The following is a 72,089-nucleotide window of genomic DNA, read 5'->3' as shown; positions in this document are numbered from 1 at the left end:
AACATAAGAAGGAAGGGAGGCAGGTTTGAGCACTTACTTGGTGACAGATCATAACAGCTCAATGAGGGAAGTAATTTTGACTTTCTTCCAAAGGTGATGGGGCTCTCCACTCACCAAATGTTCCCTTCCCATGATGCCAGCATTGGGCTTGAGTTGTTTTTTCTGTACGTTCTTTTTTTTTTTTTTAACCTAAAAAATCACAAGTGACCTCTTTTTTTCTTTCAAGATCATGCACAGAAGAGTTGTACTACACCCTAGGGGACAGGATGGTGTGTTGTTAGTGGAAGTAAAAGGATCTTCTGTGTTCGTGGGATTTTAAATGATACCGTGGTCCCTCTAGAACCATATTCATGTTATCAGACTCACCGGTAAAAATCTTCTGAGCTCAGGGATTGATTAAACAATTATTACAGAACAGTGCAGTATGGGAGATAATCCTAAGGTAATTGACAGAGTGAGTGAATCCCTCCTGACTACCCCACTTTCTCTTGTGTGTAAATGTCTCATTAGACCCTGGGAACCTCTGCAAGTTCTGTGCCAAATCTATTTGTTTTTCAAATTTACATCATTCCTTTATCTCTTGTGGCCTCTCACTTCCTGTTGATTTTAACTTCTTATCAAATGTTAAAATGGACAGCTGTAGACTTGCCTCCATTTGAGTTTCCTTTCAGTATAATGCTCAGCCCTGAAAGCATATATCCAAGTGGCTTTATACAGATTAAGTGGGTTGTATTTATGTATTTAGGGATATATATGAATATACATACACATATGTGCATGTAATAACAATGAGAAAGAGGCCATGAATTTGAAAGAGAACAAAGAGAGGTATATGGGAGAATTTGGGAAAGGGAAAATGATAAAATTATAGTCTCAAAAAAAAAAAGAAGGTTAAAAAGCAGGTGAACATCAATATTAGAGGATACTTAAACATACTAACTCACAATGAGGAACATTTATATGGAAATAATTAATCTGAAATAACTTCCACTTGTCATGCATCATTCTACATAAGTCATGCACCATACAGATGGTTCAATCAAAGAGCACCAAGTGCAACATGTCTACAATGTATTGACAGAGGACCACCATGAAATAAATTACAAGTATTTTCTATTGCCTAGTGATGCCCTAGCTTGCAGTAATATTGATGTAAATAAGCCCACTGTACCACTTGTCCTGTATCAGTATATCAATAATGCTGTTGGCTTATAGATTTACCATACTATACTCTCTGCCAGTGTTTTAGGATATCATCTTTTTATCTTTTTTAAAAAGAAACTCACTATAAAACCATATTCCAGCCGGGCGGTGGTGGCGCACGCCTTTAATCCCAGCACTCGGGAGGCAGAGCCAGGCGGATCTCTGTGAGTTCGAGGCCAGCCTGGACTACCAAGTGAGTTCCAGAAAAAGGCGCAAAGCTGCACAGAGAAACCCTGTCTCGAAAAACCAAAAAAAAAAAAAAAAAAAAAAAAACCCATATCCCACGTTATGCCAGGAGTAGCTTCATTCATCCTGTGTTATGAATCTCCCGAGATTACATCCATGTGCAAAGGACTTTACTAAGCTGTAACATAAAATAAAATTTACAGAAAAAATATGTATATTTAAAATATTATATTGAGACAACGTTTACCCAGACAAATATTGTGTGTTGTATCTAATATGCAGAACACAGCTTCTAAATGTTAAATGCATGTATTTTGGAGAAAGAAAGTGTGGAAGGATCCCATACGATAGGAAAGAAAATGCTTAAAAGAAAAGGGTCAGGAGTGCAACAAACACATGACATATGAGAGAAGAAGAGGGAATTACTCATGAGTCAAAGGGCTCAACTTGGAAAGTTGGAGCAGAGAGACAGGCGAAGGAACTGGAGTTGAGTGAGTTCTGCATCTAAAATGAACATATACAGAAGTTGTTCTTGCTGTTATTTCTTCAATACTGTACTTCCACACAAATTGCATTGTATTACATATAAATAATAATAATAATAAAGACTTAGTTGGATAAAAATTCTTGTAGTGCAACTCAGATGAATGAGATTGTCTAGTATGTGTCAAGAGTTTCAGAAGAAACAATAGGAAGTAGAAAGAGAACTCAAAGGGCAGCTCACAGTATAGTGGTGACTAAACATGGATATGTGAGCATTGGTGTCTCAATACTTTCTGCTGTTTTATCTTTTCCTGATTCACAGAGAAGGGGTGCCTTAGTCCAAACATATGCATTTGCTTTTCTCATATCATTGTAGATCCTCATAGTTCATGTTTCCTTGCTATCTACATGAATACCATGTTTAATTGGACTAAGATAAGAACATAACAAATTAAAAGAATTATTAGGATTCCCATGGGCTTAAGGGTAATAATGATTTTACACTCTTAATGAACTACTTCCCAGGAACATTTCCTCAGTTATAACTGTCACAGATACTGAACTAGAGGCACTTGAAGCAGACTCTTCAAAGCTCAGCGGTTTTGTAGTTTTCTCTTCCTAGGAGGTAATATATTTTGGGGAGTAGGCAGCAGATGAGAATTGTTCAAACCCTCTATTTTCAGGTAGCAACCTAGATTCATTATTTACAACATAAGACTTGCAACCTGAAACAGGGTGGCTTCTAGTCAAGCAAAGCTGCCTTGGCCATCTTAGCATACACCAGCTGTCTTCAGGCAATGCCCGGACCCTGCAGACCTGCCTGCCATTCTCACTGGAGCCTGCTGCACTGGCCCTTGTCTTAGTCATTATTCTATTGCTGTGAAAAAACACCATGGCAACAGCAACTCTTATAAAGGAAAGCATTTAACTGGGGCTTGCTTACCGTTTCAGAGGTTTAGTCCATTGTCATCATGACTGGAATCCTGGCAGCATGCAGCCAGACATGATGCTAGAGAGGAGTTGTGAGTTCTACATCAGAATTTCACGGGCATTAGGAAGAGAGAGATGCTGAGCCTAGCTTGAACATTTGAAATGCCAAAGCCCACCCTTAGTGACACACTTGCTTCAATAAGGCCACATCTACTCCAACAAAGTCACACACACCTCCTAATCCTTGTCAAGTAGTGCTCTCCCTAATGACAAAGCACTCAAGTATATGAGCCTATGGGGCCTATTACTATTCAAACTATCACAGCCCTGTTTTCACATATTGGGTGCAGTCTGGGAATATTTTCTGTTTAGAACTCTGGCTACAGCCTGTCTCTGGTATCAGGATCCTCCCTCAAGGAGTCTAAGGAATCTAAGCTCCATAATTTCCTATCATTTCTCTCTTTTTTGATTCTACTCGAGATTTTGGAGAGAACAGTGCTCTGCAGCTGATTTCCCTCCAAATGACAAATGGCTCCTGGTGTCTGGATAAAGATGTAGTCAAGTCCTTGGCTATTTAGATTTGGAAGACATACAGCCTGCAAATCCTGCCAAGATGAGATGCAAAATTAATTAATTAAATAAATAAATAAATAAATAAATAAATAAATAAATAAATGTGGTTTTCATATAGATTTTCATAGTGAAAATCAGGGTCCAGCTGAGAAAGAATAATATTGATGATGCATAGATGAAATTAACTTGTAATAAACAGAAAATGAGATCATCTCTGCTTAAGCTAAACAGCAAAGAACACTGAATTGATGGGCTAGCTACTGGGAGATGTGGTAAGGCCAATATCCATCAGTGGGAAAACTGAAATCTTCTTCCACTTTTATCTTCTTAACTGACAGGCTTAGTCATAAAATTAGAGTTACTGAGCTTAACTTTTCCAGATGCTGTGCTAAGCACTTAATATTAGGCTTTAATTTATTTGTTCCAAACTTCAATTATTTAAGGTAGGTCCTACCCATGTTACTATCTGTATTAGTAACTTTTCTACTGCTGTGATAAAGCACCACAACTAAGGCAATTTATAGAAGAGCTTATTTAGGGTACATGGTTTCAAAAGTTGAGAGTACAGAGGTAGCAAGCAGCAGGTGGCTGGAGAAGTAACTGAGGACTCACATCTCAAACAGGATGCAGAAAAAACAGATTCAAAGTTGTATCAGTCCTTTGAAACCTCAAATCCCAGCCCCAGTGACATGTTTCCTTCAGCAACACCACATCTCCCAATTATCCCCAAATAGTCACCAACTGGGGACCAAGTATTCAAATGCCCAAGACTTATCGTGGATCACATACTTCCAACATACAATGGTACAGAATATGCGTTACTATCCAAAAGAGAGGAATGAGGATATAGTGAGGAATACTGGACCAAAGCAAAACTGAAACCAGAAGGGCAAATTCCATTTCTAGTAAATGGAATCACAAGCAGTCTCTTAGGAGGGCAGAAATCAGCCACAATCTTTGACAAAATATCATAGGAATGGTCTCCATACCAATTGTTAATATTGTTCACATCTGATACCTCTTGATCTGGGGCTCCATATTCCACACAGCTCTCAGCACTACTGTCTTCCATGACCCTAGTAGATGGTTGCTTAAGCACTTACAGCTTAATACTTATAGCATTTAACCATTTTTTCCTTCTGTTTTTTTTAATATTTTACAACACCATTCAGTTCAACATAATAGCCACAGATTCCCCTATTCTCCCCCTCTCGCCCCCCCCTCCCCCCAGCCACCCCCCATTCCCACCTCCTCCAGATCAAGGTCTCCCCCGAGGACCAGGGTCGACCTGGTAGACTCAGTCCAGGCAGGTCCATTCCCCCCCTCCCAGACCGAGCCAAGTGTCCCTGCATAAGTCCTAGGATTCAAACAGCCAACTCATGCAACGAGCCCAGGACCCGGCACCAATGCACAGCTGCCTCCCAAACAGATCAAGCCAAATGACTGTCTCACCCATTCAGGGGGCCTGATCCAGTTGGGGGCCCCTCAGCCTTTGGTTCATAGATCCTGTGCTTCCATTCATTTGGTTATTTGTCCCTGTGCTTTATCCAACCTTGGCTTCAACAATTCTCGCTCATATAAACCCTCTTCTTTCTCACTAATTAGACTCCCAGTGCTCCACCAGGGGCCCAGCCGTGGATGTCTGCATTCAGATTCCTCAGTCCTTGGATGGAGTTTATGGCACAACTATCAGGGTGTCTGGCCATCCCATCACCAGAGTAGGTCAGTTCCTGCCGTCTCGCGACCATTGTCAGCAGTCTTTTGCGGGGGTATGTTTGTGGATCTCCGTGGGCCTCCCTAGCTCTCTGCTTCCTCCCCTTCTCACCTTCTCATGTGGTCTTCATTTACCATGGTTTCCTATTCCTTGTTCTCCCTCTCTTTTCTTGATCCAGCTAGGATCTCCCACTCTCTTTCCCTCGACCGTCGCCCTTCATTGTTCCCACTCATGCCAAGATCCAGCTATACCACTCCTGGGCATATACCCAAGAAATGCTCAATCATACCACAAGAGCACTTGCTCAGCTATGTTCATATCAGCATTGTTTGTAATAGCCAAAACCTGGAAACAACCTAGATGCCCTTCAACTGAAGAATGGATAAATAAATTGTGGCACATATACACAATGGAATGCTACTCAGCAGAGAAAAACAATGACATCATACGGTTTGCAGGCAAATGGATGGATCTAGAAAAAATCATCCTGAGTGAGGTAACCCAGACTCAGAAAGACAAATATGGTATGTACTCACTCATAGGAAGATGCTAGATATGGAACAAGGATGACTGGACTGCTACTCACATCACCAGTGAGGCTACCTGGAAAACGGGACCCCAAAAAAAAGACACGGAGAAATGGACGAGATCTGCATTTAACCATTTTTTAAACCCAAAGTCACAAAGTCTTCCACATTTCTTTTTTTAAAAAAAAGTCAGATCTGTCACAGAAGTCACCCACTTTCTAGTACCAAATTCTGTATTAGCTATGTTTCTATTGCTACAATAAAACACCACATCCAAGGCAATGTACAGAAGAAAGAGTTGGTTTGGAGCTTACAGTTCCAGAGAGTGAAAGTCCAAGATGGCTGAGCAGAGGTAGCACCTAGCTGGAGCAGCATCTAAGAGCTCAAATCTCAAACCACAAACAAGAAGCAGAGTGTGCTCAAAATAATGCTAGTCTTTTGAAATTTCAAAGTCTGTTGTTAATGATTCACTTCCTCCATCAAGATTATTTCTTCTAATCCTCCCAAACAGTCACCAAATAGGAAACAAGTAATCAAATTACTGGGGCTTGTGGGTGATATATTAAAACTACCATGGCCGTCTATATATGGAGACTCTGAAGATTTCAGATGATTGACACTGACTTGGCCAGTGTATAATGCTAGTATAACCTGCCTTCAGAGCCTCCAAAAATAACTCCATTATTCTTTCTCTTCATAGTAAAAGATACAGACTTCAGGGAATGTTATTTGAAGTGAGGATTGGAAAACAGCAATGAAAGTCATGTATTTACTTCAAATACCTTCAAACCAAATTCCAAATACTAAGGCAGTTCATTGAACCTTTTAATATTCTTGGGAAAAATGGTTCAATACAGGACAAATGCCAAATCATGAAGAATAATTGCTGAATTATCCAAGTGTGAAAAGTGATGAATTGAACTTAAGATTTTTTTATTGAAAATAATTCTCTTCCTCCGATCCCCAAACAATCCAACTCCACATTTTCTTTGTAGCTCTTTATGAAGAAAAAAGGCAAAAATATAAACCAGAATAAAAGAAAACAAATAGAAGAAAAAGAAGCATAAAATATAAGAAACATGTACACATGCAGAGACACACACATTCACAAAAAAAAAAACATTAAAAACACAAAATCAGAAAACATATGTGCAAAAGACCACTAAAATGAAAATTATCCAATCAAAGCATTATGAGACAAAAATAAAGTCTCCAAAATACCATTGTGTTCATTTTGTATTGACCATCTACTGCTGGGTATGGGGCTTACCCTTAAATGTGATTTGCATACTCAGTGAGACTCCATTGGAGAAAACTAATTTGTCTTTTGTGAGTCGTAGGCAAGTGGAGAAAGTTTCTGGGTCAGAGATGGAGACTCATTCATGTCCACTTCTCCCCTCAGTACCAGGAATCCATCTGGCTTAGATCTGTGAAAGCCCTGTGAATTCTTCCATGGCTTCAGTAAGTTCATACGTCCATCAGTCCTATTGAATCTGAAGGCACCGTTTCCTTGATATCATCTATCCCCACTAGCTCTTACAATCTTTTCATCCCCTCTTCCACATAACTCCCTGAACCACCAGGGAAGAGTCTGATGGAGACATATCATTTAGGATTGAATGTTCTATGGTTTCTCACTTTCTGCACAGGGTACAATTGTGGGTCCCTGTATTAATTCCCATCCCAGGTGAAACCCAGGTGAAAGTTTCTCTGATGATGGCTCAATAAGACACTTATCTATATAAAAGAATGTTGATAGTCATTTTATTGCTACATTTCTCTAACAATTTGATTTTTGCCCAGATCCATGTCCCATCTAGTCTCAGATATTTGGCCACCAGAGCAGTGTCAGGAGTGGGTTTTCTCTCATTTGAGTGGACCTTAAATCTGATCAGATAGTAGTTGGTTACTCCCATGTAACGTGAATCTTAAAAGGTCTTATTAATAAAAACAAACCTGGGGGACAGGTATTGGGGTGAATGCTGGAAGATCAGAGAAGCAGAACAAGTCACAGTTTCCTCACCTCGTCAATTTCTCAGCTGATCCTGTTTCCTCAGACTGGAAGCCTCTGAGTTCTCATCCGAATGGATCTCAGCTGAACTGCTACTAAAAGACTAAAGGCTTAATCAGGCTCTAATTCCTGGTTTTTATGCCTTATATACCTTTCTGATTCCTGCCATCATTTCCTGGGATTAAAGGCACGTGTCACCATGCCTGGCTGTTTCCAGTGTGGCTTTGAACTCACAGATATCTGGATGAATCTCTGCCTCCAGAATGCTAGGATTAAAGGCATGTGTGCTACCATTTTCTGGCCTCTATATCTAGTGGCTGTTCTGTTGTTCTATGACCCCAGATAAGTTTATTAGGGTGCACAATATTTTGGGGAACACAATATTACCACACTCCTACAACTTTTGTGCCACTATTACAGGAACATATCATGCAGACACATCGCCACTGAATATCAAAAGGTTTGTAGTTAGGTTGGTATTTACCTTTCTCCTCTGAGAACAGTTCCTTCCAGTGCCATGAACACTAGTCAGTAGGTGTGAAATTAAGCACCAGCAGGACTTCTCCATGCTGATATGAGATATTTAGGTGTTGTCTTTAACAATAGGGACTTACTATCAATTTGTAGAGATTAAATTAACATTGGCAATAACCTGAGTTGTTTGGGGGTTTCTGTGTGGCCTCTTTGGTCAGCAACTAAATTAGATATAACCCATTTCTGGCACTGGAAGTTTTACTTGGTTGTGATAGATGTATTGTTGGAGCTTTGTCTACCCCATTATTTGACGATTCCATGTAGCTTTATTTCATAGATGTACATATTTTAAGAAGCTTTTATTATAGCAGGTTTCCATATGACCTCTCAGGTGGTACTTAGATTTAGTTCTTCCTCCCTGTATTCCCATCTTTAATATCTTTATCTTATTTCCATCTTTCTCTGTTTAATCTTTCCATTTCTGTGCCCTCCCTGTCTCTCCATAACTATATATCTTATTTTCCCTTCCTCGAGAGATACTTCCCTCCTGCCTAGTCCTGTAGCTGAAGTTTTCTCTGGTACTGCCTAGCCCCACAGACCCTGCAGCCACTTATAAAATAATCACTCAGAAGCTTATATTAATTAAAATTGCTCAGCCATTAGCTCAGGCTTATTATTGACTAGCTCTTGCATTTAAATTAAGCCATAATTCTTATTTATATTTAGCCACGTGGCTTGGTACCTTTTCTCAGTTCTGCCTTCACATCTTGCTTCCTCTGTGTCTGGCTGGCGACTCCCGACTCTTCCCAGAATTCTCTTCTCTGCTTGTCCCTCCTACCAGCCAATCAGTATTTTATTTATTAACCAATCAGACCAACACATTCACAGCACACAGAGTGATATCCACAGCATAGTCCCTTACTTTATATCTCATCTCTATGGGTATGTGGATTGTAGCATGCCCATCAAAGGCTTAAAAGCTATTATTCACGTATAAGATACTCCATATTGTATTTGCCTTTTTGGGTCTGGATTACCTCATTTGAGATGATTTTTTGCAAGTACCATCCATTTACCTGGGAATTTCATGATTTCAGTTTGTTTTTTTAAACAGCTGAATAATATTCCATTGTGTACATGCAGCATAGTTTCATTAATCATTCATCTGGTGATGCACATCTATGTTTCTTCAGTTTCTAGCTGTTTTTGTTTGTTTATTTGTTTGTTTTGTGGTTTTGTTTTTTACTATGTTGATCCCATCAGTCCATGAGCACAGGTTCTTTCCATCTTCTGATATCGTCTTCAATTTCTGTGTTCAAAGTATTGAAGCTTTATCATACAAGTCTTTTACTTGCTTAGTTAGAGTTACCCTCAAGATATTTTATATTATTTGAGGCAATTGTGAAGGGTTTTGTTTCCCTGATTTCTTTCTCAGTCCATTTGTCACTTGAATATGGGAGGGCTACTGATTTTTTTGTTAATCTTCTATCAGGCCACTTTTATGAAAGTGTTTATCAGCTATATGAGTGCCCTACTGGAATTTTTAGGGTCATGTATGTGTTCTAAAGCAATCTTCAGATACAATGAAATCCTTATCAAAATTCCAACACAATTCTTTACAGACCTTGAGAGGACAATTCTCAACTTCATATGGAAAACCAAAAAACCCAGGATAGCTGAAACAATCTTGAACAATAAAAGAAGTGGTAAAAGTTGCCCCACCTGCAGGGCTTCAACGGGTTCTCGACCACCCTAAGGAGGGAATGTAGGGACAGGAGATAAAAAGGAAAGACACCAAGTCTAGATTCTGATCAAGGTGCCACTTTATTTCTCTTCCACAAAGGTTTATATAGTTCCACAGGGTGGGGGGAGCAAGAAGCTGTCATCTGCATAAGGTGGGGCAAGCTAACAGGATGTTTGTATAGGATGTTTACAGGGTGAGAGGGTCAAGGGCTCTAACTCAATGTCTTGTTGCTAGGCAACCTGACTGTAAGATGATCTAGTTCCCAGTCTTATCGGGGGGTCTGTATTTTTCCACTAACTAGAGATTCTGTCCTTGTCCCTGACAAAAAATATTACTATCTCTGATTTGAAGTTGTAATACAGAGCTAGAGAAATAAATAACCACAGGCTATTGGCATTAAAGAAGGACATGTTGATCAATGAAATCTATTGAAGACCCAGACATAAATCCACACATCTATAAACATCTGATTTTTTATAAAGAATCCAGAAACACACACTGGAAAAAAGAAAGCAGAAGAACAGTTGTACAGACACTAAGATCAATAATTAATAAATGAGACTCATGAAATAATTAATAAATGGGACCTCATAAAACTGAAAAGTATCTATAAGGAAAAGGACAGTATCAATTGAAAAAAAGGCTGCCTATGGAATGGAAAAAGATTTTTACCAACTCCACATATGATGGAGGTCTATTATCCAAAATATATAAATAACTCAGGAAACTAGATATTAAAAAACTAAACAATCCAATTAAAAATGGGGTACATATCTAAACAGGGAATGAGAGGAGTAATTAAATAGAGGAATCTCAAGTGACTGAGAAACACTTAAAAAATGTTTAACATCCTTAGCTATCAGGAAACGAAAATCAAAACTACCTTTAAGATTCTACCTTACCCCTGTCAGAATGGTTAAGATCAATAATACAAGTGACAGCTCCTGGTGGAGAACATGTAGAGCAAGAGGAACATTTGCTGAAGGGAGTACAAACTTGTACAGCCACTGTGCAAATCAATATGGTGATTTCTCAGAAAAATGATATTAATCTACCTCAAGAACCAGCTATACCCAATAGACACTTCATCCTACCACAAGGACGCTTGCCCAGCGATATTCTGTGTGGCTTTATTCTTAATATCCAGAAACTGGAAGCAACCTAAATGTCTCAACTGAAGAATGGATGAAGAAAATGTGGTACATTTACACAATGGAGTATGATTTAGCAGTTTGAAAAAATGACATCAAGAAATTTGTAGGCAAATGGATAGAACTAGAAAAAGAAATCTTGAGTGAGGTGGCCCATTCACAGGAAGACGAATATGGTATGTTTTTGCTTATATGTGGATATTAGCTGTTAAGTAAGTGATAACCAAGCTATAATCCACAGACTCAGGTTAGGTAAAGAGGAAGGGTATAGGGGAGAAGCATGACTTTCCATGGGAAGAGGAAATAGAATAGGTTCTGCAGATGGACTTGTGGCTGGAGGGGACAGAAGGGGAAGAAAATCAGGTTGGTGGGGAGTGTAGGGAGAGATAGCTGGAAGTGGAGAGTATTTGGAAGAAGGTGTGGAAACCTAATACTGTGAAAACTTCCTGGAATCTACAAGGATGACCTCAGTGAGACTCCTAGCAAAGGAGGACATGGAGTCTGAATTGGCCATTTTCTGATGGAGACCTAATATCCAAAATATATATAACTCAGGACTAGATATTTTAAAAGTTATACAAGTCTTTTACTTGCTTAGTTAGAGTTACCCGAAGGTATTTTATATTATTTGAGGCTATAGTGAAGGGTTTCATTTCCCTGATTTCTTTCTCAGTCCATTTGTCACTTGAATGTAGGAGGGATACTGATTTTTTTGTTGCTGTTGTTAATCTTGTATCTGGCCACTTTGATGAAAGTGTTTATCAGTAGTTGATGAAAGGCTTTCAATGGTGGGACTGGGTTAAAGTCTGTTGAGTTGTTGGCTGAGGTGTCCTTGCAGAGACTCCTAAACAACCCAGGCTGATGCTAGGACAGAAGGTCACTTTCAAAACTGGCAGTAGGGCCCCAATGCTGAGGACAGCTTCCACACAGCTCTTTGAAAGTAGAGAAGTAGAGCTGGTGTAAGCTTAGAGCCTTCACCCATATGGTACAATCTCTTTGGGGAGAGAAGGTAGTCTGGAGGTTATGGAAAGAGAAACCTGGACAGATATCAACCCAGCCACAAAAAACTTCCACCTACAAATCTGTCCTGCCTGCAAGATGTACTGGGGCAACGGTGGTGTGCAAGTTGTAGGAGTGACCAACCAATGTTTGGTTTAACTTGGGGCCCATGCCCTATACTGCCTGAATGGCCAGGAACCAGAGAGTGGCTAGCCCAGAGACTTAGGGTGGAATCAAACATGACTGGTCAAAAAAGAAAGAAAGACAGAAAGGAAGGAAGAGAAGGAGGGAGGGAGGGAGGAGAGATGGAGGGAGGGAGGGAGGGAGGGAGGGAGGGAGGGAGGGAGGGAGGGAGGGAAGAAATAAGGGAGAAGAGAGGGAGGGAGGGAGGAAAGAAAAGAAATCAATTAAATGATTCCTAATGAGTTTCTGCTCTACTCATAGATTGGTGCCTTGTCCAATCGCCATTGGACAGGCTGCCTCCAACAGCAGACGGGAGCTAGTGCACAGACCCACAGCCAGACATTATACAGAAGGGCTAAATTTCAAGTGTCTATCCAGTTCCTCTCAGAGATCAGGGAACCCCACCGAAGAGGGGGAGAAAAGAAAAGTAGGATTCAAAGGGGATGGAGGACAACAAGAGAACATGGTCCACTGAATCAACTAAGCAGGGCTCACATAGACTCACAGAGGCTGAAGGCCTGCAGGGGTCTGCACCAGGTCCTATGGGTATATGCTGTGGCTGATAGCTTTTTCTATGTGTGTGTGTGGGGGGGCGCCTGTCATTGGGAGAACGTGTGTCTCTGATTCTTTTGCCTACTCTCCGGACTCTTTCCCTCCTATTGTACTGACTTGTCCAGCCTTGATAGGACAGCTTTGGGTTTGTCTTTTTTATCTTGATTTGTTCTATTGGACTTCTGTCTCTTGGAGGCCTGCTCTTTTCTGAAGAGGAAATAGAAGGGGAGTCAATCTGGGGGAGAGGGGAGATGGATGGCTGGTAGAAGAAGTGGAGGGAGGGAAAACTGTGATTGGCATATATTGTAAGAGAGAAAAACCTATTTTCAACAAAAAAAAAAGGAAATTTTTTACATGTTTATTTTATTTTTTTTTCTCTAGCCACAACCAGGAAAGGAGCCTCTGAAGTGTAGTGAATGAGAATGATTAGAAACTAGGCCTTGGAAACACATATTAATACAAATACTTCATAATGACTGTGTTAAAAAGGAAATTCCTTCATAGTAAGATATTCCCTTTTTTAGTAAGACTTCTTAATATCTAGGGCTGTGGCTCAGAAGGAGAATTCATCTCTCATGTCCAAGAAGGGATCTTGGATTTGGACTTCAGCAAGAAAATATGGTGGAGAAATGTTGCTGTTTTGCTTTTACTTTTTAAAAATATGGTAACTAGGACATTTGAAATCATATAATTATGTCATTGTTTTAAGTTAGAAGTGATTTTTTTGTTTTTTGTTTTATTTTATTTTATTTTACAACACAATTCAGTTCTACATATCAGCCACGGATTCTCTTGTTCTTCCCCCTCCCACTTCTCTCCCTTTCCCCCCAGCGCACCCCCCATTCCCACCTCCTCCAGAGCTAAGCAGTGGAATTGAGAATAACAGGCACTCACCTGTGTGTTAGTACCTCTTATAACAAGTGAGCTTAGGTCTAATGCACAAACAACCATATAATAACCACCTGATTTGAACAGCTCACATTGTCCCTTCAAAGTTATTGCCCAGAATCATTTCCCTTACAACTTTCTGGTTCTGGTCAATAGGACCTCTCTTGGCTCCACACTGAGACATGAATTTTATTCTCTTGAAAAGATACCCTTTATTTTTATTTTAATTATTTTTCAAAATAATCATGCATACTAATGGCTTATATGGTTAGTGGATAGTAACTTTTTTAACTTAAATATAACTATGATCAAATTCTGGAAGGTACACTAGAACAATGACATTTGGGAATGTATGGGATTTCACTGTCCACCAACTTCAACAGAGGGCTTCCTTTCATCCTTGGCCACAGCATCAATGCAGGCCTACTCTAATGATTTCCTTAGCTGATTTTTTTTTTCAATAGTTATCAGACACTAGGACTTCTTTTCATTCTCTAGTCAAGCACGAAGTTACTCATCAAATGTCATCTGCCTGAATTTGTTTTTTAAAAAAATGAGCAGGACCCCATCTTTATTCTTAAAGAATGTTGTGATTGTCTGAGCAGCTACAGGCTAGACGATAGAAGTATGGAAGAGCAGATTCTCCATACACTGGAGAAACAGAAGCACAGATCTTGAGAGCATTGAGGATGGCTTGACATGGACTAAACAGATAAGACTAGATTTCTAGAAACCACTTTAGGCTCTTATGTATTTGAAAGCAGCATTAAGAGAGAGTGTTAAGGAGCTTAAGATTAGTGACCAGGCAAAAGCTGGTCTGCCTTCCAGGAACTCTTGACAAAGTAGCTTCGGTGTCTCCAAGTAGAGATAGGGTTTCTAGATTAGTCTGGTGGGTTCTGTGACTATCCTCTGGTTCTGACAGGAGCATGCAGAAGAGAACTGTCCCCTGTGCTCCTTTGTCTTCTGTTACCTCTTCCAAATGTTGTTCTCTCTTCTTTGCCATTGTTAGAATGAGCAACACATGTGCTTTAGTCCTACTGCATGTAATCAAGTTGCTAACAATTTCAGTCATGAAAATAGTAGCTTGTTAAATAGAATAGCAGATTTCTCATTTGTAATTCATTTTAGCTGGAAACAAAATAAAAAAAATTGCTGAAAGGTAAACCAAAGTCAATCCCCATGTCCAAGTATAAGCTGAAAAGGGAGAAAATGTAAGTGATATTGTGCAGTGGTGCCTTGAATTCAACCATAAGGCCTGCTGAATTATTCTCTCAAGCCCCATTCTTTATTTGATATCATTTTGGTTCAATCTAACTAAATCATTGAAAAATAAAGACCACTTCTCTCAAACTTCAGTAGCCCTTAAGTGAATAAATTGATTAAATAGTTAATGCAGATATTTTATGGGAATATCATTCCATCAAATATGAAAAAGCACTAGGGAGAAGAAAAGAAGGGGAAGAGGCATGAGATAGGACAATAAAAATAGGGAATTAGAAGCACTGAGTCTGACCACAGTGCAAAAAAAAGATGTAAAGAAAGCAGGATGAAAAGAATGGTGTGCAATCAGCAGGCTCACATTGTTCTGCCTATGGGAGGACTGCTCCACCACTCTCACCTGCCTTCGCTGTTCACTTAAGGATACAGGTGGGTGTGAGTCAGACAACTGGCCCTGGAGGTTCCATTCACCACTTTGCTGTGGATATCGTGCTGTATAAATAAACACTGATTGGCCAATAGCCAGACAGGAAGTATAGGTGGGACTAACAGAGAGGAGAATTGAGGAAACAGGAAGGGAAGGGAGAGACTGCCTGGAGCCACCGCCAGGACAAGGAAGATGTAAGGTACCAATAAGCCACGAGCCATGTGGCAAAGTATAGATTAATAGAAATGGGCTAAACATAAGAGTAAGAGCTAGACAATGATAGGTCTGAGGTAATGGCCAAGCCATTTAAATAATGTAAGAGTCTGTGTGTTAATTTTATAAGTGGTCTCCGGGACTGGCGAGACTTGGCGGGGACTGGGGAGAAATTCCCCAGCTACAAATGGTGCCCAATGGCTCGAGTTTCCATTTTAAACCTGAGAATATTTAATAAGCAATTCTAAACAGAGCCAAAACCAGATTCCTGCTCCATGTCTCATATGGGCAGCTAGATGCCACAAAACACGGTTTTGAGCTACTGGCAGGTTCCTGGCATGCATGCTCGACCTACAGTATAGTGGGAATGAGGCCTCTGTAAGTGGCACATTAAGCTGCATGGTGGATTTAGCCTTTGCTAGTACAAAATAAAAAGAGGTTTCTGGGCTACACGCTGGTATGGGACAGAGTAAAACCAATATTTTTATTTAAAACAGGTTGATTATAAATGCAATCTCTTTCTAAAGAAGAAAAGGGAATATAGATATAGAATATGATATAGATATATAGGATATAGATATGATAGGATAAAAGGGTAGATTAATGAACCTACTATTAAAGAACAACAACTTGTTTAAAGTGTTTTACATTTGGAAATATTTTAGTTTATGTTTAAAATGTTTTACGTTGGTATAGATTTTAGTTTATTGATACAAGTTTAAACTTAATTTTGTTATACTATATATATATTTCTATTCTCATTTGAGGTGTTATGTTTATGTAACTCATTTAGATTGTAGTGATAATTAAAAATACAGATTAATAATTAGTCTTTTATGATAATCAAACTTGTACCATGTTAGTTAAGTTTTCTAGGTATACATAGATATATTTCAGATGGACAGGTAATCTTCAAACACTTCAAAGACCTGCAGAATATGGCATTTAAAATATTTTTAAAAATTTAGACTTTCTGGACAGTAAGACATGTCTGCTCCTGGCAGCACCAATTTACTTCAGAGAGAAGGATGGGCATTGAAGACACTCCATATGGAGTTTATCTTCGCTTTGGCAAAAATAGCCATTTGGACAAGAAACTGTTCTTGCCTGGACTGCTTGATCGATTGGACATGCAGGACCCATGGAAAGGTGACCACTAAACTTTGCTTGACAAAATGGTCCTTTAGGTTCCTGCTTCACAGAAAAAAACTGCCAGACATTCTACAGAATACAGAGAAAAATGACTAAAAAACTCTAGCCCTGTGGGGTTAGACAGATGCCCCAACTTTACAAGAAAACTTTGGATGACTGTCCAGGCTGTCAGCTGTCTCTGTCTACCCTACAAGACTCCCGAAATTTGCTTGCATCCTCCCGTTTCTCAGGTAATATTATATCCTTCTGAGGTCTTTGATGTGGTTGAAGCTAGATAGTCACAATTTTCTTTAGTTATGATAACAGATAAGTTATATATAAAACCTTAAACTCACAAATATAAGATAGATAAGATATCTTCTTTAACATTGTAACTGTAATTCTTGCTCGATAATTGTTTTGTTATATGTAATTTTACTATGTTAAAGCTAAAACCTTCCTTTTTGAAAAAGAAGAAAAGGGGAAGTGCTGTTGATATCGCTCTGTATAAATGAACACTGATTGGCAATAGCCAGACAGGAAGTACAGGTGGGACTAACAAGAGAGGAGAATTGAGGAAACAGGAAGGGAAGGGAGGGATTGCCTGGAGCCACTGCCAGGACAAGCAAGATGTAAGGTACCGATAAGCCACGAACCATGTGGCAAAGTATAGATTAATAGAAATAAGCTGAATATAATAAGAGCTAGACAATGATAGGCCTGGGCTAATGGCCAAGCAGTTTAAATAATGTAAGAGTCTGCGCGTTTATTTTATAAGTGGGCTCTGGGACTGGTGGGACTTGGCAGGAGCTGGAGAGAAATTCTCCAGCTACATCACTTCCTCTCTAGATGCTGAATCTTTGTGTCTTAGTCAGTAACAGTGTAAATTTAAGATAGTAATAACAATGTTCTCAAATACAAAGTAGTTTTGAGTATTCACTAAATCTATTCCATTAAGCTGAAGGGTACCTAAGTATTCACTACTGATCTCTCTTTACAACTGTCCAGGTAGGAAGCACAGTGGACGTAGGACAGTCCACAGTGATGATTTTACCTCCTTATTCCTGAGGCTATAGATTAATGGGTTTAGCATAGGGGTGACCAGGTTGTTCAGGACCTGAACAGTTGCATCCAGCCAAGGGCTTGGTGTTGGCCTCAGATAGATGAAAATCACTGGCATGTAAAAGAGCAAGATGGCAGTTAGGTGGGCGCTGCAGGTGGAGAAGGCTCTGTGTCGGCCCTCAGTGGAATGGATCTGGAGGATGGAGCGAACTATACAGCTGTAGGAGGTGAGAATGAAGAAGAAGCAACTGAGGGGCATGAGGCCCACACTGATGAATCCCACCATCTCCAGGGTTGATGTGTCTGCACAAGCCAATTTCATCACCACAGGGATATCACAGAAATAATAGTTCACCTCTTTGGGACCACAATAGGGCAACTGAAAGGTAAGAGAAGTTAGAAATGTTGAATGAATGCAGCCAAAAACTGATGTCCCCATAGCCAGAGAGGCACATACTCTATGGCTCATGATGATTGAGTAGCGTAGAGGGTAGCATATGGCAACAAAGCGGTCATAGGCCATCACTGTGTATAGGAAACATTCTGTACCACCCAGGAAATGGTAGAAGAAGAGCTGGGACACACAGCCTGCATAGGAGATGTCTCTGCTGTTTCCTGAGAGATAGAACAGCATCTTGGGAGAACTCACGGAAGGGAAAAATATGTCACAAACAGACAGCTGGCACAGGAAGAAGTACATGGGGGTGTGAAGCCGAGTGGAGGAAATAATTGCGAGGAGTATGAGCAGGTTCCCCACTAAAGTGAAGATGTAGAAAGACAAAAACAGGACAAAGAGCGTGGTCTCCAGACCCTCTGTGTGCGGGATGCCAAGCAGGATAAACTGAGTCACTACTGAAAGGTTCTTCATAGCTTTGAGAATGTTTGACCTTGCAAAGATTAAAAGTCAACAATCTGGTCATCGATATCTATTAAGAAGCTGGTTCTCATGAGTACTTTGAGTATGATTTGAGAAGCAGCAAATGGCTTTCTACAGATGTGCAAAAACAAGATCTCAGTAAAAGTACCAGTTACTATAAATTCATATTTGAGTTTGTCTACCCAGGTTTTAGAAAAGATGCTTCATGAATATAAATGGTTGTCTTCTGTTCCAAGGGCAGAAGTTAAAAGACCCAGTCAAATATTCTCATTAGACACTGCTGTACACGAGTTTATATACTGAGATCATGTTTGTTGAATCTTGATAATATATTTAAATGACCGGCTGTCACTCTTCATTATACTCTGCAAAGCAGTAAGAAAATATTGTATGAGAAATCATGACATTTCATAGGAATCCTGATCTTGATTCTTCTTAGCTACACTAATTGAGATCATTTACACAATGTGTTTCATAGTCATCTACAAAGTGTAAGACATACTTACTAAATGTGTTCTTATATAACAGTAAAGTTTATAAACTGTCTGAAAGTTCCCAGCAAAACTATTACCAAACTCTAAGGTAAGGTCTTCCTTAACTTTACGCAGCTACAACTTCTAGAAACACCAGGGAAGACAAAAGGGAATGAAAGGAGCCTCCTTGGTGATGCTTTCCAAGCATCTTTTGAGGTATATTATCATCAATACATCAACTGTCTCTAAGACAATTGGCATGATCAGTGGTCAGTAACACTATGGTACTGAGTTTGTAGTCAGCCTTGACCTATTTTGTGTGGCCCAGAGCTAAAAAAGTATATATGATAGGAAGGAATAGCTATATTTATTGCTGTCAGTTTATTCTTTATCTCAGTTATTTTTGTATTAGGGTATAATACCCTTCACAAGTGGAATGCTTGATGGTCAGAAACTTTCTTTACAAATGTTGAGTGGCTACCTCTCACATAAGTCCAGGCAAGAGGGACCTACTCTGAGGTATGATCTCTCTTGTATTAAAGAAGGTATTCATTGTTGATCTCCTTTAAAGATATTAGAATTACAAAATTCAAAAGGAAAGGGATTTCTAACACAACACCTAAAAATCCCCAAGCTGCTTGTAACTCATTTTCATGCATTAGCCTTTAAATAAGAATTAAATATCCATATGTGGCTAATAATTTACTGCAAAGTTAAAAGATGAGCCTATGGCAGGTACTGTACAGTGGCCACAAATCTAAAGTATAAACTGATAACAGAAAATATAATTAGCTATTCCTTCCTGACCCAAAGATAGCAGAGATAAAAGAAAAACTGACAGCAATAAATATAGTTATTCCTTACTATTGTATGCACTTCCTGAGTTCTGGGCCACACAAAATAGCTCAAGGCTAGCTACAAACTCAAACCTTGAGAATATTAATGTTAAATATTTCTCTCAGGTAACCCAGAAGGATGAGTACTGCTTCCCTAACCAAGGCCCATGCCAACCTGGGAAGAAGGCAATTTTGTAATAATAATGTAATAAAAATCATAAAGAAAAAAGGTCTTGAGCACCCAGTTCTTACCCTCCTGATCTGTTCACCTTGCCTTTTTATTGGGTTTCTTTTTCCTTTAATTCTTCTTTAATGAAAAGTGGGACTTTTTATTAACCCTTCTTTGATTCCCTTGCCCCAAATAGGTCTCTTAGGTCTCTCTCTCTCTCTCTTTCTCTCTCTCCAATAAATGGCCTAAAAGTTCTCCTCAATTTCCATTCCTATTTCCTTTTGTCAATGACAGCAAGAACTTATGAAAGAGACTCTATGCCCTGGAAGGGGACTCTATGCCCTGGATGGAGCATAATTTAGCTCTTAAGTTTAACCATTAACACTGGCTTTCTACACTTATATACAAATATTTTTTTTTGCTAACTTGGGTCTTTGACATTTCAAGAAAAATAAAATAATGCTAAACAAGAGCCCAGCTAAGTAACAATTAAATGGTATTGACAAATTCACATATAAAAACTCAGTAGATCTATTTAATATGCATAAACTATAAATAGAAATAGAATCCCAAGACACCTATGTTTCTAATTTATTAAACCAATTGTTTTGTATAACTATTATATCTCAGACACAATCTCTATCAACTCACTGGCAATTCTTATGGTCTCCGGGCTCAGTTCATCTTGTAAAATAATCTTTTAAAATTCTATTATTGGATTGTAATGTGCTGGATCTTTGCCACAGTTGTCCACACAATGTTATTTACTACCTTTAGAGAAAGATAGTAGAAATATAGGACAGAATATTCACTGGCTTTTCTAATGGTTTCATGTTAGATATGTAAAACAATTTTGTTATTATCCATATTCTTGAGGCAGGATCTCACTGGGTGACCCTGGCTGGCCTGACTCTTATGTAGATAAGTTTAGTCCCAGGCTCACAGAGATTTTTCTGCTCTTGTTTCTTGAGTGCTGAGATTAAAGGGAAACATCACCATGTCCAAACCCTTATGAATTTTTAAACAGAAATTATTGTGCTATCCAAGACAAGATAATTAAATAGAGTGCATGGGATATTTTTCTGTCTTACTCTAAATTCATCCTATCCAAAGGTCAAACTTGGTAGCCAGTGTCCTCACTGTTAGCAACTGTTTTTTTAATTACTTTATTTTTTTAGATTATATATAATTACATCATTTCCCCTTTCCCCTTTTCCCCTCAAAAAACCCTCCCTTAAACTGATTCCTCTAATTCAAATTCTAGCATCTTTTTTCATTGTTACATGCATGTACATATATACATATATATTCCCTAAATACAACCTGCTCAGTCTTTATAATGTTACTTGTATGTGTTTTCAGAGCTAACCGTTTGGTATTAGATAACCTATGTCTGTGTTCTTCCCTGGAGAAGGCTATTTATGCCGCTCTAATAATTTCTTATTATTATATAAAATGATTAAGTGGGTTTACATCACATCCACCTTAGATTATGTCACTGCAGACTTGAGAGCTGGTGTGCTGAAAGAGGCCCCCAGCTCTGACAGAAGCTGCTGTGCCAGTTCTCGTCGGCCTTTATCTGTTCTAAGTGGAATTAAGGCCACTCAAGCTTTAACCGGAAAAAAAAAAAAAGGGTAAAAGCAAGCTATATATAAAAGGTAAGCTATTGTGTTGAAATGGAAAATACAGTAGCCTGTGTTAAATAAAGTCAAGGAACAGAACCAAAGGAGTGGGTTATGTAAGTAAAAAGCAGAATGGGCACCTTAGGAGACTAAGAGCCTTTCCACTAGAAATGACAGTAACAATGGCATTGCACACACAGGCACACACCATCTAGAGGATACTCACTGTGTTCCAAGGACTGCTGAGTCATCCATAAAACTTGATTCTTTTTGAAAATATTTATTTGTAAGTTGTTATTTCTATCATAAATCACATCTGAAGATAGAAAGTTGACATTCAAATATATCAAGAAAAACCCTTTTCTGGTTTTATTCCATGTCTGTGCTTGTAATCTTTAGCAGAATCTTTTCTCTCTCTGCCTCTGCTTCCTGAGAAAGCTTCTTCTATTAGGGGAGGTGAAACCCTTCCTGGAGGACTCTTTATGGTTACTTTATACAAAAGTGGGAGACTTCATGTCTCATTCTTCTCCAGTCATTTCAGCCAGGTTGTTTTTAAATTTTGTGTGTGTGTGTGTGTGTGTGTGTGTGTGTGTGTGTGTGTGTGTGTGTGTGTGTGTGTTTGCATGTACCTGCATATGCCATGGTACCTGTGTGGTGGTCAAAGGACAATTTACGGCAGTCACCTCTCTCTCTATTGTGTCCAGGGATTGAATTGAGGTGATCAGGAAGGTGCCTTTCCTGGCTGAGCCATCTCCCCAGTCCTCATTTTCAATTTTAATTTTAGATTTTAACTGAAATTTTATTTCATTTTAGAAATCACACAACATATATTTTCTTCCTCTCACACATTCTATATTGATATCAGCTCCAACACAGGAGCTTTTGATCTATACAGATATTCCTCATAAAGATTCCAGACAGGCTGAGACCAGAGCTGCTAAAAAGAACATCTCTAAAGATAGGGGGCAGTTTAACATGGGTTAAACACATTCCACTGAGGAAAATTTAAAAAGTAAGGAGAGACACAGTAACGTTCTGAGGAGAGGGCAGAGGGCACTTACTTTTATAAGTGGTCTCAACAGCTCCAATTCCAGTGAGCCCTCCACATCCTCCCACAGCTAAGCAAAGACCTTCAAAGGTTCTGGTCTTTGTTTATGCTCAGATACCATGATGTTCTGTGATTCCATAGGCTCACTGGATTTTCCTTCTGATTTCAGGAAAATGCATTCCCGAAGGATCAGGAGGTCCTGTTTATTGTCTGTCAGTACGGGAGGAGCAACGGCTGATAATGAGACCCTGATGAAAATTCAAATAGTTCTGGAGACCTGGAAACATGACCCCAGCTTTCCAAAGTGCAATAACTAGAACTTGCATTTCCTTTTATGACCAGAACAGTGTGCTCCAGCCAAGGAGCTTCTGTGCCCACTTATGGGATCATGTCTCGTGAGGCTTGTGCAATCAAGACTAGAACACTCTCTTCCTGGATTGCTAGCTCAAAGTGTTTTGAAGAACCTCTTGGGCCCAGTTTGGAGTTCATGGACAGCTCTGAGGGAGCAATTAGTTTGTCGACCCTATTTGTCATCTAAACATGAGATTATGATGATGATTTCATTGTAAATAGATGTTCCAAAATGGGAAACATGGTCTTCCAATATTATTTGTACAGTAGAAAGTACTTCAATTCTTTTTTTCAGTTTTTAAGTTTTATTTATTTATTTTTTTTAATTTTATAATTTGATTTAATTTTACATATCAGCCACAGATTCCCCTGTCCTCCCTCCTCCTGCCCCCCCTCTCCCCCCAGTCTACCCTCCATTCCCATCTCCTCCAGGGCAAGGACTCCCCTGGGGATTCAGTTCAACCTGGTAGATTCAGTTCAGGCAGGTCCAGTTCTTATATTATCAGTTCATCTGCAATGCTGTCCCTCCATTTGACTGCCTCTTGTATTGTTAAAACTCAGCTACATAATTTATCTCATCATTTTAAAAATCATCTATACACATCAAAAGTTAAAGAGTAAAGGAAATAATTTTAGATTTTAGAAAGGATTTTACATTGAGATTTTCTTCTATGGCAAAAGTTTGTTCCAAAATGGAAATGGAGATTAGGACACAACCAAAAAGTTAAGGTATGTCACAAAAAATGTTTGTGGATGTTAATACTTTAAAATAGTATGTTTATAAAAATCTGCTTAAAGAACAACGATTTGTCTGTTTTTTCAAAATAATTGGTTATAGTCTCCACTGAGTTTCTAGTTAGGAAACTTAGTCTTGACAGAGTCAAGGATCATCTAACAATTTGTCCTTGCTGAGTTTCAGCTAAGTATTACATAACAGCTATTATTTTTAAGACTTATTTATTTATGTATACAGTGTTCTGTCTGCATGTATGCCAACTCACCAGAACAGAGCATCAGATCTCATTATAGATAGATGGGACTCTCAACTTGGATTGCTGGGAATTGAACTCAGAACCTCTGGAAGAGCAGCCAGTGCTCTTAACCTCTGAGTCATCTTTCCAGTCCCACAACAGGTAAATTTTAAACCACACTTTATTATTCAATTCTGGGGTATCTGACTTTCTGGGTATTCAGCAATCACATATGATAGCAAAAATGACTGGACTCAGTGAGAGTCCAATGTCACAGCCAATGTTTTGGAAGTTGTTCCTGCAACAACTAGATTCCAGGGAAAGATGCAACATCTGCAAAAGTAGTCTTAAACTTTGAGAAGTCACCAGTCCTCTTGATTAGAGAGGCCATATTGACCCCAGAAATTGGACTTTACTCAGGGTAAATTCCTAAGAGTGGTAGCGGATGAATATAGAGGGAAATATCTTCAGTGCTTTCAAGGGAAGCAACATTTCTCACTAGACACTGACCCACCCCAGCTGATGGCCTAGCTTGTAGAAGCAGAGTGAGTAATACTAGGCAGCCATAATTGACCTTAAGAGTAGAGCGGATGTAGTTCAGTTATGGGCATCAGCCTGGCCTTAAGCACAAGCAGGAGAGCAGAGCAAAACACCACAATGACCTGCAGTAATACTGATCAATAACAACCTCAACAGTCAAAAACTAGGCTAGAGAAAGGGAAGAAAAATGAAACCATGACTCAGAGCTTACAGACCATCCTACAAAACTCTTAGTATAGGCTACTAACAAGCACACAAGACAATCACAGACAAGCCAACTGTAACACAAAGACAAATTCCATTATTTAAGATGTTAGAGGTTATAAACTTAGTTTATATTTTGTGCTCTTTGTTTCTTTTGGGGGCACACTCTTGCTACTTAATGCTCACAACCTCATATTATCTCCCTTTTAATCTATTCCACCATGGAATTTTACATCAGAATCATTCACTTGAATATTACTAGAGTTTGTTATTCAATAACAATTTAATACAGCACATAATGGATTTGCTCATTCTCACTTCCTCCCTTGCTTACTCCTTTCTCTCTTGCTGAAACTCTTCTTCCCAGCAGTCCCCTTCTTCCTACTTTTATGCCCCTTTTTTTATGTAATCCACTGAGTTTAATTAGGGCTGTTTCCATCAACATACGTGGAGGGTTATGTTTTGCACTCAAGGTACATAATATGTGATCTTCTGGGACAAACATGACATTAATTTACTGGTTCTCACCATCTTGTCAGGAAGTCATTAATTGGTGTAACCATGTTTCTTTGGTTTAGAGTTCATACCTTTAATCTGTTAAACTTTATCTTTTTTTTTTTTTTTGGTTTTTTGAGACAGGGTTTCTCTGTGTAGCTTTGTGCCTTTCCTGGAGCTCACTTTGTAGCCCAGGCTGGCCTCGAACTCACAGAGATCCACCTGGCTTTGCCTCCCGAGTGCTGGGATTAAAGGCGTGCGCCACCACCGCCTGGCTCTTTATCTTTTTTTATAGTTTCTTTTTTTTAAGATTTATTTATTTATTATGTATATAGTGTTCTGCCTACATGAATGCTTACAGGCCAGAAGAGGGCACCAGATCTCATTACGGATGGTTGTGAGCCACCATGTGGCTGCTAGGAATTGAACTCAGGACCTCTGGAAGAACAGCCAGTGCTCTTAACTGCTGAGCCATCTCTCCAGCCCCTGTTAATTTTTATCTTATAGGTCACCTGGCAGTTTCAAATTAAGCTCTTTGTGATACAAAGATCTTAGGCAAGTCCCTATACAGAAAATCCAAATCCTCTTCTCTCTACAATAGATGAACGAGAGAGAGAGAGAGTTTTGTGGCAAGGGAAGCACCCTGCATCAATACATAAGTAACAGGAGACTGATCATCAATCTTAAACTCTCCAAAGATTTCTTGGACCACAGCTCTCAGTGGAAAGTTGAGGCAGGAGAGTGGAGTTGGGAAAAGTGACAGAAATATCACCTATTAAAGACACCACTTAGCAGAAAGAATGGAAATCATTTCTTACCACGGCGATATACAAGAGATACAACATGCATCAGAGATTGCTGGTGCTATGTAAACATTTTATACAGATTTGGAACTAACCTGTGTCTTACAGCTACTGAGCAGCTGACTTTATTTTTTCAGCTAACTGGCCTACTTCTACCCCTAGAGTACCTCTTGTATTTATTTTTAATTAATTAATTTATTTATTTATTCAAACAAACTGCTTTTATTTCTATCACAATTCATCTATCCCTAATACAATTTATTCTCTAGCTGAAGAACCTAGAAATCCCAGCTGGCACCCCAATATTCTGATTTATGCCTCTAGCAGCCTGAAACCTATCAATCAACTCACCCAAATCAGTCTTTCCTTTTTCTTTGTGTATGTGGGGCAGGTGGTGGTGGTGGTGGTGGTGGTGCATGTTTACAAGTCAAGAGTGGACATTGGATATCACAGTATAAATTATATTGGTAAATTGTCATGTGCTGTTTGTGCTTGCTGAGAGCAGACTCTAAGAACAAGATGGATTGCCTTTGTCTCAGAGTTGACACTATTTGTCTCCAGTCCTCCAAGACTTCTTGTCCAAGAGCAGGCTAGTTCCCTGGGGATGAGACAAAGAAAGAGAAAGAACTTCAAACAGCTAAGGGTACTAAAAACAATGGACATCTGAGAACAGCTACAAAAAGACAAGCAAACAAACAAACAAACAAAAAACCCACTACTGTCTACCAGGGTTACCATTCCTTATTCCATGACATAAAAAAGCCAGCAGTGGAGACACTGGAAGCTCTTTCACGTAGATTGTCTCCAGGGCACATCTGGATCAGGAACTCCAGCATGACTTTCAGCAAGGCTTCTCCAGTCATTTCTTCTTCAGTCAGATGTTGTAGAAACCCAAGTTGATATTCTTTTTCTGTCTATCAGATACTTTGAATTTGGTCTTTTACTTAGCAGCTTCACCCAAGGAGAGGCTGTGTTCTACCAAGGACTCTACTGTCTCAACTAGGCTTGCCTAGTCATTTCTGAAGGATGTTATAAGTTCCAGACTTGATGACACTTTGCTGCCAACCTGCTGTCTGCTAATTGTTCCTTTATTTTCACCTCTTGCAGACTTGCTAAACTCTCTCATTTAGAATCTACAGTACAAATATCATAGATAACTGCTCAGAAAAGAATGGGGATCTCCATCTATTACTGTCCACTTACTTGGGAGACAGTTTCTCACTGAGCTTGGAGATCACCCATTGCCCAGATGGGCTGGCCAGTGAGATCCTTGGATCTTCTCTCAGTGTCTGCAAATACTGGGATTAGAGGCAGGTCTACCACATCCATCTTATCATACAGACTCTGAGGATCCGAACTGGGGTCCTCAGGCTTGTACAGATGTAGTTTACCCACTGGGTCATCCCCATCCAAACTCTTTTTTGCCCCTTGAGTTAATTTTCTCAAGTATTTTTCCATAGTGACAGAAAAGAAAAAAGAAAGAACACTGATTGACATGATCAGTTTAAATCCTAACTGATCTTCATTTTTAATTCTAGCTGTTCCTTAACACTTGTGTTGAGCCTGACTAGGAACCTTATAGCACAGGCTAGGTCCAAGGACTTGCAACCATCTCCCAAGGTGTTTAGAGATGAAGCAGAAACACCAATCTCCTAGTATTAGTTAAACCAAGGTACTTAGGAAAAGGAAATAAAGACATACCATAGAGTTAAATATATAAACAGAATCAATTCAAGATCTCCATTGCAGTTCTGAAATGGGCAATGTATGGCTTTTTGTCTCTCTCTCTCTTTGTTATATTGATGTTGATTTTCAAATTTCATCCAATTCCTGCTCTTATGAACATAAATGTCACTACTGTGACCGTGAAAATCATGTAAGAACAGAACTGAGCAGATAACGATAATGCAGATTATTAATTCAGGCCCAGGAGCAATGCTACAGTGCTGACTCGAGATTCCATGTCACTCTCTTTATTGTAATTTCTCTGGTAAACTTCAAGTGTCATTCTGCATATGGATAAAATAAAAGTCGCAATGCAGAAACCATGTTAGGGGACCATGACAACTTCTCACAGAGGAAATGATAGGGACAGAAGATTGGATCCAAAGGGACCTAGACAAGATCAGCAAGGTTGTGGAGATGTCCTTTATTGTTGTGAAAAGAAAGAAAAGGGTAAAGAGGGAACCCAAAAGCTATCTCAGCCAAGGAGAAAGTCAGGGACTCTGTGGTAGCCAGGAAGCATTCTTGCTTCGTGAGTAGCATCCTCAGAGGCTAAGCACAGCAGGAGTCACAGGTAATTTCAGGAGACGATTGGCAGCTTGCACAAGCATAGGGATGGAGGAGCCTGGGAAGAGGAGACACAAGAGTCAGACTGTAGGATTGGGAGGAGAGGGAGGCTTTTCCCTGAGCCTTCTTCAATTGTTCCTATCATCCCCGTCAGCCCTGATTTAGCTGCCTGCAGTACCCAGGCTCTTCCTCCTTCCTTGTTCTGATTTTCCTTTAGTCTTTGCTGTCCACAGGAACATGGCAGCAAGGACACAATAACCCTGCAGGAGTACTGGCTACATGTTTCGGGCTAGTCTTACTCAGCTAAGTATCCACATCTATGTTCTTTCCCCCTGCTTAGCTTGTCCCAACCACCAAGTACATAGTTCATCCTAGTCCTGAAAAGGAAGGATTCGCTAAGGGAACAGATATCATGGCAGGGGCAGCTATGGCGACTCTCTAGTACTCACCTTCTGCTACACATACAGGATTAGCTCTTGAGACACATCTGGGAAAGAGGGAAAGGGATAGGTGGGGCTGTGCTCCTACCTGCATGGTCATGAAGCCAGGTCACCGCCTTCCTTTCCAGAAGCTCCCACTCATATTTCGTGTCCTTGCCATTGGCATGTAGCCAGAGTACAGCCAATACTGTGGCCCAGGCAGAAGGGTCCCCATCCTGCAAAATAGACAGAAACTTCCATGGTGCTCCATGCAGGGCAGGATGCCACTCAAGAGGAAGTAGAGAGATTCACTATCTCCTTCCTCATCGTTCCCTAATCTGATGCTACATGGAATTCCCTGGCCCATTCTTACCATACAGACTGACTGAGGCTCAAGAAAACATTCTAGTACCACTTAGAAATGGACTTAAGGTGTAAGTCCAGTGTAGCCATCATCATATTCCACAAAACAACCCATATACACAGTACATGGATAATTAGACTGTACGAAGAGAAGAAATTATATATTTGATTTTTTTAAAGTATTGTGTTCATGAATTTTGTCTTTGTATCCTCAATTGCCTATAAAAATATATAAGGAAAAATCAATATCACATTTTCAAACATAAACACAAGTAATACAAAAGTGAGAAGATTTTTCCAAAGTTAGTACTCTAGAAATGATGGATGTTGGAATTAGTACACCTAATGGACACAAAAGGAGCTCTCTTGCCCTTTACAGTCAGCTGGAGCATGGATTTCCACATGTTTTTTGTGACAGCACAGACCACCAACTTCCACATGGCCTCAGACTTTAGCAGGTGCCATAGACTTCAGCATAGCCTGTACTGAAGACTTCAGTACAGAACATGGCCTTGGGGCAAGATGGACCACAGTTCCCAATATGGTCCCTGAGGCAATCCTGCCAATGGATATCAACATGGCATCAGGTGGCAGCACAGACCATGTATATCCATGTGGCCTTTAGTAGTAACACAGGCCACAGGTTTCAACAGGGTCCCATGCAGCAGGACCATGGGCCCCAACATGGTCTTAATCACACTGGCAAAGGAGACAACTTCCTGAACAGAACATCAGTCACTCAATCACTAAGACTGACAATTAATAAATGGGACATTATGAACCTAAAAAACTTCTGTAAGGCAAAGGACACTGTCAATAGCACAAAATGGCAGTCTACAGAATGGGAAAAGATCTTCATCAACCCCACATCAGACACAGGGCTGATCTCCAAAATATGTAAAGAACTCAAGAAACTAGACTCCAACAAACCAAATAATCCATTTAAAAATGGGTACAGTTCTAAACAGAGAATTCCAAGTAGAGGAATCTCAAAAGACTAAGAAACACTTAAAGAAATGTTCAACATCCTCAGTCGTCAGGGAAAAACAAATCAAAACAACTCTGAGATTCCATATTACTCCTGTCAGAATGGCTAAGATAAAAAACACAACTGTCAGCTCATGCTGGAGAGGATGTGGAGCAAGGGGAACACTCCTCCATTGCTGGTGGGAGTCCAAACTTGTACATCCACTGTAGAAGTAAACATGACGATTTCTCAGAAAATTGGGAATTGATCTACCTGAAGACCTAGCTATATCAGTTTTGGGTATATATCCAGAGGATGCTCAATCATACCACAAGGACACTTGCTCAACTATATTCACAGCAGTTTTATTCATAATGGCCAGAAACTAGAAATAACCTAGAAGTCCCTCAACCAAGGAATGAATAAAGAAAATGTGGTACACTTACACAATGGAGTATTACTTAGCTGTTAAAAACAATGACATCAAGAAATTTGCCGGCAAAAGGATAGAATTTGAAATATATATATATATTTATAATTCTTAGTGATGTAACCCAGACCAAAAAGAAAAACATGGTATGTATTCACTCAAAAGTGGATATTAGCTGCAAAGTATAAATATGCTCTAATCCACATACCCAGAGAAGCTAAGTAACAAGGAAGACTTAAGGACGGTAGGTGCACTTGAATCACCCTGAGAAGAGGAAATAGAATAGATTATTTAATGGGTGGAATAGAGGTAGGTGAGAATGAGAAGAAGAGAGAACAGGAGGGGTCAGGACAAAATCTGGTATAAGGGAAACTCCCAGGAATCTACAAGGATGACCCAAGTAAGATTCCTAGTAATAGTGGATATATAGCCTGAACTGGCCATCTCCTGTAACCAGATAAGACTTCCAGTGGAGGGATTGTGACACTAACCCAGCCACATAACCTTCAGCCTACAATTTGTCCTGCCTGTAAGATATGCTGGGGTCAAGGTGGCACAGAAATTGTGGAAGTGGCCAACTAATGACTGGTCCAGCCTGAGACCCATGCCATGAGAGTGATCCCACACTGACATGGCCTGGAATGCCATGACACAGAGTCAGGATAGCCCAGAGACCTAGAATAGAACCAAACAGGACTAGAAAAATAAAGTCAATGTAATGATGCCTAATGGCCTAAGGATATTCTGCTATGCTCATAGATTGGTACCTAGCCCAATTGTCATCAGAGAGGTTTTATCCAGCAACTGATGGAAATAGGTACAGAGACACACAGGCAAGCATTAGGCAGAGCTTGAGGAATCCTGCTGAAGAGAGGGAGAAAGGATTTCAGGAGCCAGAGGGGTCAAATCCACAGATTCAACTAACCTGGAATCCTCGGAGCTCACAGAGACTCAACCAACATCCAGGGAGCCTGCATGAGACTGACCTAGGCCTACACTCTACATATATATGACAGTTGTGTGGCTTGGTCTTCTTGTGAGACTACTAACAGTGGGAGCAGAGGCTGTCTCTGACTCTTTTAGGACCCCATTTCTCATACTGAGTTGCCTTGCCCAGACTTAATATGAGGGAGGTGCCTAAGTCTTATCGCAATCTGATATGCCATGTTTGGTTGATATCCATGGGAGATCTGCCCTTCTCTGAGTAGAAACTGAGGAGGAGCAGACAGGGGAGAAGGGGCCCAAGGGGAGGAAGGGGAAGAACTGGGATCAGAGGGGAGGGGAAACTGTGGTCAGCATGTAAAATAGTAGTAATAATAAAATAAAAACCATTTAAAATTTTTCAAATTTTCAATTGAACTTCAGATGTGATATTTATTCTATTTTACTATATGTTTTTACTGAATTGAGTTTGTGAATTCCTATATGTTAGAGCTGAGTTCTCTTGGTAATTTCCCACTCTAACTAGTAGCAGATTTTTTTTTAATGTCGAAACAGACTTTAACAAGGAGCCAGTATGAAATAATTTTGAAGAAATATTCCCATTAATTGTGTCTCACACTTTATTTTTTTTCTTCTTGATGAGAGATTTATTTGGCCCAAGTCAACAAAACAGGATGTAGATATCAAAACTGGAGCAAATAGAAAGCATACATCAATTTAAAGGACTTAAACAGATATAGATTAGAATACAAATAATGTGCGCACACACTCATAAACAAGGGGAGGACACAGGAAAACTGCAGAGATGCCTCAGTTGTTAAGGATTCTTTCTGCCCCTGCAGAGGGATCGGATTGAATTCCCAGAACCCATGTCTGCTGGCTCACAAACACCTGTAACTCTGCCTGCAGGAGGATGAATGGCCTCTTGTCTTATGTGGCACCTGCACTGCTATGCACATACCCTCAACTGTGTCTCACACTTTAACAACTCAGAACTGTATTTCTTCTTAATAGTTTGACATCTGTCTTTTATTTAAGTGTTTTTTTTCAAATAGTATTAGAAGATTCAGAAGGCAATCTTAAAATTCTAAAGAAGGTTTACTCTAGCCAGCCTATTTGAGAACACAAAATAAAGCTATATTAAGGATGTTATTGGAGTCTCTGAAGACAGGACATCCTAGCATTGAATCTAGTCTACACTCACTGGTGCAGAAAGAGTTCATTTTCCGAATGTTTGATATCTTCATCTATATACATAGCAAAATAAATAGAACCTGGCTTAATTAACCGAAATGAGGAAAAATAAGTATATTAATACTAAGGGCTTAAAAAATCTGTCTGGTGCAGTAGGAAGACAAAAATTCTTTTTTCAATTATATCTCTGGGAATATGATTAATATAGAGGAGAATTTATTTTCACTTTGACATCTGTAAGTCTAACCACTCTTTCCTGTAGCTAGGCCATTAATTCCATGGTCTTTAGGGTCCATCTGAAGTAGAAATAATTTTATCATCTGTATATTAAAAGTTAATTTCACCTTTGCATTATCTGTATTCTTATTTCTCAGCTCAGCCCTGGTTCATTTCAACTCTAATTATGTTCCTACCATCATGAAGTACACTCTTTCCTTTTTTCCACTTTTGCATCTCACCTTGGCAGGGTTTGCAGCCTTGATGTCTTCCAAATTAGTGCCCAGGATCTTGGTCAGATCCTCATCCAGCTCCCAGGAGCCATTTGCCTTTTGGAGCAAAATCAGCTGTAGAGCAACATTTTCTCCAAAACCTTTGTAAAAAAAAAAAAAAAAAAGAAAGAAAGAAAGAAAAAGAAAGAGATATGGCATGGGAAACTATGGGAATCACTGGGATCAGAGCCCACCTAAGGAATTCTCCTGAAATAGGAGGCTGCAGTGAGGTTTCTGCAAGAAGTCTACTCACTTTTTGTTATCTGTGATGAGTTCTGAACACAACAGCAGTGGGGTCTGCTGGGACCAGGACTGATTCTAGGTGGACTGTGTAGGCAGAGATTGCCAGGAGGACTCAAAGAACCTGAGGCCACTCAATTACAGTAGGTTAGAAGCTATCAAGGGCTGTATTATAGATTAATGAAGCTAGTCTCATTCTGGCAAATGTATGGCAATGCCAAATCTCACCTCCTGCCTGCTGCCTCAAGTAAGTCACCCCATAGGTAGAGAAAGCTCCCAGATGTAGTACATGGAAGGTTAGTTTTTTGCTGCATAAGTCAGAGACACAATCTGAGGACCAATTTACCTTTGTGGTCATTTTGCAAGTTGGTTTTCTTGGTGGAAGAATCTGACTTTTTCATCTTTCTCGTGGATGCCACATTTTCCTTACTGAAACACGAAGATTGGGCTTCACTAAATTCAGTATCTATGACAAACAAACATTGCTGAGAAAATTTGTCCTAGAGAGAAACTCCCTCAGACTGTAGAAGTATGTCTTCATAGACCTCTATGGATGCTCACCATTCATTGTGCATAAGAACAGTACATCTCTTGAGAATAAGACTGGATTGCGACCTGCAAAACATAAATGTACAGTGGTGATTGCAGTATCCTTTATGTGCTGCAACAAGCAAAGATTGAAAAGTATGGGGATCGGAGCCATCATCCCTCCTATCCAGATTGGCTTCACTCACTAACCACAATGTGCCATTCTCCTGTGTGTCCTCCTCCAATACAGACAGTCACCCTCTGAGCCTCCTTTCTACTTCCTATTGAGTGGTCTCGAACCACTGACATGTGCTGAACAATTACAGCTGCATCTTACTTTCAATACAGAAGCATTCTTCCAGATACACCTTAAAATGATTTTTCTCTGTCCTCCAAATCTTTTTACCCATCTCCCTTTCAAAAGAAGCTCAACTGTACCCTAAGCATCTAGGTTCAGAAGGTTGGCTTGGCAATTGTCAAAGCCCAAGAATATTACCTTCTCTCTCACCTTCTCTCTTCTACATGTCAACTCTCAACTACTGAAGTCACCTCCTACCAGCAAACAAACTACACAAAAACCACACCATAGGCTTCCAGTGCACTCCAAACTCACCCATAAATTTGAGAATTTTCATCATCCATCTAAGTAGCCTATGCAATACCTTAATGCAAAGATCTTGCCTTCCTCAGATCCAGTGACTATGGGTCTTACACACCTCTCCCATGCCCTCAAGGCATTGGTATCATGAAATATTGATTTGTCACAAATATCTTACCTTTAAAATACAATACCCATATTTCTAGTGTTTTAACTTATGGTTTCATGTTTTAAAAATGGTCTTTGACCTGACTTGTACATTCTAAGTCCCCAAATCTTCTATTTTTCATATATGTCACCTTCCTTTAATCTTTTATTTTTTCATTTGATCTGTATTCCAATCTAACAAATTAACACCCTTATTAGTCCTGTCAATACCATAGCCATAATTTTGAAACAACATGACAAAAATCTTACACTAGAAATGAATTCAGCCCTCTATCCACTTCATTTTTAGGTTAAATTTGCTGGTCCTTGCTGTAAATGATTCACAAAAACCAGGACTCTAATCAGTTTTTATGCCGACTGACAAGTCACCAAATGCAACTGGACCCTCAGCCATCCCAGAAAAATGATGCTAGATTTTTTTCTTTTCCTAATAATCCTCTATCACTCTTTCAGATATCCACTATTTTCTTAAATTCCTCTCTTCTACCACTACATTATCAGATGCAATCTAGTCATCTGCTCTGTGTGTGGCCATTGACTAATTATCAACAACAGAAATCAGATTCAAATTAAATGATATGATTATATAAGCTTGTGCTTTATAATATGTCTTTGTGTTCATTTGTACTTCTACATTAAATCTCCCTCCTAGTCAGATGTAATCTATTTCTCTAGAAAACTTAAGGGAAGCCATAAATCCTAGGTGTGGAAAGAAGAGGAAAACAGAGGGAAATTAGGAAATTAAATTTAAGAAATTCTGAAAGTTATTGTTTAAATGATGTGCTTGGATATCTGAGACTCATTATACATAAGTTTGAATTGGGATAAAACTTACGAGTCTTAACTTTATATGCACAGGTAGACATTACAGGTCTTGGAATTACTCGGTGAGCCAGAGGCCCCTGCACAGGCTGGTTGAGCTCCTTGTTTATGGCAATATAAGCTGTGAAGGAGCTGAGGACTCCAGACTGAATGCTGATGTTCACGACATCCTCTTTTGTTCTTTGTGAAGTCTCATAGGAGCCCAAGTCTTTGGTCTGAATCAAGGACTTCGCAGCCAAGCGGTGAATGGTGAAGCTGAAAGAACACACTATACAAAATTAAAGAAAAAGAAATGCAAATCAAGTACCCAAGACTCTTAAGAGCTAGTGATTGCAAGCAGAAGGACATGTGGAGAAAGAGACTTCACATGAATGAATGAGAAAGAGAAGATCTTAGAGGAAGCAGCAGAGGCCAGTGACAGGCATGACTGCATCATCCAGATGGCAGAGAAAGTCAGAGAAGGGAAGGGAGAGGTGGGGAAGAGAGAAGATGGAGCAGCAAAGCTGAATTCTTACCTGGCATTTGCCTTGGGTTGTAGGGAAAAGGTCACCCTGTTTTCAAGACTCCTGCCCTGAAGGGTGTACTTGAGGCACACTTCTCCTGAGCTCTCCACTTGCTACAAATAAGAAGAGAGCAGGAGTGACAAGCAGACATATAGCCAGGAAAATGGTGAAGACTCGGGAAGCCCCTCAGCTCAATGCAATGTAACCCTAAGAATCAGGTAGTACAGGATACTATAGACACGGCATGGAGGAGAGGGTGGGAAGGACACTGGCTGCCTGGCAAGTGACATATCTTGCTGAAATCACAAGCAATCATCAGTGCTAATAAAACTGCTGATACAGTGTCTCAATGAGTAACAAACAAGAATAGGGACTCACGGGCATAGTCCCAGTCAGTTGGGCATAGACGATTAACCTCTGACCCTTAAAGATGACAGTCTGCTCTGGGGAAAGCATGTAAGCTAACAGACCAGGAGGCAAATCCCAGCTTAGAGCGATGTCATCCACTGAACAGCTTAGAGCAAACTTCAGAGACCCAAGAGCCTGTTGGAGGAGAGAAGAGCCAGAATTATCCATAAAAAAAAAAAAAAAAGATAATAATGATAGTCATCCACTGAATCTCATCTCATGTCTAATTACTATTGCTAAGTGAGAAATGCAAAATTCTTTCTCTATTTGTGTATATAGTAAAGTTACACTTGAGAGATGTAAAAGTGTAGATTTGAATGAGGGAAATATTTAAGAAAAGAGACCTCTACAGAAGTGAGTAGAAAAGAAATGGAAACAACATGGAAAGAGAAGTTTAGAAATATAATCAGAGATGTCTTGCATTTTTGTGTACTAATAAATGAATGTGAACTTATCATGCCTTTGAGTCTATCACACACACACACACACACACACACACACACACACACACACACACGTTTTCTTATCTTTTCTTTTGTGTCTTTTGCATGGAGAGTGGATTTCTACCTGATCTACTGAGAGTATAGACTGCAGGCTCAGACAGAGCAGGCAAAACTTTCACCTTCTTTCTCTCTGGTCTTCAAAACAAAAGTCACAACCCCTTTATTTATCTCCTCTCTGTATCTCCAGCCACCAGTGTCAGATGCCAGTCTTTAGATATTAGACTGGAACCCTTTTTAACAAAGTATCAAGTAGACTCACTAAGTGTGCAGCCTGAGACTCATCCAAGTGTGTCCTCCAGGAGAGAGGACCACCTGTCTTTGCAGCAGTGCCCTGTCCTGTCCTATACTCACTCTGCATTTGCAATTCTGGACACTCAGCCGGCTCTCACCTTGGTCTGCATCCTGTCCTTGCTTGTGATAAACTCTGCAGAGCCCCCTGATACCCGGGCGATGCCTTTGACTAAACTGGTGGAGGCTCCTTCCCCAATACCAAATGAGAAACATCTGCAACAGTGGAATGATGAACATTAGAGATGGGTTCTCCATAGCAGAATTATTAGTTAACATGGGCTAATCAAAAAGTCATGAAGAGATAAGGTACTTACCTCAAAGTCAGTGCAATGCTATCATTTAGAAATCAGACTTTATTTCTATGGGAGGTAATAAATGCTTAAATAAGTAATACAATTTAATGCCATGAGTCTTCTATGAAAAAAGACTCTTTCATTTTGCTGATGAAGATCTAGGGACCAGGTATTTGCAAAATCTAAGTTCTTTCCCCACTACAATGCAGAGAAGCAATGGCTGTCTAACAGCATTTTATCTCTGAAAGCCTTCTTTCATAGTAAACTATGAAAATATTAAAGTGACAAGTAAATACACTGACATCTTTGCTTATACATTCAGTATCCATGTACATTTTGTTAATGTGAGTCATCATCCCCAAATCCCGTGACATGGGTCCTGAGAGTTAGTGTTTTCAGTATGTAAGTGTGAGGATCAAAGCTTACTTATATTGCAGTTTTATTCCCTCTCAATAACTTATAAAGCAGTCACTATTGGTTTTAGCATTTTCAAGTTGATCAATTAAACACAGGTTAGTGGAGTTTGCAGACATTTGTTATGCAATGACATGGGGGTGAAATTCACCAGTTCTTAGAATCTGACAGTAAAGAACTCAAATACAAGGATCAAGACAAAACACTCTAAGTTCTACTCACAGAAACACTGGACTAAGTTATTCAAATTGGAGAGAACTAGAGACCTACAATAATAACTTGAATAATTTGTGTAAAAGCAGACAACTACCAAGACAATAGGCTCCAATGACTGCTCAGAAAATATAAACCTAGGAGCCAAGACTTTGAAATGGAGAGAAGAAAAGAGAAATGAGCCTGCGTATGCTGGTCACTTCACATCTGAAGCATGTGGCAAGTGTGGATGGCTGAAGTTTGAGGCCATTTCAGAAGAAGTAGGAAAATTGTGGAGTTTTGAACTTTGTCAGTGGCAGTTTTGCCCCTGAAACCATCTGAGAATTTTTCACAGAACAATGTAGAGAGGTAGAGATAAGTAAGAAATGGTCCAGCCATGAAATTCATTACCCTTTAGCTGGATTAAGGCTGTCAGTTCCTAGTATAGGTACCACTGAAAGCAAAGAGAAAGACCTATCAGGGGAAAGATACCATTTAAATGCCAATAACACCTACTAAGTCCACTATGTCATCTAATAAACAAGAAAGAAAGAAAGTTTTCATAAAATAGGAAAAGGACAGTGTTTCCAGCTCATTTTTTTTTGATGCCAGGAGTGCATAGATACCAAAACCTCACAATATACTTCAAAATTCATAGGATTACTTCTTATTAACAAATATTCAATATCCTAAGACATATGGGCCAACTGAATTCCATAAGATGTGGCAGGAATTGTTCATCAGTCGTGAGGTGGGTTTACCCAAAAGTGCAAGGTGGTATTGAGATATAACAATATTCACTATTTCCACATAAAATAATAAAGGACAAAATCACCACCAATCTCAACAAGAGAAGGAATTTCATTTGTTAAAATTCAACTATCATTTATTACTCAATTGTACATACTCCAGGAGTGCACACATGTGCTTGTACACACACACTTTATATTGGCAGAAGGAAATAAGATAAGAAAAGGTGGGGATCAGAGCAATCAGTATACAATATATATATAAGAAGTTGTCAAATAACCAGTTCAATTAATTAAAACCATACAAAATAACATCAAAACAGAAAATTAAAAATCCTTACATCAATCATTATACTAAATCATATAATTAATAATATGATGTAAAAAAAAAAGAAGGGAGAGGAAAGTATCAGAACTTGGAAGATGAAGAAAAAGAAAATGAAAAATTATCATAGAAAATCTACAAGTAAGGAAGTATTGTGGCACACTATATATACTCTCAGGATTGAGGAGCTCAGACAAGAGGCTCAAAAGACTTGGGCCCTAGGCTTTGTAGAGAAGCAATGGATCAAAATGCCAGACAGGCAAGGACAGCTGGGACTGTTGGAGCATGCTTAGAACCTTAGCAGTAAGGAGGCTGAGGCTTGAAGATGGATCTAACTCCAATGCTAGTCTGGTCTATGATGTGAGTGGAGAGAGAGAGAGAGAGAGAGAGAGAGAGAGAGAGAGAGAGCTAGTGCTAGAAGTACTTACAAATACCATCTGAAATTGACATATTCACTATGCAAAACCAATGACCAGAAAGTCAAGGGAAAAATAAAAGCTTATGAATCAAGTTTTGTACAGACAAAATATCTGATAAGTAACATAAAATATACTGCTAAATATAGATAATAATTATAGATTATCCATTTCCAAGTATAAGATGAAAGAATTTTTAAAGGATATATAGATATTTGAAGATATAAATGTTTAACCTGATCTAAATATCTCTAAATAAATTATATGTATGAAATCTGATGCTATACTCCATAAATGATACAATTTTATGTTTTTTTGTGTATCAGTTAAAAATTTTAAAAATGGCAACTATTTGTTACTACAGCATAGGAAAAAACTAATGAAAATCTCTACACATAATTATAAAATAGTTCACAGAGATTCTGAATATTCTACTAGATGAGGGAAATCACCAAAACCATGGAAACTAGGAATCTCAACAAGGAAGACATTCAGAGTAAAACCCTATTTTGTTGCCTTTGAAATACGGGAATCATTAAATCATTAAAATTTGCAGTATTTGTTTTTAATTTTGCCATTGTGTCTGCTAACAAGCCAACAATCATCACATTCCTTAGCCAGGAGCCCTGAATAACTTAAATACTGAGATTTTTTTACTCTCACTATAGAGCTGCTTGTAGAAATGTCTTGCTACAGAGTCACAAAGTATGAGAAAGAGTAAAACATTATTTTTATTCTTCTCTCATACATTACATCCAGACCCTCTATTCTACCCAGTTCTCTCCTATTCTCTCTCTCCCCCAGATCCATTCTTCCTCCATTTCCCTTCAGAAAAGAATAGGCCTCTGAACATGGCATAACAAGAGACAATAAAATTAAGCACAACTTATGGAACAAAAGAAATGAATTTATTAAAAAGAATGAAAGAACTCCTGTCCTGTCCTTTCATTCTTTTTAACAAATTCATTTCTTTTGTTTGGGAGGCATCTAGGCAGTGGTACCAGGTCCTGTGCTCATTGCATGAGTTGGCTGTTTGAAACCTGGAGCTTATGCAGGGATGCTTGGCTCAGTCTGGGAGGAAGGGACTGGACCTGCCTGGACTGAGTCTACCAGGTTGATCTCAGTCCTCGGGGGAGGCTTTGCCCTGGAAGAGGTGGGAATGGGGGTAGGCTGGGGGGAAGGGGAGGGGGGCAGGAGGGGAGAGAACAAGGGAATCCATGGCTGATATGTAGAACTGAATGGTATTGTAAAATAAAATAAAAGGAAAAAAAAAGAATGAAAGAACATAAAAATGTGTTCTAGTCCCTAAACTGGCCAGTATGAGTGTCTTATAGCCTTAGACAAACTATGTAGTGTCACAGTGTTTCAGAAAGTAATGCAAGAATCTGGGTGTACACATTGATAAAATAGAAAGAAGGAAAGGAGTGAAGGAAGGAACATGAAATGTTCTCCTTTGCAGTAAGGTGAAAACAGTGAATTTACAAACCATTATGCAGCTCTGAGTAGTGCTATGCAGTCTCTACATTAAGTCACCAGTACCACAGCAGAAAGAACACAAGGAGAAGAAGATGGGAAGGAGGAGGAAAAGGAGAAGAAGGGAAGGAAAATGAGGATAAGAATGAGGACCAGGACGAGGATGAGGATGAGGATGAGGGGGAGGAGCATTCAGTTGTCATTTGGTTTCTGTCTAAGGAATTACTGATTTGGGTAATTGTGTGAAATTTAAGGCTACTGAGTAAATATTACTTGATAACATGTGTACATTATTGTAAAGCAGTCTGTCAGAAGCTGAGTTTTAGATAAGTAGTCAATGTAACATCCCTGGCACAATGCTGATTTTGGAATATTTGTATAAAAAACATCCTGCATTATCCTAAATACGAATTAAAACTTGAGATTCTACAAAAATAATTCAAATTCTCCTTCACAATGCAAAGGAACTATTCCTACAATATTTCATAATGATTAACTACTGGAACAGAAACAAAAACAAATAACTATGAAATACTTTCATGGAAAAATTATGAAATGTGGACTCTAGTATCATATAATATTATATGAACATTAAATATCACTTAATGAGTGAGGTTGGTTTAGTGTGGTTATTTAACAGAATGTCTTTGTCCTTTGAAAGTGAGTGCATTTTTACTTATCATGTTTTTATTGATTTCAACACCAGATATTTTACTTGGATTATATGAAGTCAATATCATTGTCTTTCAATCAGTATCTAAACATATTATTTGTTGAATATTTGATATTTGCAAACTAAATCCAAAACAATGTACAAAGAACCAAGTATAATTAAGACAATTTTACAAGCAAGGCATGAAGGTTCATACGCTAATATAAGCACTTAGAAGGCAGAGGCAGACAGATCTCTATGAGTTTGAGGCCAACGTGTTAGACATAATGAATTCCAAGAAAGTCAAGGTCTGCATAATGAAATCATGACTAGGCAGAAAAGGAAAAAATGAAGGAAAGAAAGAAGGAGAGAAATAAGGGAGAAAATCTTGATAATGAGTAGAATGGATGCTCTAGAGCACTGGAAATCAAGAATTGCCAGAGAGATGATTAATTTACGTTGTGTAGTCCTGAAATACATTTGTATCCATTGGCCAATGGATTGGAACCGAGGAATCAGAAACAATCTACACTTCTATAGATGCTCATCATGACACCCAAAGCACTGAAATTCAGTGATGGAATAACCAGTACAAGATGACCAAATTTCTGTTGTGAAAATGACCTTGAAGTGTATTTTAGATACTCTAAAATAAAGAATTGTGGATGCAGGCAGGTAATCCTAGATTCTTGGGACTTAAACCAGGAAAAGTGAAAGTTCAAATCCTGACTGGGCTATAAAGACTTCAAGGCTCTCAAAATAAAACATGAGTAGAGGCCTGGGATGGAGCTCAGTACTGCAGGTTGTGTTGAATTTCTTAATTTAAAATTGTAAGGGGGATAGTTTACATGTCTAGAAAAGGCTTCATCTCAAGACCATTGGTTACTAAACAAAAACCCAATGTCAGGAAATGGATAACCACGTACGAGTCCAGAAAAATATGGTAGAGTCTTGCCATTGCTCATGGTTGCCTACCATGTTAAGTCCCTAATGCTGAAGCCACCATACACCTTGGTTGTATGACATAGAGAAATCAAGAGATACTATAAAGGCTGCTGAGAGAGAAAAGACATCAATGATCTTAATCAGCTGTAAGCTCTACAAAGTATTATACCATCTGCCTGGCAGGATATACTCACTGATGCAATAGTTACATGACTATTGTGGGAGTACCAAACTAAAAATCAGAGAAAAGCGTGTTCAAAGCTTTCAGTTGTATACCCAACCCCACCAGGATTCAATGGATAGTCCCAATCCAGTGTCATAGAGATGATACTGATTAAACAAAATTGGTCACACTATAAAACAAAATGGCATAAATCTAAGAAAAGAACGGGTAGGGAAGAGAGATTGATGGAGATGGGAAGGAGAAAGGAAAAGTTAACAGGAGATAGAAACCAGAATGTACTATATACGTATATGAAACTGACCAAAAAAACAATATAGAGAGCAAAATCTTTTCAAAGTAAAAGGTAAACTATCCACAAAGCTTGAAAAGAAAAAAAAATTAACAGAGCATATGCAAAAGTCATAATCCCAAAGGAAAACTTCAAAGAATAGAAATTGAAATGGATCACTTGAGTCAGGGATGGTAGCCCATGGCTGCAATCCCAGCACTCTAGAGGCAGAGACAGGCAGAATGACACCCACTGAGGCCAGCCTGGTCCAGTAAAGGAGTTCCAGACCAGTCAGGACTGCATAGGGAAGCCTATCTTAAAAAACAAAATAGAGGAAACAGTGTTGCTAGTGAAGATGTGAGCTACAAAGAAAGAAAACAGTCATCAATATATTCCTATTCAAAACAGAAAATCAAATAAGTCTCAGTAAAAAAAAATGAAAATCTACTAGAGAAAATAATAACAGTAGAATAGAGATTTTAAGAAATACCAAAAGAGGCCACTTAATGGCTATTAAATATTAAAAGTTGCATGAAATCGAGCTATCAGAAAAATCAAACTTTAAACCCTAAGACACTTTGGTCCCGTGCACAAAACTGGCTAACTTTTAACAACTCAAATACTAAAATAGTTAGGAAATGAAGCAACTGGAATCCACGTATCAAGTTGATGTGAGTCAAATTATTACAGTTTGTGAAACTGCCATTCCACAGAAATTAGACAGCTCTGTCTACTTAAAGAACAGTACATTTGGGTGTGTTCATGTGACTGTGCTTTGCTTTCTGTAGAGTTTGTCCAGGATCCCTTGTAAATACATGGTAACATCTGCCTTTAGCTTACTCATATCGTCCCATACAAATTAAATCTCCAGTAGATGGCTTGTGATATGTAACACAAGCACTACAGAGCCCAAAGAAAGCCCATCATTATGATCATCAATATAAAATATACTGAACTACTTCATGGAAAAACATATGCAACTTGACTATGGTTATATGCAAATTATGTGTACAACTAAACAAACTGGTGAGATAAAGAATAAAGGTGAGGTATATGGAAAGAGACAACTACCACAAGACTTAATATAATAGCAAATCAAGAAGACTTCACATAAGCCACAAGAATTATACTTGAGCTAGGTTTGAACTAGTGAGTGGTGGAAAGAGCAAGAGAACACTGGTAACTGACTAGCTCTGGACCTGTGATGGATGCACAGTGTGCACACTGTGACAGCTCATCTACCCAGATAACTATGATTTGAGTAACTTTCTGTTTGAAACTGTCAGGACCTTTGTAATGAAAACATGATTCAATATGTCCTTCAGAGATTTGGAAAAATGAGGAACAAAGACCTTGTGGTATCAGTGTTAAGTGGAAAACTCCTTTTGAAAATTTTATAGAAATTACGGGATCAGCAAGTTCTGGAAAATCCTTGAGGAACTCTGTCCCTTTAGAAGCTTGGGATCCCATGATATCACATGGAACAAGTCACATGTGGCCCTGTTTGGGGTGCGGGCAGCATAGTATAAACCATACTCTTCTCCTACCTGTGCTTCTTGCTGTTTAACTGAACTTGTTTAATGACACTAAATGTGTCACTTACTTCTCCATCTGTGAAGACAAAGAGCTGCAAAACAAACAAACAAAAGATGAATTCATCTGGCTTCTGTTGAGTTCATTGGTAGACAATAGCATTGGTCCTCGTGGACTACAACTATTTACAGTCTTTGTAGCTTCTTCACACAGGGATGGGGACCCTAGTGCTCCACTGTCACTTGCTCCATGTTGCCATAGAGACTCTTCAGTGGGAAGAGTTTCACACCCTGGGAAGAGTTTCACATCCTCCCATCCATCTTTTATCTTAAACTTTTGGTACCACATAAGAAGTTGACTGCCTGCCCCATGGAATAGAGGAAAAACACTGCCTCTGGTCTTTTTCTCTTCACTGTACGGTAGATGACTTAAGTTTACACACTATTTACACAATTATATATGGGAGAACTGGGAATCAGATTAGTAGAAAATTTCACAATTTGTCCATCTTAGCTTGGTTCCAAAGCTCACCTGTAAGGGATGGCCAGGAATGCAGGGCGCCTTGTAAATGTTCAGGAGTGGTGTCAAGATTTCAGTGCCCCCTAGGTCTGCTTCTAAATCCTTCACTCTTTCCACTGCCTCCTCCATTGTTTTCTGAGTGTACTTCACACTCTCCCTTAGAGAAACAAGCATGTCTAGTCACATGGCAGTCACAAACATTGCTATGCCTATCATGAAATTACTATGATGAAAACTGCTTCTGATGACCCCAATATTACTAACTACTCTGCTATAGTCAGTTTAAAAGTGCCAACCCTACTGTAAAGTACATTATTTCACAGTCCATGGTCTTCCAAGAAACTTACGGAAAGAATTTTTCATAGGAAGATCCAAATCTGTAAATGTTGAAATAACAACCCATAGGTAAACTCTTCAGCAGCAGCAACAGAGTTTCCTGAAGGTGAGAGAAGATGGGGAGATGGAGTGAGAGAGAGCTCTACCAAACATACAGACCCCAGTCTATTTCCTAAGGGTAGAAAAAGTCACCATCTTATGTCACCTTTTATTTCAAGGCTGAGATCAAAGTGGCCATGCTTGTTATTGTTATAGACCTACAGCTATAAATGAGCCCTACCCATAGCATTTCCAATCATCCTCACATGGCACTTCCCAAACATTGAAGAATCTGGCTTTACCTTGGCAGCTTCTATGCGTAGCTGAGAATCCTTCCGGTTGTTCATGGGGGATTTCATACTTCCAGAGCAGTCCATGAGGAACACAAATTCTCCACAGGACCTTGAGGCTTCCACTTCTGGGATATCTGGATAGAAGCTCACCATTGCAGAAGGAGCTCCCATCAAAATATCTGTAGAGAAAGGAGAAGAACCCTGTAAGGTTCAAGGATACTCAGGTGTTCCAAAGTCCCCAAGAACCAATTATCAATTCAATAGAGGACTGAGAAACTGAAATAAAAAAAAAAAAAACTTGTTTTCTCCTTTTGTGCTGTGTGCACATGAATAATGTGAGTTGTCAGTATAAAAGAAAAAGAAGCAGAACAGAGGGAGAGGGAGGAAAACAAGGTAGGAATTAACAGACAATAACAAAGCAGTGTCAGTGTGTGCAAATTCTAGGCATCTTAACAATTGAATAGGGCACAATAGCTTAGCAGCTTCCAGCATGAGGTCAAGATACAGACAAGATTCCTAACAGGTAAATCTCTTCAAGTCTTATTAATGGGAAAGTGATGCCTGGGTCACTGATTACATCTTCAATTAGAACCTTGCAGAGAAATGATATTCATATGCATAATTCTTAAAATGACAAATTCCAAGAGCAGGCCACTCAGGAAAGTACCCCTAGAAAACTGGGTGAAAACACTATACATATGAACCAGATACAGATCTTTAGATATACAGCTTATGCAGAAGTAGCATTGTTTTGAATGTGTAAAGTAGATTTCTTCCCACCCTGGGAGACAGGTGGTTAGCATGACACCAGGACTCTTCTGAGAAGCCAGAAGCCCATGAGAATGATGAGAATGGATATCTACACTGTTTAGAACAAGGTCTTATAGGTATCAGCACTCCTCATACGGTGTCTACTAATTCTTTCAAACCAATTCATATGATTTCACTTCATAAGTCAGAACTTCCTTGTTTATAAATGAGCAACTCTACTTCTTAGCCTCAGTTGCCTCTTCTGAAGCATCAAGGTAGTAATTCCTACTACAGCGCTATTGTAAGGTTAAGTGATACAATATGCTTACAGAATTCAGGCTAAGGCTTAACTCACACTGAGCTGTTAATTATAATTTTACACATTTTTCTACTTTTAAATTTGTGTAATTATACATTCTAAGTTTAACACATAATTTAGTTCATGTATTTTTGTGCTTCATGTTGGTATTACATTAAAGGGTTTTAGTGAGCCAACCTGCCTGTTAACATACTCTTGTGCTTCTGAAGGACATGAAAAGAGGACGATATCTGATAAAATATGTGCACTGGGAAGCAGGAACGAGGAATCATAGACGGAAGGAATTAGACTGAGATATGATCAACTATGTCCACTGATAGCCTGCAAATCTGATCATAGAATAGAGATGAGAACATATTCGTGAAACCAAGGACGTGCCATAGAAAGGAAGAAATTGAGACCTTAGTTATTACCTATTAAGTAGCAGCATCTTAAGGTTCTATCTGGTGGATAAAAATACTCCTGACTGAAGACCAAGTCTGAGTTGGAATATTTTATGAAAACCCAAACAGGAGATCAAGAAATCAACTGTAGATGTAACCAACCATCTTATTAACTAAGAAACACAGAACCAATGCAAAGAAGAATGCCAAGAGATCAGAGCTAAGAGCCTTACTGCCTGCTGCTAGCCTCTTAAGCCAAGAGACCTCTCCAAAAGAGCTACTTCCTGTGTGTTTGTCTTTATTTAGTCTTTCTGTTCTGTCTTCTCATTGGTTGTAAACCCAAACACATGACTGCCTCGTCACTGCCTGTTTGTACAGCCCTCCAAATCTTCTATGGTATTGAGATTAAAGGCGTATGTCTCCAATGCTGGCTGTATCCCTGAACACACAGACTTACCTAGCTCTGCCTACCAAGTGCTGGGATTATAAGCGTATGCCACGAACGCCCAGCTCTGCTATGGCTTGCTATTAGCTCTGACCCCCAGGCAACTTTATTTATTAACATACAATTAAAATCACATTTCAGTACAAATAAAATCTCACCATAATCAACAGCAACAAAGACAGAGCATAAAGCTACAGAGGAGATGAGGAAATTGGAAGAAACCCAGGGAAACTGGAATTCCCCTGAGTGACCTCAGAGAGAAGTGGCCAAACTGTGAGAAGAAAAAACCCCTACCAGCAGTTCAGCAAGAGGTCATACTTGCAAATATTGAAAATGATGTATTGGTAGGGGTTGAGTATGGAAACCCAGGTTCATGGTAAAGTCCTCACACTGCTTTACAGTGACAGCAGAATAAGCCCAAGCTCAGATGTCACACTGTGAATACCATCGGCCCCCAAGGAGCTTCCATATATCCAACCTGGAGATCAAGAGTTGCAGCACACTTTTGTGTTGTGTGATGATCTTTGTAACCCAGTGCAGAATGGGCCAAAGAAGACAAAGAAAGCAAGCTTTTATAAAAGGTAAGTATACATATAAGGAAATGTTTTAAATGACAATCACTAGATGTAAATAAGAAACAAAACTCACTGGAAAGCTAAGTTTAGTCTAAGAAAAAAATCAAGTAGGCTACAAACAATGGGTTTGAGTTGGATTCTTGTAATTTTTTTCAAGTTCAATTTCTATAGTACACAGGAGACCTAAAATTAATTCTGTGTTAAATTTGACCATTCCTATTAGTCATAAGACAAAAAAATAAGAAATGGCAGCAAGATGACATCCAGTTATAATGAATTTAAAAAAATCTACTTAAAGTGTCATTATTTTTCACCTACAAATAACTATTTGCACATTGTCTAGATTATAGTACCATTATTTTCCTAATTGAACTATTATTTTATAGTGCTACTAGGAATTATAACTACTTTTCCCATCCCATTACCTGGAGACCTTCTACCTAAATTCTTCCAGTTTGTTAATGTACACTATTTTAATAATGACATTGTAACTAATCATGTAACTGATGACACAAACAGTGACTGCATAACCCTCTCATCATTTACTAATATTTGATACCATTATAATATGGATCAATATCATCTGTATGTCATATAGACATTTAGATTTATATCAGAAGAAATATTGTAAATATTGGAATTGTCAAAGTGAGTAATTACTTTGCTCTTTGTAGCCCAAGTACTTTCAAAACAGTTGAAACCAACTGATTTGCTCCAACACTATCTGACAGTGTAAACTTGCCATACCATGTGCAGCATGAGACTTTATCAGATTTGGACATCACTGATCCTATGACAGGAGACATAGTCACAAGATTACTTTTTATTTGCCATTTTTTGTAAGACCAGTCATTGCCACATGTTGATAATGGGCTGCATATTTTCTTGTGAATTATTTAGTCCTATTTTCCCTCTAATTATCTAGTAATCTATATAAATTAACCTATAGGACATAATCACATGATTACCTATTAAGCCCTGTCATTTTTTCCATGTGGAAGTGAAAAGTCAATATTTCAATGGACATATTCTTATCCTGGAATAGGGTAGAAAAATCAAGGCTAGTTGGGAGTTATATCTTAGAAAGGGACTCTAGTGGGAAATAGAAAATACCTGGCTTCACATCTGGCATCCCCATCTCCACAGCTACACTGGGGCTGTGCACTGCATTGTAGTAAATCAGGAGTTCCACATCCCGGTCAAACTTGTGTCCTTCAGCCAAGGAAACCTGAGTAGAATACCACCAGAGCAGCCATGTTAGAACTGCCACTGGTTGCTTTCTGAGATAAGGTCATAGGTCAGTGTTTCAGGTTTCTCACATCAGGAACACAATCAGAAGTATTGGAAGGACTGGATGAAACAGAGTCTATACAATACCCAGAGTAGGGAAGGTAGATAGTGTGCCTCTCCAAGCATGGCCAGAAAAAAAAACAAGGGAAATGTGGGAAGAATGAGTGAGGACCAAGTCAACAATGAAGACAGAGGGGACTGACAATAGTGTTCTCTTACTACTCACCTGAGCAGAAGTCTTGTCATCTGCAAGGTATTGAATAGGACTCAAGGAGCAGTTGGATTGGATCCTCTCAATGACATGCTGGGAAGTGATGGTGGCAACCAAGCTGAGTGTGTAGGGCAGGTCCTCCAAAGGGGTTATAGGGGTCTTTATATTCAAGCAACTGTTTGCTGACCTTTCTACAAAATAGTACATTAATTCTGTTTCCATGTCAACAATTTCTAACACAAACATAATTGTGTGTTTCCCCAGCCATTCTCCCACTGGTTTTTAAAGGCAGAAATTACTTACCAGAGAGCTTGTATCTTGGATTCAAGATTGCTGGGAGCACATAGCGAAGGGCACCATCTGTTTCCAGAGGCAATTCTTGCACATACCTCAGGGTAACTGCCACCTTAGACCCAGGATGGAGGTTCCCCACATTGCAAGAAAAGACATCCCTGGAGTAGTCATCCTCTTCCAATAAGTAAGCTTGATGGCCCTGGGAGAGGGCATCCTCATAGTTCCTATGGGCCTAGAGCAAGAGCAGGATGGGTTGAAATGAAATCATGTGAAGTAAAGAAAATACAGCTGTTTTTCAGAGGGAGTGCCACAGATCCTGTGAACTTCATAATTATTCTGGTAGCTTCTACTTGATTCCCTCTGCCTTATTGATTTTAGGCAAATAGTAATTAGAAGTGAATTAAAGAACAGTCAATATCTGATGGGGGAACCTCATGAATTGTTTATAAAGATAAAAGTAGAATGCAATTTAAAAGATAGAAGAGAAAAGATAATGTACTCATCCTTCAGACCTCCATCTTCTCCTGCAATTCTGCCACAATTTTCTTCCCATCCACCAAGGCTTCAAAGCTGTAGACAGCAGAGTCTTCATCCATGGGGAACACAAAGATTGCCTCTAATGGGACTTTTTCCTCATTCTCATAATTTAAGGTTGTAGACACCCCAGCCACAAAGTCATTGATGGACAAGGTTACCGAGATGCTCTTCAGTGGTACTGGGGAAGATATCAGTGTTTAGGAGATCAACAAACTTTACCAGTCTAGGATTATATATGAGGAGTTGTGCTGGGTACAACTACCTCATCACTAAGAATTCTAAGTCAGGCTTACCTGGCTGCTTTTTGCCAGTGATTAGACCAAAGTGATGTTCCATGGTAACTGCAGGTTTCTGTGGAGAAGACACATCACTAAGAGGTTCGTGGTAGTGTTACACCGTCAATGCCAGCAAGTTATCTGCTTTTCTCTCTCAGATCACATGGCAATGGAGAGAGTAAATAAGTGACTGTGGAATGCTTAGCCCTAAATGACCATCTAGATCATCCTGTCTGCACCCTCACACCTGTCACACTGCAACCAACGTGCAGAGAGAAGTGTCAGAAATTTTCTGAGAGCCAAAGGTCATAGAGGACTACTGTAAGTCAGTGTCTTCTGTCCATGACAGGGCCATATTAGTCATAAACTCAAAGCAGATGTTGTTACCCACACAAGACATGTACCGTCAAGCCAGTCACAGTTCAGCACAGATTGGAGAGGGGTACATACAGTCCAATACCAACCTGAAGAGCTTTAAAGTTGAGAGCTTCTTGGAGTGGGACAGTCATTTTTCCTCAGGGACTTGGACCCTGTTAGATTGCCCATGCTCCAAAAGATGACCCTGAACCTTTGCACATATAAGCAGCACTAATTCCAGTCAATGGGTTAAGAAAAAATAAAATAAAGGGGTATACTATTAGGAGAGGAACCTGTTGCAGATGTGAGGGGGAGCTAAAAGGTAGGAATGGGGTGGATAATCAAAATACATTGCACATATCTATAAAATTTTCAAAGGATAAATTAAAAAATATTACTTATTTTAAAAGACATACTCAGGCATATAAAGATTATGCATGCAACATTTCTTTTAAAATAGACATTCCAAAATATAGTTCATGAATTATATTTTTTCACAAATCTTGCATGTAATATAAAGACAAAGAAATATATTGATTATGCTGGGTAATGATTTACATGATTATTTTATCCATAGAGTCTACAGATTGGGCTAATCTCAATCATGGTCCTGATAACCCTCGAAGCTCTTCTGGGCCTTTCTAAACCTGACTGTGTGTTAGCTTGCCTCTCTCTGTTGTCACTTTGTGTGACCACAGTGCCCAACACCATCAAGGGTGGGTTTCATGGAAATTCATCCTAAGGTCTCAACTGGGAGCACACACCATGCTTGCTCAGATGCCCAAGGATGAGTCCCCTAGAAGTCCAGCCTTGTCTTTCAGATCTGCAGGCAAGAAAACCCTCTTGAAAGAACACCCTTGGTTCTCTGAGTATTAGGGATTCTGAAGGCTTTGGAGAGCTTTTTCTAGGTCCTTCAGGCTGATCCTCATGACCCTTTAAAACTCTCAGACTAGGATGACAGCTCAGTGCAAAAGAACTTGTCAACCTGTACAAAATCCTGAGTTCCATATCTAAGCCCTAGGCCAGGCTGAAGGCCGGGGACACTGTCTTAGTCTCTCTGGAAATCATCCCTCTGATGTCAGTGGTGTTTCCTATAGATTTCCTATACATTTCAGTCACAAAAATCTCTACCAAAAAAAGTCTTCTCTGCCAAACTGTTTTCTATACCTGCTATTTTGAGCTATTGGAAAAGTCCGACAGAGTTAGAATGGCTCAGATCTGGACGGCAGCACAGAGGTAACAACTAAGCAAGGAGAAGGAGGAGGAGGGCAGCAAGCACTGGGAAGGACTTTCCCTGGAGGCAGGTAGGGAAGCCTGGAGCAGGGGGAAAAGAATTTCTCCTGACAGCAGCAGGGAGCTTCGAGCAGGAGACTCACCCAGGAGCAGCTCAGCTGGAGGATGGGCTGTGTCTGGCAGCAGAGATCTCAGGCTGGCAGTGGCCACTGCAGGAGGCTGAGAGAGGAGAGAGGCAGACAGACAGACGAGGGTCCCCTGCAAGGAAACATCGACTTCCTGAATCCAACCTCAGAACAAATTTCCGGCGTTTCATCCTCTCCTGACCCTTCCTTGGTCACCTGTAGTAAGTGTTCCTTCTGTGTCACAGGACGGAAGCTCTCAAAGGCCCTTGAGGCAGAGACTGGCTCCCGAAGGGACCAGTTACAGACTTAACTGTATGACACTAGATACCGAAGGCTTTTCCTTGGGGTGGGGAGTGGCCTGTGTGGTGACCCTGCAGCTTTGTAACTGTTGAGACAGTATCAGCCCAACAGCAGGCAGGAAGCAGGCTGAATCAGCTGGCCACACCCTGCTAGTTACTGCTCCCTGAAGGGGACAATCCGTGCCTCAAGCCCAGGAAAGTGATTGCAGTGTGGAGTGAATAAAAAGTTATTTAATCATACACTCTCTATCCAAGACCTTCAGTGCCAAAATTTTACGAAAGACATAACTTCAATCTCTCAAATATCTATAGAAAAGCATCTATGGGCTGCAATGGATCAGGGTGGGTGGAGAATGAAAGCTCCATGTTCATAGGGCAAACCTACCTAAAACTGAAAAAGAAAAACAAAAAAGCAACAGCAAAAACCTATTTTGTGAGATAGAGGAAGAGTGAGAAGAAGAAAGAAGGAGGGGGAGGGAATAAAGGAGGGTGAGAGAGAGAGAGAAAGAGAGAGAGAGAGACTTGCTCAATTTTTAAAGTTCTTATTAATAAAAAAAAAAAATAAAAAAAAACGGTACCAGATATTGGGGTAAATCCTGAAAGATCAGATAGACAAAGGAACAAGCCACTGCCATGTCTCACCTCACCAGTTCTACAAATCCTCTGACTGAAATCCTTTGAGTCCTCACTCGAAAGTCTCCAGTCGAAAAAGCCTCCAGCTGAAAGGGACGATTCTGCCGAAAAGCCTTTAGTTCCTGTCTCCTCACGCCTTATATACCTTTCTCCGCCCAGCCATCACTTCCTGGGATTAAAGGCGTGTGTGCTTCCTAGTACTGAGATTAAAGGGGTGTGCCACCACTGCCTGGCTCTGTTTCTCTCCTAGACTGAATCAATCTCATGTAGTCCAGGGTGGCTTTGAACCCATAGAGATACAGACAGATCTCTGCCTCCTGAGTGCTAGGATTAAAGGTGAATGCCACCACTGCCTGCCCTCTATGTTTAATCTGATGGCTTGTTCTGTCCTCTGATCTTCACGTAAATTTTATTAGGGTACACAATATATCACCACACAGTGCCGGGGACCAGCCTCAGCAGTCTCTGGGGTCTGAAGGACGGGATACCTGGAAGGCACAATAACGACTCAGAGACAATGTTCATGCAAGCTGACAGGTCACTCCAGGCTTCTGCACTTGTTAAGTTTCTTTTGCTTCCCTAGCTTCTCCTAGCTTCTCTAACTTCTCTTAGTTTCTCTTAGCTTTTGCTACAGCTTCTTTAGCTTCTGCTTTTGCCCTGGTAACCTCAGTCTTTTATTATCGTAAGTAAAGGGGGAACAGAAAGGAAAGGGGGAATTCACCCAATACAAAATGTTCTCATGATTCCAAAGATTATTCTTAGAAAATCACCAACATATTCTTCATCATCTTTTACTAAACACGGAACTATCCCAGACTTAACACCAAAGCAAGCATAATCTACTTTTATTATTAATGATTATACAATCTTCTGAGCACTTGACCCAAAGGCTAGCAACATGCAATTTCACAGAAAAAAGGTAAGAGTAAGAACAGTGGTCAGTGTACCAGTCATTTCCTTCTCACACAGCCTGCTCCGACCTCAAGACCCCTGTAGCTGCCTAAGTTCCTCCTCAGCCCTCTGCAAACGCTAAGCCCCATGACTGATGGGCCACAATGACCTCAGACAAGAAATCTATCCCTGCAAGTCAGCAACTTCTGTCCTTCCATATCCAACAATTCCAAGGAAGACCTAATATAATTTTTAGAGATTCTATGAAAGGAAGCTCACCTTTCCTGGCAGCTCTTTTCAACCTAGGAACCCAATAAAGCTTGTAGCAATCACTCCATCAATTGTCACATTATCTCCACACTCCTTCAGGAGGAATAAAACAATACCTGGATTAAAGTTGCCATCTCCCTTTCCTGGCGGAGGCCACTATTTTCCTCCTAGTCTAGGTTCCCACACTTTCAGTTTGTCATCCCATCTATATGTTACTCCATCCACAGTCTTCAGCCAATACCCCTTAGGGTCTCAAGTTTTACACAATGTCCTTGGAATATCCTCAGAAACTGAATTATTCATCTTGGCCAATTTAAGTCCAGTGTGTTGATACACATCATACCATGTGTTATATATAGTTGGCCATACATTCGGTACAGTTTATCCAAGCCTAAAATGCTTCTCCAGGCTGCAGGTTCTTTTCCATGAACTACATAACTGCCTTAACCCCAGCCTGGGTGATCATCTCTGTATAATTTCCTGTGAAATTTACTTCACTCTTTTCCTGTATCACAGAAATAATCACCATTGATCTAGGAACACAGAACATGAAGATCAGATAGAAGAAAAAGACTAGTATTACAAGAAGTATTTATATGGAGGAGGGCATGATATATGCACACCATAAAGCATGACCTTGTGACATGTAGGCATTTCTGCCTTGGCCCTCTAGAGGCATGCTAAGCAGAAAATCTGGAGGGGAACACACGGAGGGTTGATGGTCCACAATCTCAGGCCCCCTTTTCTCCAATCTCTGCTGGCAGCATGTCAGCCATCTTATATGCTGTCCCTGGCATATAAGAGATTGAATATGAAAAGAGAAAGAATATGAACCTGAAATTAGGATCATTTATATGCTATCAACCTCAAAAAATCTTCAGGCATCACACACCAGGATGAGTTTCCACCAGCATCCTCCAAACCTCAGGGCTTCCAGCTAAAAGGCACTTACAATTCTGTGTGGTTTGGGCTAGAATAAGAGGCTCTTATCCTTTAGATGCAGCAGAGAGGATTCTCCCCAGAGAGAGCAGAGCAGAGTCTCCACCCACTTCCTCAAATCCAGTCTGCTTATAGCAGCTGTAAAACAAAGTGGAGGCCGTAACAGTCAAACATCCAGGAAGACCTGCCCCCTTCTAGATTTTTTTTTTCAAGGCTGAATACTGCAGCTGTACTATCTAAAAAAAATGTTATAAAATGCTGTACAGCTCCTTAACAAGCTTGCTCACCAAGAGCATCCTCTGTGCTAAACCTGACAAATAGGAAAATGATAAGCATTATATTATAGAATTGGTTTTGGTCTATAGGTTATACCTGGAGACAGGACACACATGTCTAACAAATATTTTTCTCCTAAATTGTATGTTCTTCTGTCTATAAAATTATGATACATACATAATTACCTCCTGAACTGTTTTGTTATAATAGATCAAATCAGATATGAAGCTCACACATACATATGCAAATATATAGTAAAGCTCAATGTGAACACAGATTCTCTTTTATAAGCGATGGAATTTTTTTTTTCATATGCCGAATTGGTTGTAAAATAGAATGAGTCTGTGTAGCCATCTTATCCTGTGTTGTTCCCTCTCCCCAAGTGTGAGTGATCTCTGTTGTCTGCAGTGTCTGGGTAGGGAAAATAAATGCTGGCAAGGCTGGCAGAGCTTGTCCTCTGGTCTGGTACAATCAAAGCCTAGGACTTGAAGTTGCCTGCAGAGCAGACTTGCAAGTTTGCTTGGAAGCCAGTGAAACAAGTAGCAACTCTAGAATGCTGGCTATCTGTAGGATAATTACAGTAAAGTATACACGAAATTATGTCAACTTTTACATTTATTAAAGCTTGAATGAATTTTATTGATGTGTTCATTTGCATTGGTTTTATTTGTGTTGTTCATTGTGAAAGCAAAGTTGACTCTTAGAAAATATTTGGTAAATTAAATAATCAAGGATTTTATGGAGGAACACGTAATTCATTCTTTGGAAATGCATTTGGCAGTGAAACTGTTTGAATAGAAAAGAACTCTGTGTTTCTTAACCATGGACATTTTCCAAGAAACCTGTCAGCAATTTCTAGCATAGCCACAGATGGTACGCATTACATCAACCACCTTACTGAAGCTCTTGATGCAATCTAGAGGCACAGTAACCCAAGGGGATGAAGTCAGGGCTGGAATAGCATGGCTTATTGTCCTGTACTAGTTTCATTGTTTTTATATAAACAGTAGGAGTGAATGATAAAACACTGAAAGTGTGATAGGATATAGTTTATAATAAACTCATAAATCAGTAGCTTAGTTATTCATTGTTATTCATATCAACAATCATGCACTTTATGCATTTACATGTGCAATGCTGGTACATGACTCTAAGTGCAGCAGGCTCTCTACACCAGAATTACACCATGTGAAGACATGGAACATGGAGCCACAACACTATGGTGTCTAGAACATCTCAAGGATGTAGGATTTTTCAGTTCCATGGTAGTCTCATGAGACCTCATCATAATGTTTTCTGCTTGTTATTGGTTGAAACCATCTTTATGAGATGCATGTTCTTATAAAGAAATTATTGAATATTATTCCAAAGATGTATCACTTTGTGATTTAGCATTTTTAGACATATTCTTAAACATCACATAGTATTATTCTTTAGTATGCCTTCCATCCTATTATCCCTTCCTCTCTACAAGTCTCTTTTTTGAATTCCTGTTATTTTAGTTGAAAATTCATATAATATATTCTGACTGAGGTTTCCTATCTCCCAGATCCTTCCAGATCCTCCCCACTCATCATACTCCATGTTCTTTTTCTCTCTTTTTAGAAAATAAACATACAAAAAAATCTAGAAAACGAACTATCATTTTAAAAAACAGTGAAAAAGCATGAGAAACACATATACAGAGAGACACAGACATAGACACACACACACACACACCACACACACACACACACACACACATACACACACATAGCAACAAATATTGGAAGCAGCAGTATACAACCAAAAGACAAGTAAGATAAAAACTGCCCAAACAAAGCAACATGAAGCAAACAATCTATAAAAAGACTACTGAGTTTGTTTGGGGGCGGTCACCTACTGTGGGTCACAGAGCATACTCTTAAGTGTGGTTTTTATACCCAATGAGACTCCATTGGAGAAAACTGATTTTTCCTTTGCAAGCAGTTATCAATTGGAGATAGCTTTAGTTAGGCATGGGAGGTCTTATCCAGTTCTCACTTTCAGCCCTGAGATCCTGTCTGGCATGAACCTATGCAAACCCTCCCTGTGCACAGTGTCACGGTCTCTGAGTACATACATGAGTCAGTCCAATTGTATCTGGAAGACCTGTGCAAGCCCTCCCTGTGCATGCTGTCACAGGCTCTATGGGTACATACATCAGTCAGTACCGTTGTATCTGGATAATCTTCTTTCCTTGGTGTTCTCCATCCCTTCTGGCTCTCACAATCTTTCTGCCTCCTCTTCCACATAGCTCTCTGCCCCCTGAGGTAGAAGGAGATTGATAAAGCATCTCTTTTAGGAGTGAATGTTCCAAGGTCTTTCACTCTCTGCATATTGTCCAGTTATGGATCTGTCTTAGTTACCAAATAAGGCAAGAGATCAGCATGTCTGGAGATGTCTGAGCAAGACACTGATCTATGGGTAAAGCAGAATATCATTAGGAGAATATTAGAATCTTATTGCTATATTCATTTGGCAGAACAGTAGTAGTTGGTTTTCACCTAGGTCCACAGCCTATCTAATCTCAGATACTTGGCCACCTGAGCAGTCAGGTATGAGTTCCATTTCATGGAGTGGGGCTTAAATACAATTAAAGAGTGGTTGGTAACTTCCATAAATTGTGTACCACTATTATAGCAGTATATCATGCAGGCAGCTCACTATTGTAGAGTATAGGGTTTGTAGCTGGGTTGGTGTTTGTCTCTCTCCTCTGGTAGCATGCAGAGTACCTTCCAGCACCATGAATGCTAATCAGCAGGTGTGAAGGCTCTAGTTAGGTATCAACTCAACTTCCCCATGTTCAGTGAGATGATTCATTTCTCTTTATTTTGCTTTGTGTCCCACTGAGTTTAACCAGAGTGGTCTGTATGACCATGAGTTTGGAACTAGTCATTAGAGTTTGGTGAACACCTCAGAGGGTATTCAACTGAAGAGAGGGACGCCCTCTCTACTACTATCCATCGGTAGCCAATAGTTCAATAGGTAGAAATGTATAATTGATGATAAGCACAGACTTGTACAGACTCATTACAGGTATCCAAAGCTGCTGTGAAGTCATGATTTCATTGGCTGTGTTCTGCCCAGAACACAGCATTTTATAGCGCTACTCCATATTTTGGGCTCATATTCTTCCTGTTACTTTCCCCATAATGATTCCTGAGGCTTAGAAGAGGAGATGTAAATGCCCTGTTTAGGTTAAGTAATTCATTATCACATATTCTCAGCACCTTGAACAGTCATGTTTCTCTGCTTTCACTGTTATTCATTGTAAACAGAGTCTTCTCTAATTAAAATTGAGATTAGTACATGATTGTGGTATAAGCATAAACCTTTATTAGGCCAGGTTGGCAGCATAAAAATTTAGCTTAGCAACAGTAACTTTGTCTCTAGGCCCTAACATCTTTTCAGCCATAGGTTTTGTAATTAATTTACAACACCAGACATTGTTTGCCTCATGTGGAGTGGACCTCAAAACCAACTAAAGAGGGTTGGTTATCCCTGTAACTAGGGCCAAGTGGGCACATCTTGCCTTTCAGTCCATGCTGGACTTTTGTGTGTTTTGTTATTAACATAACAGTTATGGTTCAAAAATACTTTCAAAAAAATCAGAACTTCTGATGGATTCAAATACATATATACCATATAGTTGACTATAGTAATAATACTGTAAAGTGGAACTTAAGTATGTATCCATCTCCTCTAATTTAACTTTATACCTGTTGATTTATAAGCTCCCCTTTCTATCATCTGTGCCATGACTAATGGACATGGTGCTCTTTGCCTTGCTGTTTATTCCTCATCCTTCTCTCCTTCTCCTCCCTTTTGTTCTTCTTTTTTATGTAAACAGAAATAAGTTACTGAATAGGCACAGAACTCAGAACTGCCCTGGGATGTGTGATATGCTGTCTCTTGCAAAGCTCAGCTTTAGCATTCTCATGAATCACACAAGAAGAGATGTAGCTTGGGTTGTGGTTTTATTTTCATGATTTGTGAACAACTCTTGATAATGTCAGTAAATGGCCACTTTATTGGTTAATGTGTTAACATATTACATATTTTAGTTTTAATATTAAAAAAATTGAACTTAATATGAACAAGGTTCAGTGTCATGCCATAGTAGCTTCATTACTGGGGTGTTACTGTCTCATTTTGCATCAGAAACTGCTATGGAGTGTCTGTGGTTGACTTCAATATCTTTGAATCCTCCAGTGCCACGCCTGCCCAGCTGGAGCACGAAATCTGGCGAGGGACGCTGAGGTTTAACAGCACTCTAGACACCCAGCTTCAGTTCATCAGGGAAGCAGCTCTCTTTATTCTTACCAACATGGGCTTATATACCCCTCCAACCGCAGGAGTCAAGGAATTGTTACTCTGTATCCCTAGGCAAGCAGGACACTCTTTTCCAAAGAGGAAAAACCACAGGGGAACTGATCCCCAGCACCCTCCGGAACCCAACTGCACATTTCACACAAACAACTTAACTGGGACAGGACAAAAAAGGGCATTTAAAATTAAGGCAGAAAACTTATTGCTGCCGACACTCCAGACTCAAGATTGAACTCTTCAAAATTTGCCTACTTGTCTCTTTTGTTTCCCAGAAAAAAAAATTAACAAACAGGGTGCAATTATAGCTATGAGAAAAGTTAACAGATATGATTCCTACATAGTCATAGGACCATTCCCTCCCAGGAGTATTAGTTTTATATTCAGAAAAGTAAATAAATAAAATAAAATGTTTTAGAGCCTAGTACTTATAAAAATAGAATGTACTTACAGTGTGCTTGATTGTACATATGCAGGTGCAAGTGTGTGTTCCTAGTCAACTTCCTGAGGGTCTTTTGGCTCTACCTGGATGGGAATGGTCCTAGATGTGTTTTAAATGGAATAGTAAAGTTTTAAATGCTTATAACAGGTCCTTTTTTTTTTCTTCTTTGTATTTAACTTTTCTTTTCATTTTACCTACCAATGACTGTTCCCCCGCCCTCCCCTTCTCCCAGTCCCCACCCACCTCCCCCCATACCACCCCCATCCACTCCTCCTAGGGGGTAAGGCCTCCCTTGAGTATTTAACAAAGGCTGGCATACCAAGGTGGGGCAGGACCAAGCCCCTCCCTACTGCATCAAGGCTGAGTAAGTCATCACACCATAGGGAATAGGCTTTAAAAACACCAGTTCACATCCCTGGGATAAGTCCTGGTCCCATTGCCAGGGGACCCACAAACACATCAAGCCACACTACTGTCACCCACATGCAGAGGGCCTAGTTCAGTCTTATCCAGGCTCCCCAGCTGTCAGCCCAGAGTCTGTGAGCTCCCACTAGCTTGGGTCAGCTGTCTTTTTGGTTTTTCCCATCATGATCTTGACCCCCCCTTGCTCCTATAATCCCTCCTCCCTTTCCTCAACTGAACTTCGGGAGCTTGGCCAAGTGCTTGGCTGTGGGTCTCTGCATCTGCTTCCATCAGTCACTGGATATAGGCTCTATGATGACAATTAGGGTACTTACCAATCTGAGTACAGGGGAAAGCTAGTTCAAGCACCCTCTCCACCATTGCTATGAGTCTTAGCTGGGGACATCCTTGTGGGTTCCTGGAGACTTCCCTAGCACCAGATTTCTCCCTAATCCCATAATGGCTCACTGTGTCAAGATATCTCTTTAATTGCTCTCCCTCTCTGTCCCTCCCCCAAATCAGCCATCTCAAACCCTCATGTTTCCACTTCCGTCCCATCCCCTCTAATCCTCCCTCCTAGTTTACCCAGGAGATCTTAACCATTTCCCCTTCCTGAGGCAATCCATGCATGTCCCTCTTAGGGTCCTCCTCTTTACATAGTTCCTCTGTGGTTGTGGATTATAACCTGTTTATCTTTTGCTTTGTGTCTAGTATTCATTTATGAGTGAGTAGATACCATGTTGTCTTTCTGGGTCAAGGTTACTTTGTTGTGCCCAGATCGCAACCCCCAGAGAGACCACCAAAGACCTGCATGCCAGAATGTAAAAGAAAGGTTTAATTCTGGATATCCAAAAGCAATCCAAGCCTAGGCAGGGACTTAGTCCAATACATCCAACTCAGTGGAGGCTAGAAGGAGTACCCGCCTGTCTGCAAGCTCAGTTTTTAAAGGCAAAAACCACAAGGTTACATCATTTAGGGGTGCTAGTATGAGTACAATTCTGATTGGCTTGCTTCTAGGGGCTTTCTAGAAATCATGGCTTAATCTTACTTCTAAGGGGGTGGTTGCCTGCCACCATTTCTCATTGGCTGCCATCAGGTGGGGACATTTCTGTGGTCAGTTACCCTGGAAACCAGGGAGAGGACATTCCATAGTCCAGCAGTCATTACCTCGTGACTACCTTGTGACTCTGTACTTTTACACTTCCTGGTTTCTGGAATCTGTACTGACTTGTTTCAGTAACTATTGGCCTAGTCCTAGAAGGAGAAATCTTAGGCCTTAGTTTTTGGGTGAAAGCATTTTGGTCTTATTTCTAAGATGGCTCATTTTGGTCTCACAACTTCACACAAGATGATTTTTTTTTCTAGTTCCATCCATTTGCCTACAAATTTCATGATGACATTGTCTTTTTTACTGCTGTGTAATACTCCATTGTGTAAATGTACCACATTTTCTTTATCTATTTTTTGGTTGAGGGACATCAAGGTTGTTTCCACATTCTGGCTATTATATATAGTGCTGCTATGAAAATAGGTGTGGAAATGTCCTTGTGATATGGTTGAGCATTTTTTTGGTATATGCTCAAGAGTGATATTGCTGGGTCTTGAGATAGATTGATTCCCAATTTTCTGATAAACTGCTATACTGATTTCCAGAGTGGCTGTACAAGATTGTACTCCCACCAGGAGTAGAAGAGTGTTCTCCTTTCTCCACATCCTCTCCAACATAAGCTATCATCAGTGTTTTTTTTTTTTTTATCTTAGCCATTCTGACAGGCACAAGATGGTATCAATTATACAATGGAAAGAAGAAAGCATCTTCAACAAATGGTGCTGGCATAACTGGCTTTCTACATGTAGAAGAATGCAAATAAATAAATGTCTATTGGCCTGAACAAAATTCAAGTTCAAATGGATCAATGACCTCAACATAAATCCAGTTACACTGAACCTGATAGAAGAGAAAGTGGAAAGTAGCCTTGAACACATTGTTACAGGACACCACTTCCTAAATATAGCATCAGTAGCACATACATTGAATGCAACAATTAATAAATGGGACCTCCTAAAAATGAGAAGCTTCTGTAAGGCAAAGGACACAGTAAATAAGACAAAACAAAAGCCTACAGAATGGGAAAAGATCTTTACCAACCCCACATCTGACAGAGGGCTGATCTCCAAAATATATAAAGAACTCAAGAAACTATACATCAAAACACTAAATAATCCAATTAAAAAATGAAGTGCAGATCTAAACAGAGAATTCTCAACAGAAGAGTCTCAAATGACCGAAAGACATTTAAGGAAGTGTTCAACATCCTTAGCCATCAGGGAAATGAAAATCAAAATGACTCTGAGATACTATCTTATGCCAGTCAGAATGGCTAAGCTCAAAAATACTGAAGACAGCTTATGTTGTAGCAGGTCTTCAGAGAAATTTTGATGACAGCTTGTTTCACTTTGCTCAGAACACTGGTATTCTAGAAGCTAGCTGATTCCTTTGACCTCTAACGTAACTCGGGATGGTGCATTTACCATACAGGAATAAGATACACCCACCTAACAACTGTGTTCCTGAAGATGTGCCCAATCAAGGTGCATATATTATTTCATTGTCCAGTTGGTCTTGCTGTTGCTTTCTAATTTGTAACATTCTGAAGTCTGATGATTCTATATCATTAATTTCCACAGCAACAATTTTACTTATCAGTATTCAATATTTTAGTATTAGTTCACATTTACAACAAATAAAACCTTCTTTAATCATTACCATAATGTGCATATTCATTATTACTTTTCATCAGTTTCAGGTTATTTTCTTGTATTGTCTCACCCAAGTTACTCACAGAATGCTTTATTTCAAGACAAGCAGACAAAGCACCATGGATTTCTAAACCTATGTTTGACCAGTCAAGATGGTCCCCAAGTTCACATACATTTGAAGTATTATTTTCTATTTTCAAATACAAAGCTAAATTGTATCATGTGCATGTAACTACAAAGGACTTAGGAAAGTTTTTTTTTTTTTTTTCAAGATAACCCAGGACTGTCCATTTGTTTAGTAATCAAGGAAAACTATCGGGGGAAAAGTTCTAGATTGAGTTTATCATTCCTATGTCAATCCTGAATCATCACTGCATTTTTGATAACTGGCATAATTATCTTTTACTCCAAAGAAAATCTTCTAGTTTCAAGCAACATGAATAAAACTGAGTGAAACCTAAGGTTTTTGTTTTGTTTTGTTTTGTTTTTAAAAGGCCAGCATGAGCTGGCTTTTTGGAACCTAGGGCCTATGCTAAGACATTTTGCTCAGCTTTGGTGTAGGGAGGAGGAAACTGGACCTGCCTCAACTGAATCTACCAGGCCGAGCTGAATCCCCAGGGGAGAACTTGCCTTGGAGGAGGTGGGAAGGAGGGGGTGGATTGTGGGGGAAGGCTGGGGGGTGGGAGGAGTGAGGACAGGGGAATCTGTGGCTGATATGTAAAATTAAATTAATTATATATAAAAAAGAAATACTTATTGGGTGTCTGGATAGAGATCTTGTCTACACAGCACTATTTGTAAACCCAGAATTGATTAGGGCATTGGGGTTGGAGATAAGTGTATGGAGTTATGTTTATTACTTTTCTCATCCCTTCCAGGAAATAACTTCAATAAAACAATTTAATGAAGGAAAAAAATAGGCAGTCATAAATGTACAAATCCTGAATGATTCACTTACAGAATATCTTTATAACAACTCCATGGAAGCAAAGAAAACAGCAATGTTAACAAAGTGGGGAAGGTGAGAGAGACGAAATGGGGTTATTGAATGGGCACGAATCTTTAGCAATGTTGGATTAGTAAGCAAGGGAGATAGGCTGTATGTTATAGTGTATATAAAGAAAGATATGATATTGTTCACTAAAATCTTCACGCTTGGACCTGCTGCTACTGAATGTTCCAGGCTCTGCTGACTCCCGGATGGGAGGCCTTACCTTCTTGTAGGAGGGAATGGGGGTGGGTTGGGGAGAAAAGGCTGGATGGGTTGAAGGAAGGTGAAAGAAGAAAAAAAAGGAATTAAAAAAAAAAACTTCAAAAGACAGATCTTATGTTAAACATTCTGTTAAAAAAGGAAGTGATGTCAGAAAACCTTGAGAGGTGATACTTGTACTAATTACCTTGATTGTGATGATAGTATAATGAGTGTTTATATACTTCCAAACTGCTCAAATTAGATTTGATTAAATATGTGGAACTCACCTTACATCTATTGTACTTCTATAAAAACATCAACAACTAAAAACTTCATTCTCTAATCACTTTGGTATTTTACTGATGACTCACGCTTCATCTCTAAGACAAAGCTTAGACAGCTGATAGAGGAAAGGTTTCTTGGAATTCTCAATCAAGGTCAAAGGCAAGCAAACACAAAAACAGGAAGCAGTAGGATTTAAGTGTATTCCAGGCAGTGGGACTGAGTCCTGTGCTCAGTACATGAGTTGGCTGTTTGAAACCTGGGGCTTATACAGGGACGCTTGGCTCAGCCTGAGAGGAGGGGACTGGACCTGCCTGGACTGAATCTACCATGTTGATCTCAATCCTCAGGGAAGTCTTTGCCCTGGAGGAGATGGGAATGGGGGGTGGGCTGGGGGGAAGGGGAGAGAAGAAGGGAATCCGTGGCTGATATGTAGAACTAAATTATATTGTAAAATAAAATTTAAAAAAAAAAGAAATAAATAAAAACAGGAGACAAAAACAAAAAAGAGTATTTGTCAGAATCAGACTTCAGGAGATGACATTGGTCACCTATGGTAGGTCAGGGCTTCCCCAGTGCTGACAAAACCACAGTGACTGAGCGAGAGAAAACAGAGCTTCCATGATGAGAACCAGTGTTTCTTGATGTAGCCTGTGATATAAAAGAAAGACAGGGGAAATTGGCACCTGACCAATGGAGAGAGTCCAAAATACTGAAGGATATGTGTGTTAGTTTGTTTGATGCAAGTATAAGACATCCTAGGTAATATATCAGGTATTAGTTGGCTAAGTCTTTGAAGGCTAGAGATTCTAAGATCAAAAGTTTACATATGATGTGGGCCTTTGGCCTTAGTGGAATCTGATGGGAAAAGGGCCCACACACTGGAGATGGAAGACAACAGAATTGATCCTTAGTTTTAGAACACAGATAATAACTAGTGTCATAACCACATCACTCCACTTGCCTCATAGCGACTGTGCTTCAAAGATCCCACATCTCATTATTTTTGTGTTAAAGATTTGGTTTCCAATACATGAAGTTCTTGGAATGCCTCCCATCTATAGCAATATGGAAGATCAATTTCTTTAGTTGGAGTAAAAACAGAATGTGCATTAAGGAAACAAGAAAGGTTTTATATAAAATAATCAGTAAATTCTCAATTATGAGGCCAGAAACCTCATTTTCATTGTGTTGCAAACTTATCAGTATCTAGACATTCTTTAAGCTTTTCTAGTAAGCAATATAAGTGACCAAGGATTGGGGATGGTTGCCCTCAGCAGGACACAGCCAACTGGAAAGTTAGAAGAAAACAGATGTCAGTCAGGAAATCTCTAGAGACACAACTTGAGTGTTTTTTCAGTGCATTGATGATATCTTTTAAAGTACAGTTTTTTACTATAATATTTAAAATAATTTTCTGAAAACTGTATCCATGAAACTATGTACTGATTATATTCAGCTCCCAAGACTCCCTTTAACTCTGTCAAAATCAACTTCCTGCCTACCTTTGTACCCTTTCTAACTTAGTGTCCTCTTCATAATTTTTTGTATGACGCAGTGAGTTTAATTTGTGTTGACAGTAAACTCATGGGTGTGTGGTCATATACTGGAACTTGATCAACTTTCCAGTGGCCACACTCATAAAGAGAACTAACTCTACCTACCCTAGAAGCCCTTATCTGTCAATAGCTCCTCAGCCAGGAGTCAGGGCTTATGATCCCCTCCCCCATCCTTCCGGAGAGTTCACTGATATGATCTCCTGCAGGCACTGTGCAGGCAACCACAGCTGCTGTGAGTTCCCGAGTGCACAGGTTCTGTCCTGCCTATAAACACTTTTCCCCCAGTCTTCCCTTTGTCTACCTCTTAGGATCTTTTTACACCCTCTTCCATGATGGTCCCCGAGTTTTGGGGGAGAGATTGTGATATAGATTTCCATTTGTACCAGAGAACTCCACAGACCTTTATTCTCTACACTTGAACAGTTGTGAATTTCTGTGTTAACCACCTTCTGCTACACAAGAAAGAATCTCTGATGAAGTCTGAGAATCTATAGGTACAGAGTTAGGAATTTATATGGCAGTTTGATATTTTAGGTTGGTTTTATTTTTTTTTATTTTTTTATTTTTTTTTTTGGCAATATAATAGTAGGGAGCTTACTGCTGGGGCCTGTGAGGGTCCCAACCATGTGTTTTAGGACAGATTTGCAGTACCAGGAATGTATTTTCTCCTGTGGAACAGGCCTTAAATCCAACCATAAAGTACTCGATTACCCCCATAGCATCCATGTAACTATGAAACCTATGGATACATCATTCCATGCCAGTTACTATAGTTCACAGCTACATAAGACTACTGATGGCCATTCTGTCTGTGCTGGCTAGTTTTATGTCAACTTGACACAAGCTAGAGTCAACTGAGAAAATGTCCTCACCAGATTAGCTCTTGAGCAAACCTATCATATATTTTCTTGATTTGCAACTGATTTGGGAGAGTACAGCTCACAATGAGTAATGTTACCTATTGGCTAGCACTTCTTTCCCACCTCTCCAACACATCTTCACTCATTCTGGTGGCACTGGGAGCCTCAAGGTGTCATATATTATACCCTTTTGTCCAATCAGCTTTACTCACGAATGTTCATTGCAATGAGTCACTAGTCCGGTTCGAGGCCTCTGGTTTCTGGTACACCATCATCACAGGACCATCACCAGAACTCCTCTGGGGTATCCCTTTGATGCCTGAGTCATGGAGATCCTGCAGATATTGTTCCACAGCACCAGTCCCTTCACGAGTTCCAGAAGGTCTTAGATGGGGTAGATGTTAGGGTGGGCCAACTCAAAGCCCGACAGTAGGCTTGGGTGGTAACTGAGATGGTCAGTCCAGGCCACTGGGGTCACCTGCCCCAGTTAAGTGGTCAGAGTCAGCTTCCCAAGCCCATGACCTCAGGGTCAGTTCACCCTTGCCTATAGTGAAGGCCAGGGCCATCTCTCCTGAGTCCAAGGGCCAGTTCTCCCATGCTGCAATGTCCAGTGAGAGACAAAGCTAGCTTTCCCTGGACCAGCAAATGGTGGGGACAGCTCAGCACGGCCCTCTGATTTCATCTCACATGGTCCCCATGGCTCCTGAGGTTACATGGGCCACAGACACCAGCTGCAGCTGGACCACAGCCCAGACATGGCCCTCAGTAGCAGCTTGGGCTCTGACAACATCCTAGCTCTGGGTGGAATTACTGGCCACTCAGGTCAGGACAGTTCTGGCCTGGGCACCATCAAGGCCTCAGGTTGTGGCCCCACCCCTGGGCTTTGATGTGACCTCTGGTGGCAAAACAGGACTTGGACTTCAGCACAGACCCCCGCCACGGTAGGACTACAGACCCAGATACAGTCCTCAGCAGCAGCTGGGTTGGGGTGTCCCCATTGCCCTAGTGGCAACCTGAGCCACAGACTTCAAACACACCCCAGCTACAGCTGGACTACTGACCAAGACATGGCCCCTGGCAGCATGAACCAGTCCCCATCCTGGCTCCAGGTTGAAGCCCTGGCCATTCAAATCAGGATGGTTCTGGCAGCAGTATGGCCCCTAGACACCAGCAGGGCCACACACGCTCCAGATCCCAGGCTCAATGTGGCCTCTGGTGACAACATGGGCCACGGACATCAACACAGACCTCAGCTGTGATAGGAAAGTGGACCCAGACATGATCCTTGACAGAAACTCCAGTCTGGTTGTCAGTATGGCCCCAGGTGATGATGAAGGCCACCCAGATCAGCATGGCCCCAGCATCAGTAAGACTGCTTGTAGCAGGAATCTTAAAAGTTCTTATTAATAAAATCAAACCCGAGGCAAGTTATTGGGGTCCATGCTGGTAGATCAGAGAGACAGAACAAGCCACAGCTATCTCACCTGGTCAACTTCTCCGCTGGTCTTGTTTCCGCCGACTGGAAGCTTCTGTGTCCTCATCCCAATGGCTCTCAGCTGAACTGTTGCTGGAAAGCATGAAGCTTAACCAGCCACATGCTGAACCAGCCAAAAGCTTCTAGTTTCTGGTCCTCACGCCTTATATATCTTTCTGCTTTCTACCACCACTCCCTGGGATTAAAGGCTGGCTTTCTGGGATTAAAGGCGTGTGTCACCATGCTTGGCTGTTTCCAGTGTGGCCTTGAACTCACAGAGATCCAGAGGGATTTCTATCTCTGGAATGCTAGGATTAAAGGTGTGAGTGCCACCATTTTCTAGCCTTTGTATCTAGTGGCTGTCTGTTCTCTGACCCCAGATAAATTTATTAGAGTACACAATATTTTGGGGAACACAATACCACCACAACTGCTGGACACCAACATGGCCTGAGGGGTGTTTACCCACAAACCCCACAGCTCCCCAGAGTTTTCTTGAGTGCAAGCAGCAGGAAATATTAGATAGAAGAATTTAGATTGTGGGGATAAACAGATAGAAAATAAGGGATAGCCTCGAGAGGACCTGGAACCTATTCCAACAGGCCCTGACTGTCTCTGCCCCAGGGTATTTATAGAGACGCCAAGGGATGGAGTGAAAGACCTCCCCGCAGCACAGCCAAGTGCAGACCATCTCAGACACCTGCACTCAGGCCCAGGGTCCTAATCATCCTCTCTATGTGGACCTGCTGGGTAAAGCCACAAGGAACCTAAAAAACGGGCTCCCACAATGGCCCCAGGTGGTGGTCCAGACCACTGGAATCAGCATGGCCCTTGTGGCAACAGGAGCCATGGACATCAACACAGACCTGGATGTCACCATGGCACTAGGTAGCAGTATATACCACTCAGATCTGTATGGCCCTAGCTGCAGCGTGGCCTTTGGGCACCAACATGGTCCCAGGTGGCTGACCAGACCCCAGACAATCACATGCCCTTTGTTTGCAACAGGAGCCAAGGATGTCAACTCAGATCCTGGCTGCTGTAGGACCACGACCCAGACATGGCCCTTGGCAGCAGCCTAGCCTAGACATCACCACGACCCCAGGTGGCAAGCAGGCCTCCAACATCAGCCTACTCCTCATTACCTTCTTCATTTCTTCTTTTTTGCCTCTTTACACAGCACAGGAACCATTCTGTTTCTTTTTCTCTACCATTTCTTCATACTTACTCATCATAATGGGACCCACCTTGCAGCTCCAGGTGGGCCCATGGATATCTTCCCACCATCGAGGGTCTTGACACCAACTGGCCTGTGGCTGGCCAGCCCCTACTTGAGCAGAACTCTAAAGACACATTTTCAATCATGTATCAGTAATTTACTTGTGTGTTTATAATGCACTAAACACCATTCATACAGACATTTTCTACTCTCTTTTACTATCGTATAGTTTACTTCACAAACCACACTGGTTATCTTTAACTCTCCATTTCAAGAAAACTAGTTACCATCTTTCAGTGTGCATCATTTTCACGGTCCATTCATAGTCTCTAGTTATAGTGTATGAAGAATCTTCATCCTGCACCATTATGGAAAGCAACTCCACTAGTAAATTATCATGTAGCCTAAAATAATTACAAAACCTCATTGTGTGTTTATTCCTGAATCTCTATTGATTTCCAGATTTACTTATGTCAGCATGTTCTCCAAACCTTTCATTGAGATTTTTTAAGAAACCTTGAAAACATAAATAGACATGAAAGGAATAATGTTCAAGAAAATTACAAATATTATTTCCCCAAACCTTAAATTAGCAGGAACACATCAATATGGCTTCAATTATTTCAGAAATTGTTTTCAGTTTGAAAGTCATCATCATGTATCCTTCATACAGACATGTCTACCAGGGCTTAGTTTCTAGCATCAACCAAAATATCACTATTTCACAACAGAGAGAATTACACACCAGGGAGATAATAAGAGTGTCACATGGGGAACAGAATAGGACATTTTAATTGCTCCTATCTTCCCCCATCACTCTACTCTACACAGTTGATCCTAATGATAGGAAGTCTTGAGAGAGTTACTTATGTGTGTGTAATATATATATATATATATATATATATGTATATATATATATATATAATATTATATATGTAGTTCTTTATTTGACACTTCTTATACATCAAAACTCTCTTAACTTTATTCCAGTAAGTGGTTTGGAAAGAGAGGACATAAATCATGGCACTTGATTCATAAAGTGAGAAGAACTTAGAACTTAAAATCTGTGTCCTGATCACCTGCATGAAAGAGAGTGGAGAGGTTTTGTTTTGTTTTGAATTATCATCACCTACTACAGAACTATTCCATGTGAAGTTTCCTGGCTCTAAAACAGAACAGGGACTGAAGTTTCCAAGTAGAGAAAAGGTGAGCACCAGAATTTCGTTTTTCCTGGCACCGTTACACATAGGAATGAGACAGATTTTCTGAGATCCAGTCTCTAAACACCAAAGGAAAGCAGCTGAAAAATGGTCACTCATATTTTGAGAAGACATATCAGAAGCCAGGAAAAAATATGTTTAAACCTAACATTTTCCAGGTATATGATTAATGGTTAAATTGGCTTTTATGTAAACACAAAGTGTATCCAATTAGCTGTATTATTTCCTCAGAGGCAGCATAATAATGCAATCCCCCTTTATACTACTCATTAGGTAGATACTAGGTATAACTAACTTTAATATAAATATTCAATTTGCCTTGATAGGTTTAACATATAATGCTTTATCTAGAACATAGCGCCAAATTAGCACAAGGCACCAAGGAACT

General features: G+C 39.9%; 2 protein-coding genes across 3 annotated transcripts; both read right to left on the bottom strand.

Annotated features, from left to right (window-relative positions):
* Nucleotides 1-17,601: 17,601 nt before the first annotated feature.
* LOC114691265 (olfactory receptor 149) lies at nt 17,602-18,567 on the bottom strand. Its single transcript, XM_028866525.1, has one exon. It carries the CDS (start codon nt 18,535-18,537, stop codon nt 17,602-17,604), a length of 936 nt encoding a protein of 311 aa, XP_028722358.1. The 5' UTR covers nt 18,538-18,567.
* A 9,430-nt stretch (nt 18,568-27,997) lies between these two features.
* On the bottom strand, nt 27,998-53,684 carry LOC114691127 (von Willebrand factor A domain-containing protein 5A-like). 2 transcript variants are annotated; one of them, XM_037207599.1, is made up of 20 exons: nt 53,578-53,684; nt 52,655-52,769; nt 50,940-50,997; nt 50,622-50,824; nt 50,119-50,341; nt 49,831-50,006; nt 49,428-49,542; nt 45,852-46,021; nt 45,522-45,610; nt 45,187-45,331; nt 44,670-44,749; nt 37,310-37,424; nt 36,388-36,552; nt 36,022-36,122; nt 35,520-35,761; nt 33,952-34,005; nt 33,737-33,856; nt 33,121-33,251; nt 28,876-29,002; nt 27,998-28,405 (listed from the first exon to the last, which is right to left on the bottom strand). In XM_037207599.1, exons 3-20 carry the CDS (start codon nt 50,980-50,982, stop codon nt 28,326-28,328), a joined length of 2,379 nt encoding a protein of 792 aa, XP_037063494.1. In that variant the 5' UTR covers nt 50,983-50,997; nt 52,655-52,769; nt 53,578-53,684; the 3' UTR covers nt 27,998-28,325. The 2 variants fall into 2 exon arrangements, with proteins under 2 accessions (XP_037063494.1, XP_028722104.1); XM_028866271.2 differs by lacking the exon at nt 53,578-53,684 and adding an exon at nt 52,853-53,041.
* Between the last annotated feature and the right edge of the window lie 18,405 nt (nt 53,685-72,089).

This window comes from Peromyscus leucopus, chromosome 7 (genome assembly GCF_004664715.2).
Source record: "Peromyscus leucopus breed LL Stock chromosome 7, UCI_PerLeu_2.1, whole genome shotgun sequence".
Classification (NCBI taxonomy): Eukaryota; Metazoa; Chordata; class Mammalia; order Rodentia; family Cricetidae; genus Peromyscus; species Peromyscus leucopus.
This window is presented reverse-complemented; position numbering and strand designations above follow the sequence as displayed.

Excerpts from the sequence above, each read along its gene's own strand:
- LOC114691265 (XM_028866525.1), bottom strand. The coding sequence starts at position 18,537 with ATGAAGAACCTTTCAGTAGTGACTCAGTTTATCCTGCTTGGCATCCCG.
- LOC114691127 (XM_037207599.1), bottom strand. The coding sequence starts at position 50,982 with ATGGAACATCACTTTGGTCTAATCACTGGCAAAAAGCAGCCAG. Across the intron at positions 50,825-50,939 it reads CACTGGCAAAAAGCAGCCAG|TACCACTGAAGAGCATCTCG; the intron begins GTAAGCCTGACT and ends TATCTTCCCCAG. Across the intron at positions 45,332-45,521 it reads TCCTATGAAAAATTCTTTCC|GGAGAGTGTGAAGTACACTC; the intron begins GTAAGTTTCTTG and ends TGTTTCTCTAAG.